General features: G+C 35.0%; 3 protein-coding genes across 5 annotated transcripts; 2 read left to right on the forward strand and 1 right to left on the reverse strand.

Annotated features, from left to right (window-relative positions):
• Positions 1-27089: 27089 nt before the first annotated feature.
• On the forward strand, positions 27090-31739 carry LOC120076349 (Ribophorin I). Its single transcript, XM_039030156.2, has 10 exons — positions 27090-27451; positions 27862-27906; positions 28260-28894; positions 28985-29132; positions 29206-29382; positions 29834-29902; positions 30024-30113; positions 30292-30450; positions 30581-30805; positions 31293-31739. Exons 1-10 carry the CDS (start codon positions 27359-27361, stop codon positions 31482-31484), a joined length of 1833 nt encoding a protein of 610 aa, XP_038886084.1. The 5' UTR covers positions 27090-27358; the 3' UTR covers positions 31485-31739.
• A 2465-nt stretch (positions 31740-34204) lies between these two features.
• Positions 34205-38052, forward strand: LOC120075525 (outer envelope pore 21B-like protein). The gene is made up of 5 exons (XM_039029003.2): positions 34205-34492; positions 34714-34788; positions 34878-35030; positions 35149-35247; positions 37795-38052. The coding sequence occupies exons 1-5, from the start codon at positions 34400-34402 to the stop codon at positions 37876-37878; spliced, it is 504 nt and encodes a 167-aa protein (XP_038884931.1). The 5' UTR covers positions 34205-34399; the 3' UTR covers positions 37879-38052.
• Positions 38053-38208: 156 nt separating this feature from the next.
• LOC120075524 (monosaccharide-sensing protein 2-like) lies at positions 38209-43694 on the reverse strand. Of its 3 annotated transcripts, none has more exons than XM_039029000.2 (6): positions 43309-43694; positions 42067-42210; positions 41394-41954; positions 39700-40616; positions 39298-39485; positions 38209-38894 (listed from the first exon to the last, which is right to left on the reverse strand). In XM_039029000.2, the coding sequence occupies exons 2-6, from the start codon at positions 42143-42145 to the stop codon at positions 38450-38452; spliced, it is 2190 nt and encodes a 729-aa protein (XP_038884928.2). In that variant the 5' UTR covers positions 42146-42210; positions 43309-43694; the 3' UTR covers positions 38209-38449. The 3 variants fall into 3 exon arrangements, with proteins under 3 accessions (XP_038884928.2, XP_038884930.2, XP_038884929.2); XM_039029002.2 differs by lacking the exon at positions 43309-43694 and adding an exon at positions 42465-42796; XM_039029001.2 differs by lacking the exon at positions 43309-43694 and adding an exon at positions 42374-42579.
• Between the last annotated feature and the right edge of the window lie 28395 nt (positions 43695-72089).

Genomic DNA, 72089 nt, shown 5'->3' on the forward strand with positions numbered 1-72089 from the left:
GGTTATGCTTTGTTAATTAATTTTATTCAAGGTTATGTTTTGTTGAATCAACTTTCTTTTTCAGATAATCTATTGTGCTTTGTTAATTAATTTTGTTTAAGGTTATACTTTCTTTTTCTTCTTGTGTTCTATTTTGTTAATTAATTATGAGGTGTTTGGTGGAGAAAGTCAGCTAGCATAACATATTTGATTCTAATTTTGATATGAAATATCATTTTAATCTACTGAAATAGAATCTTAATGATGTTTTAGAAGATTTGTTTGTGGTTGGATTTGAGATTTTTTCTAAAAAAATATATATTGGAATCAATTTTGTTTTTTTAATTGAATCAAATATTTACCATATTTATTTGCATTCTTAAGCTCCTAGAAAACTCTTAAAATTTGTTTGTAAATCCAGTTTATTGTCTTGAGTGTTAAGTATATTTTGCGGTTGAATTTGAGTAATATTTTTAGAAGATTTGTTTGTGATTCGTATCTTATAGTTAATGAAAAATGAAAATTTGATAGAATTTTGAGTTTTTTTTAAAGAAAAAATATTTGTTTCGGAAGTAGGATTTGTAAATTTGTAATTTGAGGGAAGAACGATGACCTACAAAAATAAGAAGAAGAAAACATCGGTGTGATATCTATCATATAACCTCATATGCTTAAGCCAGTAATCATCAAAGAGGTTAGAGCAAGCTAGAAGTAGGAAGAAGAAATTACCTTATGTTGGTCTATAGAGTTAGATTAGGGGTCTTCCTCATCCTTTTAAGATTGAGATCTTGTCTCCTTTATCCTTTTGGAAATAGGATGCTTGAGGGTTGGACCAAGCCACAATGGAGGTTCAAGATAAAGGGCTTACTGTAATAGGCACATGCATATTGGCCTCAAAGGCCAAGTCGGACTAGAATGGGCTGCATGTATGTTGGCCTCGCCTTTGGGGCCCAGGCTAGCCATAATGGGCCACATACCTGTTGGCCTCGACCTTAGTCTTTGAGGTTGAGCAGTCCAGTATGGCCACATACACGTTGGCCTCGACCTCTGCCTCCAAGGATGAGGTAGGCCAATTGGGCCGTACAATCCAATCTCTTTTTCCATCCTTCAAATTAACTCACATGGGTTGATTTCCTACCATTCTCAAGTCCGTTTTGGATAAGGTAACTCTCCTGATTTTACTTTATTTTAGGTTTATTTATTGGTCCAAAATTATCCACAACAATTATCATTTAGTTGATTTCATACAAATTAATTTTAAATGACTAAATTTAAGATTTATCAAAATACCATCACCAAAATGCGATATCTGAAACTACAATAACTAAAATTGAACAACCATCCCCAAGTAATCTCTATTTATATTATAGAGGCATTTTAAACCTCCTAAAACTTTGCTTACAGATCATTAAGGGGGTGTTTGGCTCACCAACATGAGTTGAGTTGAGTTGGTATAATATATCAATGATGTTGTGCAAGCGCACACGTCAAATTATTATATAGTAAAACGGTAAAGAGACCAAGTATCGTTCTCTGAAGAATTGGTTTGACTCTTTTAGCTATTCAGAGATCTTTCTAATTTTATTTAGGGGACTGGACTGTGATGAGAATCTAATTAATCTAATCCTAAAAAGCAAGAAAAGATAACACTGAGGTGAAACTAGACAATGACACGTTATAGGGTATGATTTCTTTACATGGATTAACCAAATTAATTATTTTGACCTTGGATTGATTTCATGAAAATTATAGACCTAGGAGTCTTTTATCCAAGTATCTTCTCTTGATCTCAACCTTTTCTAATAACTAACCATCGACCCAAATCTCTTCTATCACTTAATTAGTTGCATCGTTAAGTTCCTCCATCAACAATCTCTATTTATCCCCTATCACTCTCGTGCATACTTGATTAACAATTTAACACGCTAGATCTAACCCAACGTCCTCTCTCTCAAACAAGACATTAAGTAAAGAACATTCAAACAATGGCCAATTATACAAAAACATTAAGAACGAACATGCTAAAATAATTATGCATAAATTCAATCCAAAAAATAACCAAATCAGTTTTTGCAATCCATAAAACTAGATCAACACTCTAGAAATACAAATCAGTCACTCATGGTTATAACACAAAGATAAACCATCCATAAGGTTTCCAAACACAAAGAAATAGAAAATAAAAGAGGGAAGAAATTGCAAGTCGTGTTCTTGACTTTCATCCTTGAATCTGAAATCGCAACCTAACGATCTCTTCAAATCTTTGATCCTTTGAAGCTTCGAGATGCCGTCTCTGTCCAAAATTACACTCCCCAAGGAGGCCTCACCGAAATATCGATTTACGCTCTCAAAATAGCCCTAAAATTGCCTCTTCCAATCAGTTCGACCATAAACTACTTATATAGGCAACGGTCATAGCGTTGCAACACTGCGACCAGCGTTGTGACGTTGGCGTTAAATTTACTCCTTTTCTAATCGAAGCGTTGCAACACTGTAAGCAACATTGTGACGCTACCCTATTTTTCAACCTTCTTGGGTTTATAGTGACGCGGGGAGCGTTGCAATGCTCGTTCAACGCTGCCCTGCCTGCAATCTCTGCATTTTCTTTCCTTTTTCTCCATTGATCACTACCCTAGGTCAAAACTTTGACTATCTTGGGGATATTTTGGTCATTAATCTTCCAAAATTGTTTGTTTTCATCCAATTGCTCGATTTCCTACAATTAAACAATAAAAGCATCAAAGATCTCAAATTAAGCATAAAACTAACTAAATTCTAAGTTCAGAAAACGCACTTTTAGAATGCGTTTCATCACCCAAACTTAAAACTTTGCTAGTCCCGAGAAAAGAAAGAATAAGACTATAAGGAGATTCACACAAACATGCAAATGATTCAAAACCTCATCATTCAGAATAAGCATATTAGATCCATTAGTAGAAACTTTCAAACACATCCCAACATTAAAAGATTTCAAGGCCAAATCTCATCATCTCCTACGTGTGTGTGTGCAAGTCACATTTTATTCAAAACACAAGAACGAAAGTTAGATTCAAGAGAGCTTCTTTAGTTTTCCCCCTGCTTTGGTCCATGCACCAATCATTAAGCATCCACACATTTCAAGAGTATAATATGTCTACTAAGATGCCTTGTCTTTTTATTTTGTTTTATTATTATTTTTTTTTTTTCAACAACAAAGGGCCTTAAATTTGCATCATTTTACCTAGGGAGACTAGCTTTCACACATCTTCTGCAGGGAACTGTACCTAGTCAATTCTCATATATCCTAACTGATCACAGCAAAGGCAGCTCTTTTTACCCCCATCCATGCATACATATTAGAAGTTTAAAAAATAAAAAGATATTTCTTTTAAGCACATGAGTATATACTCTATTTTTTTCCCAAAGGCAATAATAATATTCTTTTCTTTTCTTCTCAGTCTACATTATAAACCATCATGCACATCAACCCTTTAACCGGTGGGACCTTTCGAGTTGACAACCAAATACACTCAACCCAATCCTACTTTTAGTTAAAGTTTATGATTAAAGTGACTATGTGCTCATGCTATGGGAGACGCAAAGAGGGACTTAAAGATAATTTAATTTAGGAGTATGCCATCCTATTTCCACAGCGGATCATCTAACATGCAAATTTAGAATAACTCATAGGCAATCATAATCACTACATCTTCAACAAATTTCACAATTAAAGCACAACATCATCTTTTCAATTAAAAAAAGTTTAAAAATTTTTCCTCAAAATTCAGCCATTCAAAATAATTGGTCAATAATCATGCATACGATAGTTTTTCTAAATAACATGTATAGCAGGATGAGAACCATCAGACAAGCAAAAGTATGCAGTATGTCCCCCACCCCAAACTTAGAAAAATGTATTATCCTCAATGCAATAAAATAAAGCACAGGGAGTGAGCAAAACTGGCCTAATTAGTGAATAATCTATGTGTGTTGGGCTTGCAAATCATGCTTTAATTAGATGGATCATGTAAAACCTAGACCAGAAAAAGATAAGAGTCTAAACCATGAGCGTTGAACTAAAAATAAAAATAATAAAATAAACTAAAACAGCAAAACGAAAATAAAAGCTTGGGTTGCCTACCAAGAAGCGCTGAGTTTAACGTCCAAGCTAGACAATAGGGGAGATTGTTCGTCAAGGTACATAAAAATTCTCCCATTTTTCAGGTCCCTTCTTGGTTGAATCAATATCACCTACAAAGTCTTGTAGGCTTCTCATCTTCTCCTAGGTACCTGAAAGTAGAAAATTATTTTTGGTATTTTTAATTTATGGAGAATAAAAAGACTGAAAGTTAAAAGTAGACTCAAACGGACAAGGCTCGTAAGAATATGGAAGAGGAAGATCAGTGGCAAGAGGACTCTCAGGTGATGGAATACAAGGCTTCTCAACCTCAACCTTAATCACTTGAACTTCCTTATCTAAATTAGGCACATCTTCTTTCTCAAACTCATGAACCAGCTTTTGGTATGACTCTAATGCTCCAACTCATCCTCATCATCAAAACCTACAATCACGGATGTCCCTACCTCAATGACATTGGAAATATTTTTCTCAAATAAGGCTCTAAATGCATAAACCATCAGACTGAGTTGATCTCCTAAACGTTTCAGGCTGCCTCATTCTCTACCAATTAAGCTTCTATCCTATCCAACCTCCTCCTCTCTTCCATACAAAACCTCCTAAATTGGGACTCTAAGGTAGACTCTTTTAACTGGTCCTCTAAATAAGGTTTCTCCTCTACTGGGGGTGGATAAACATAAAAACTTCTATACTCCTGGGATAGGTAACTGATGAGATATGGAAATGGGTTGAATAACATTGGTGGTGGTTTCGGACCTAGATTAAGTTGGTAAAACTCATAAGGCCACCCAAAATTATAATAAGACATGGTAGAGCAAACACCACAAAAGAAAATCACACAAGAGAAGACTCAAATAAAAAAAACCGAAACAAAATAAAATTAAAAAATAATCTACATTCTAAATTAAAATTAGTCAAATCTCTTAAATATTAGAAGAAATCAAAGCACAATTCCCCAACAACGACGCCAAAAACTTGATGTTGCACAAGAACACGCATCAAATTATAATATAGTAAAACGGTCAAGAGACTGAGTATCGTCCTCTGAGGAATTGGTTTGACTCTTTTAACTATTCAAAGATCTTTCTAATTTTATTTAGGGGACCGGATTGTGATGAGAATCTAATTAATCTAATCCTAAAAAGCAAGAAAAGATAACACTAAGGTGAAACTAGACACGTTCTCGGGTATGATTTCATTATATGGAATAACCAAAAGTATTCAACGCCCTCTCTCTCGAGCAAGACATTAAGTAAAGAACATTCACACAATGGCCAATTATTCAAAAGTATTAAGAACAAACATGTTAAAATAATTATGCATAAATTCAATCCAAAAAATAACCAAATCATTTTTTGCAATCCATAAAACTAGATCAATACCCTAGAAACACAAATCAGTCACTCATGGTTACAACACAAACATAGACCATTCATAAAGTTTCCAAACACAAAGGAATAGAAAATAAAAGAGGGAAGAAATTACAAGCCGTGTTCTTGACTCTCGTCCTCGAATCCAAAATCATAACCCAACGATCTCTTCAAATTTTTTATCCTTTGAAGCTCCGAGTGTTGGGGTTGATGCCCTAAATCTTGTAGGTCTTGTAGTTTGTAAACACCTGTATGAACAAACATTTGTGATATAATAATTGAAGAAACTCTTAACGAAGAGCATCCATGAGTGCGTTCGGATTTTTCGATTTCATTGTGACTGAAATACAATACATACATTTTAACAGATAGTTATACAAATTAATACTAATTAAGGCATGCTTTGATAAATAAAATACAAAGGGATGACTTCTCATACCAGTTGAAGACTCTCTTCAAAACTCTAACTCAACGCAGTAGAAGAACCTCTACGAACTCTATCGCCCAGCAAATCAGTCGGCTACAGCAACACGATCGTCTACACGAACGGCAGCAACACGGACAAGCACGAACAAGTAAGCAGCTGGGATGACACCACCAGTTGGAGCCCTTGGTATTCTCGGAGTGAGAATCTGAAGTGTGGTCTTTGGTGAATTTGGTAAAGGTAGGAGGAAAAGCTGACCGTGTAGACGATAAGCAAGTGGAAGAGACTGCTATCGTATAATAGGGATGCTTATCGTTTAGACAAAGCTACACGATCGTGTAGATTTTACTAAGCGATCGTTTAGTAAAATGTATACGCTCGTTTAAAAAATGCGGCATGCTAGGCGATCGTTTAGGAAAACTAAGCGATCGTTTAGAGAAAGGTGTGCAATCGTTTATACACGAGTGTGCGATCGTTTAGACGATAAGACTCTATGGTATAGGCTCTTAAGCTAGGCGACCGATACGTTTTCACACCGATTGCGAGTTTTTCGAACCTTTTGCCAAATGAAATAAATTTTCATTTTATTCTTTGGTAACCATAATTGAACACGACTACTCCCACTAACACACGATTGATGAGAATAATTTGGCCAATTATCTCATAATTAACCAATTTAATAATAAATGAATATAATCATATTATATTCTTACCTATAGTTTGATAACATATATCTATTATAGTAATTTCTCTTCCACTTGATATAAATCATATATATATCTAATTTCCTCTAAAATAATGTATCTCATATATTTAACCAATTATATCATATATAATTAACCAGTTCAATTATATCATATATAATCAAACTCCCTCTTGTCAATTTGAACATTTCAAACTGACCCAAACACTGATTTTCGACTTTATCCAAACTACCTAAGGGACCTAATGGACTTGTGGCTTGAAGCTCTAACAATACGTGAATAGCTGACTAAACTCTTTAGCCACGAGATCTACCATCTGTTAACTGCTGCCAGGCATTCCACTAAAGATCAACAGCTGAACTTTTCATACCACAGATATATTTCTGTGTCCATCGAATATAACCAACAATGACCCTTCACAAATGCTCATAAGTATAGCAAGGCCAATTTATCATTTTGCCCCTGTAGTTACATCTCACTCCTTAAGTACCACTGATTTCTCTAATGAACAATATAACATAGTCCAACTATGTATGAACACCTCTCGGGCCAAGAGAAGGCGTGTGGAATAACATCGTTCAAGCCCTGGAATCAGCCCTTAAGGGAAATATCTAACTACTTACCCCTGCTTCGGGGAATGAGTGAATTTCATCTTGTGTAACTGAGTTCCCAACTCCCAAATTAGACGAATCCCCAAAATGGTAGGTTTGAATCGGCGATCTGGCCACTTGCACCCATACAAATCAAAGAATCGCCCTCAATGGCGGGATTTCCCAACTCACGCAGGATTGAGGTCATGTTACCTATGATCATCCTAGTGAAGTGGTCTCTATCATGAACGATGTTGTATAAGAGACGTTAACACTTCATGGTTAGGTCTTGTACAAACTCTTTGTATAGGATGCCCCCGCTCACATGTCCCCTACACGAATGATCAGGATCAAACCATCTATCACAAGTCACAACACTTGTGATCGTTCCACAAAGCGGGCCACATCTTTAGTGTTACCAGGATAAGGTTTACCTCCTATATCCCTATACTACATACCATTTTGATTATCACTCAAGGCATGATCCACTTGTATGTCACCACATACATGCTTAAGTTACATACAGATAACCAGAGATTTTGTGTTTATTGGTTTGTGGTAAAGCAAATAAAACATACAACTAAGCAAAAACAAGATGTGAATTAAATATCATATATTATACAACACAAGCGTTCGTACAAACTGTTTATAAACTATAGGACACGAGACTTTAGGGCATCAACCCCAACAATGAGATATTTTCTTCACTATTCTATATGAAATATGGGATATTTTAATTGCATTTACCACAAACCAATAAACTAAGATCCCTGGTTATCGTTGTAACTTAAGGATGTATGTGAAGACATACAAGTGGATCATGCCTTAAGTGATAACCTAAATGGTCTGTAGTATATGGATAAAAAATGGAAACCTTATTCTGGTGACACTACGAATACGACATGCTTGGTAGATATTACAAGTGTTATAAAGTGCTACAAATGGTCTGATCCTAATCATTCATATGGAGACATGCGAGCGGGGGTATCCTATACAAAGCAGTTTGTATAAGATCGGACCACGAAATATTTAGTCCCGTTATATAACGTCGTTCATAACAGAGACTTTCATTTCACTAGGATGACCATAGGTAACATGACCTTAATCTTGAGTGAGTTGGGAACTTCTACCTATGAGGGTGGTCCTTTGATTTGCATGGGTGCGAGTGGCTAGATTGTCGACTCAAATCTACCACTTTGAGGATTTGTCTGATTGGGGAGCTAAAAACTCAGCTACACAAGATGGAATTCACTCCTTCCCCGAAGCAGGGGTAAGTAGATAGATTGCTCCCTTAAGGGCTTATTCTGGGGCTTGAACGATGTGGCAGCACACATTTTCTCATGGCCTGAGAAGTGTTCACTCATAGTAGAACCATGATGTATTGTTCATTAGAGGAATCAGTGGTACTTAAGAAGTTAGATGTAACTACAGGGGCAAAATGATAAATTGGCCCAGCTATACTTACGAGCGATCTATAAAGAGTTATCATATTGTTGATTAGTTATATCCAATGGGTACAAAAATATATCTATAGTGCAAAGAGTGCAGCTGTCGTTCTTTAGTGGAGTGTCCGACAGTTAACAGATGGTGGATTTCATGATTAAAGAGTTTAATAAGTTATTCACGTACCGTTGGAGCTTCAAGCTACAGGTCCATAAGGTCCCTATGGTAGTTCAATGGATTCAAGTAGAGAATCAATTTTTGGGTTAGTTTGAAGTGTTCAAATTAACAAGAGAGAATTTGATTATATATGATATAATTAAATTGGTTCAATTATACGTGATATAATTGATTTGATGTGTTAGATACATTAATTAGAGGAAATGATATAAATATGATCTATATTAAATAAAGAAGAAAAGAACTATGATTTAATTATTGCATATGATGTGATATTAAAACTATAGGTTATAAATATAATATGATAAATTAGTTATTATATTTATTTATAATAAAAACAATTATGAGATAATTGTTTTAATTGATTATTTATTTTCTCCATTAACCGTGCAAGTAGGGGGTTATTTTCAGTTTTTAATAATTGAAGAATAAAATGAAAAGAGTTTTCATTTTGAAAGAGAGCTTCATTATTGAATAACTAATCGATTACTCACGAGAGACTATATGATAGACCTCACGAGAGATTAAACGATCGAGCGAATTGAGCGAGAGACTAAATGATCGAGCGAGAGATTGCTACACGATCAAGTACCCACTGTCTATGCGATAGATTAAGCCTTTCTCCCCCACTGTCTATGCGATAGACTAAGCCTTTCTCCTACTTACTTGATCGTGTAGCTCGATCGTATACTTCCTCCTTCCCTCTACCAAATTCACACAGAGCCCACACCTCCTGGAATTTCACTCCGAGAATACTAAGTTTGTCGAGTGGTAGTGTCGAGGGGTTGCTGTTTGAGGATCAGACTTTTCGTGATTGTGACGAGAGCTAGAGATTGTTGTACAATTGTTCACGAGAGCGAGAGATTTCCAAAATAAGAGTTCTTCAAAGGTATGTCTCTCTCAATTCCTTTTGATTTAATAAGAAAGCATGTTGTAATTTTCTCTATAATGCATAACTATTCTTGTATGTTTGTGAATGTGTTTATTCTTTCACAAAGGGCTTGGAAAGATCTTGCTTCTGTTCACTGCTGCCTCTGTCCAGAATTACATTCCCCAAGAAGGCCTCACCGAAATATCGCTTTATGCTCTCAAAATAGCCCTAAAATTACCTCTTTCAATCAGTTCAGCCACAAACTGTTTATATAGGCAGCAGTCGTAGTGTTGCAATGCTGACGTTAAATTCACGCCTCTTGTAATCATAGCGTCATTGCGACGCTGCCCTATTTTTCAACCTTCTCAGGTTTGCAGCGTTGCAATGCTTGTTCAATGTTGCCTTACCTCCGATCTCTGCATTTTTTTTTCCTGTTTTTCTATTGATCATTACCCTAGGTCAAAACTTTGACCTTCTTGGGGGTATTTTGGTCATTAATCCTTCAAAATTTCTTGTTCTTATCCAATTGCTTGATTTCCTACAATTAAACAATAAAAGCATCAAAGATATCAAATTAAGCATAAAACTAACTAAATTCTAAACCCAGACAACGCACTTTTGGAATGCGTTTCAATCAACTCATTGTTTAGCCCACAAACTTTAAATGTTGGTGGAGTTGAGTTAGTATATTTTACCAACTCTCCCTTGTTCCCATGTTTTCAATGTTAAGATTGATGCCCTAAATCTCATTAGGTCCTATAATTTGTAAACATTATTGAACGAAATCATTATGTATTTAATAAAATATTTGATATTTTATTCATTATCTTTAAAATATATGATATTTTAGTTACATTAACCACAAACCAATAAATTAACATCCGAAGTTATCTTTGTAACTTAAACATGTATGTAGAGACATACGGATGTATCATGTTTAAGTGATAACCTAAATGGTCTGTAGTAGATGGATAAGGTTGGGTACCTTATCTTGGTGATACTACGAGTATGACTCGCTTTGTAGGTGTTACAATTGTTGTAAAGTGCTACAAATGATCTGATCCTGATCATTCATGTATAGACATGCTAGCGAGGATATTCTATACAAAGGAGTTTGTTTAGTCACATTATATAATACCGTTCATAATAGAGACTTACATTTCATTAGGATGACCACAGGTAACATGACTTGAATCCTGAGTGAGTTGTAAACTCCTGCCTATGAGGGTGGTCCTTTTGATTTGTATGGGTGAAAGTGGCCAGATCGACGACTCAACAAGCTTACCATTTTGGGAATTCGTCTGATTGGGAAGCTGGAAACACAGCTACACATGATGGAATTCACTCATTCCTCGAGGCAGGGGTAAGTAGATAAATTGCTCCCTTATGGGCTGATTCCGAGTCTTGAATAATGTGGCGCCACACCCTCTCCTGGCTCGAGAGGGGTTTAGTCATAGTTGGACTATGATCTATTGTTCATTAGAGGGATTAGTGGTACTTAAAAAGTTAGATGTAACTATAGGGGCAAAATGGTAATTTGGCCTAGTTATACTAACGAGCAATTTGTGAAAGGTCATCGTACTGTTGATTGATTATATCCAATGGACACAGAAATATATCTGTAGTGCGAAGACTATAGTGTCGGTCTTTAATGAAGTGCCCGATAGTTAACAGATGGTGAGTAATGTAATTAAAGAGTTTAATTAATTATTCATATACTGTTGGAGCTTCAAGCTACAGGTTCATGAGGTCCCCTTGGTAGCTCAATAGGATTTAGCTGAGAATCAATTTTTGAATTAATTTGAATTATTCAAATTAATAGAGGGATTTAATTATATATGATATAATTAAGTTGTTTCAATTATATGCGATATAATTGTCATAATGTATTTGATACATTATAGATTAATGGGAGGAAATAAATATTTGAATAACATTCAAATATAGTTTCTATGAATGGATTCATAGTTAAATTTAATATGAATAAGATTTATATTAAATGTCATATAAAAGAGAAAAGAAACTATAGTTTATATTGTATGTAATACAATATTAAAACTATAGGTTATATGTTATATTTGATATAACATATAATTTAATATATATATATATATATAATATGATAAGTTAGATATCATATTTATATTTATATTATTATCATTATTATTTTAATAATAAGGAAGGGAGTTACAACTCCTTTCCCCATTCTTTAATTTTGGCAAGAAAATTAAAAAGAAAAATGTTTTCTTATTCTTGTTGCAATTGTTTTTGGACGATTGAGAAAAGAAGTACAGAAGTATTTTGTGTACTTTGTTTTAAGTATTGAAAATTCTCAATCTTCTTCCTCTACATTAAGTTTTCCCTTTTAACCAAAATAGTCAAAACCCACCACTCCTAGGTTCTCCCCCTAAGAATACAAGGAAACATTTGTAGTAGTGGCTAGTTCTGTTCGAGATTTATCTTGAAGAAGGTCTTCAAGAAGTTCGTGATTCGTTCGAGGGAAAACGTGAAGAAAAATGTCTTCAAAGGTGAGGTTTCTTGAAACCCTTTTCTTTTAAAGCATATTATAATTTAGAATTAAATGTATATCTTGTTGTTGGTTTACTGTAAACTTTGTATTCAATAAAATGGAATTTGGTCAATCTACTTCCACTCAAGGTTTTCTCCCTGTAAGAGTTCCTTCATTCAATGGCTCCACCCATCAGTCACTGTCACACTCCGAGAACTAACAACGAGTTCCGACAATCACCTCCGATGGCAACTCCACGACCAACTCGGGACTCCGACAACCACCTCTGATGATAATTTCGGCGACAAAATTTGGACTATGACAACCACTTCGATGATAGCTCTAGCAACCAACTCCGAGCTCCGACAAACTTCGCGTGACCAACTCCGACAACCACCTTCGATGACCCAATTCTGACGATCACCTTTGTGCTACCAACTCCGGCGACCAATTGGCTCCGATGACAAACTCCGACAACCAACTTCGTAGGCTCTAACAACCATCTCCGACTACAAACTTCGATGAAAATCACCTTTGAGCGAGAAACTCGGACGACCAACTCAAGGCTTCGACAACCACCTTCGACGACAAACTCCGACAACCAACTCTAATACCACCTTCATGCGACTAACTTTAGGCTTCTACAGTCACCTTCAACTACAATCTCTAGTGAAAATCATATTTGATGATCAACTTCAATGACCACTTTAGCCTGACCAACTCTGGGATTCGAAAACCACCTCCGATGACAAACTTCGACAACCATCTCCAATACACCTTTATGTGACCAACTTCAGGCTCTGACAACCACCTCTGCCTACAAACTCCAACAAAAATCATCTTCGAAAATCAACTTCGACAACCACTTCCGACTACTATAAAACTAATGATTGTTAAAGTATGCTATAGGGTTGTTGATTATATAAAAAGTATTTTTTTTGTCTACATTAAGTGCAATATTTATACGTAATGAATTCACATATTAAATGAGTGTTAAGAATATTTAGATGAAAAGTATGTAACATATAACAAAAAAAAATCATAAAATGAAATTTTTTCTTAGAACATTTTCTAGCAAAAATTAGTGAAATAGGATTTGTTCTCTGATGACTCCAAATTTAGAGGAAATGAAAGTGAAACTGTTGAAGAAATGTGGTAACATTCCATTGGATGATGGGAGAAATTTAATTAAAAAAATATATATGATGTAGTAAAAGTATAGAGCAACAATAGGAAGAAGAAGAATAAGAATAAGAAAAAGATGATAATGAAATTCATGGAGAAAAATTGGCTAAAAAGTTTTGATTTCGCTTTAGTTTCTCATTTTACTTAATATTTCTACAAGAAACGTAATGAGTTAATTGTTGTTCTTTACCCAAAAAAGAAAGAAAGAAAGAAAAATTCTAAAAATTAAATGAAAAAATTACAATCCATATTTTATTCAAACAAAGATGGGTAGAATTATTGAATAAAAAAATTTCAAAACTAAAATAGTAATCATAAAAGCATATTATTTAAAGTTCAAAAAATTGTATCAGATACCCAGGCTTATGAACTCAACTCTGCACCCCAAAATAGATATATGAACTCAAACTAAATAACTCTGCACCCCAAACACAGACATATGAACTCCACAAATATATGAGCTTCACAGACATATTAACTCCAGACATTCTATCTCAACTCAGTGCCCCAAATAACCTTTAGTAGATTAAAGGGCAAGTTTTGGTGGAATTGTGTGGATGGTAATGGAAAAGTTCACTAGGTGAAGTGGAGTGATGTATCTCAAAGTTTAAAGGGGAATTGACTTTAGGGATATAAACTCCACAGATATATGAACCTCAGAGACATATTAACTCCAGACATCCTATCTCAACTCAGCGCCCCAAATAACCCTTAATAGATTAAAGGGCAAGTTTTGGTGGAATTGTGTGGATAGTAATGGAAAAGTTCACTAGGTGAAGTGGAGTGATGTATCTCAAAGTTTAAAGGGGACTTGACTTTAAGGATCTAGAATTGTTTAACCAAGGAAGATTCTTAATAACCTAGAATTCCTTCTCTCAAAATTTTTGGAGGGAAGTATTTTTCTAGATTTTAATTTTCTAAAGGCTGGGATGAATTACTATTACAGAAAGAACCGAAGACAAGAAAACAAGATTGCATATAGTTGAAGCATTGTCGTCTTCTTTCTGTTAAATTCTTGTAATCACCAGAGCTTCATCGTTAACTATTGCACCTGTGTATATAAAGAAAAATGAATGTGAAAATAACGTAAGAAGAAAAGAAGAAGAAAAGAGAGAGAGCAAGACATTCATTCTGTAATAACTTTGAAGAAGAAGTAATAAAAGAGACCCTTCTGATTTGCACAGTGGACAGGCTTTTGGTCAAACCACTTAAACACTTGTGTTCTTTCTTTCTAACTCTACGATCATTTAGCATTTACAAAAGTACGTTTACATGATCGTGTAGTTCCTATCGCATCATGTATACAATCGTTTAACTCCGCATCCAATCGTCTATACAATCGTCTAGCTCTTCAGCTGTCATCTATACGATCATTTAGCTCTAATCAACTTTCGTCTACACGATTGTTTAACGCTTCATTCTATTGTTTACATAATTGACCTATCATTTAATTCATGGAGTTTCGTCTACACGATTGAGCTGCCATCAGGTAAACGACAAAAGAGTTTTCAAGCCTCAACATACAGTATCCCCTGACTCTTGAATTGTACTTGACCATTAAATTTGAGTAACTTGTGATTGCAAACGAGAAGATCTTAGTCATCTGGGACAACAAGTGGTATCAGGACTCAGTGAACAAATCAAGATAGATCTAAAATTTGAATTCTTGCACTTCGAATCAGATAAGTCAATCTTGAAGATCAAGAATGGAAATTATGAGATTTGAAATTGAGAACTTTGATGGTAAAATAGACTTTGAATATGGAAAGCGAAGATTAAGGCAGTCTTGGGACAACAGAAGGCTCTACTGACCATTATAGACCATGGAAAGTACCCTAAAACACTCACTGAGGCAGAGAAAGAGACAATCGAGGTAAACATTTATGTAACCATTGTCTTGAATGTCACATATAGTGTTTTGAGGCAAATCGTAAACCTGCCTACTTCCTATGCCCTCTGGAACAAACTGAATGAGATTTATCTTAATAAAGACCTGCCTAACAAAGCTTTTGTAACACCCCGCACATTTTTTTAGTAATAATATAATTTCAGTAACTTTATTATTTGGAATTTCAGTAATTGTTATTAGTTGGACGACATTTTTGGAATTTTGGACTTCAAGTATAAGTGCGGAAATTTAATTGTTGGCGTGAAATTATTCAATTTGAAATTTAAATTGAAAATTAATGGTAGGAATTAATTTTCTTTTGAAACGAAAAGCAATTTAATAGTATAAAATGGAAAAGAATTAAATGTAATTATATTTACTTCCTTTTTTGTTTTATTATTATTATTATTGTTGTTGTTTTTTTTTTTAAAAAAAAGTCAAACCCCACTCCACTTTTCTTCCTCACGTTTGTGAGCCCATCCGACGTCGCCCAAAGCCGGCGCGTTAGTTTCTTCTTCATGACCTCCGTCCACCACTGCTCAAGCATCGTTCGCTTTTGCCGTCACTGGATCTATCGATTTGGGTAGACTTCTGTCGTTTGGGTTTGTTTTCGGTTGATTCTTGAATACTCATTTACTTTTGGCATCAATTGGTTGATACCCATTATGTTTCAACTTTGAATTCAAGTTTGTGAAGGTATTGAGGTGTTGTTCAATGAAGTTGGAGTTTGTTTTAGCGAGTTTTGGTAAGTTTTATGCTTTGATTACCCTGTTGTGGAATAATTTTGGTTGTTGAGAAATTTTGGTAAAGTCATTTGGAAGTGATTTTTTGACAAAGCTATATATGGATAATTTATTTGAGACTTTGGTAGTGAAGTATGTATTTGATTCAAGCTTTAATCATGTAAGCCTAATTTCAAATTATGATTAGGGAGTTGATTCAAGAATTTCATTCAAGATGAAGAAGAGTTTGGTTTGCTAAATATTTGGGCTTAAAATTGGAGGTTTGGAAAGTGAATTCGAATTGGACCACACCTTAGGTAAGGTTATCTGGAAATATTTTGTAATATTTGGGTGTTTGGAATTTGGCCTTAATTTTAAAGCTTGGTTTATGTTTAGGCTTGATTAAGGATTCAAAAATTTCACAAAGATTCAATTGCCTTTTGGTTCAACCTAATATCAAGGTAAGTAATCTTACTACTGGAACTGCCCACGGGCCAGGTATTAGATGTATGCTAGCATGTTAAATGAAGGTTATGGCAGAATGACAGCATGAAAGATTGATAGTATAACATGTTTAAAGTATGTTCTGCTACGAGATCCGAATTATTTATTTATGCACATAAACACTTGAATGCTAGTATGAAATGGTATGTGCTTCCATGGTTATATTTGATTTGATGATGTTGAAGTACACATGTATGTTGTAAAACCATGATCTTGAGGTAAATGTGTATGTTGTAGAGCCATGATGTTGAGGTTTATATGTATGTCATAGATATGTACAGTGATGATTATGATGTTGAGACTGTGCAAATGTCCTTACTGATTAGTTAGATGCCCATTAGATCTTGTGTTTCCTTCGGGATTCACCAGTTTGTGTTTCCTTCGGGATTCACTGATTTGTGTCTCCTTCGGGATTCACCAGTTTGTGTCTCCTTCAGGATTCACCAGTTTGTGTCTTCTTCAGGATTCACCAGAGGTAGTGGGCATACTTAACTACAGTAGAATAGGACTCAGTCTCCTTCTTGTTTCAAGTGCATATGTGTCCCATGAGGACTAGAGCAGTTTATATGTTTCACTAGAGGTGGGTATCTAGAGGACATAGATGCCTAACCTGACCCTAGTAGTGGGGTTACTTACTGAGTATTTTATATTCATTCTTTCTCATGTTGTTGTTTCAGGTAAGGGTAGAGATGCACCGGCGATGGTCAAGCAGAATTCGTGATCGAGCCACTGGGACTAGTTTTTACGCTTCCGCTCATGAGATTTAAAGTTCTTTTCATGTTTCACTTAATTTTTAGTTTTGATGTTTAAAACTTACTTTTAAGAATTGTTTTTCAGATTTATTTATTATTCTTTATGATTTATGGGTACCCTACTATTTATTTAGTATTTGAATTTAATGAAAGTCTTTTGAACTTACCTTATTTAATTAGCATTTATTTCGCCATAACCGAGTGTCGTTTTGAGTTTCATGCATGCATGTATTTTAGTAACGGTCTAACTTAAGTCCTAGAAGATCGGGTCGTTACAGCTTTCTTGAGGGAAAGATTTTTCACTTACAAGATGCTACAAAGTCTCTCATGGATAATTTGAATAAGTTCAAGAGAATGTCTTCTGAATTCAGATCAATAGGAGACAATATTGGAGAAGAGAATGAGGCTTTCATATTACTAAACTCTCTACCAAAATCATTCAAAGATGTCAAGACAGCCATGAAGTATGATAGAGAAAGAATAACAACATAAGCAATGATATCAGAAGTAAGAGTCAGAGAATTAGAATTACGAATGAGCAAAAAAGATTAACAAGGAGGTGAAGGCTTATTTTCAAAGGAGAAAAACAAGAATAATGGGAAGGGGAAATAGAATGGTGGTGATAAGTCCAAGATTAAGTGTCATTTTTGCCACAAAATGGGACACATAAAGAAGGACTTCTATGCCTTGAAAAGAAAACTAAACCAACAAAACAAGGGTGGAAACAGACGAGGCTACTATGGGGGAGAATTCCCTTGTGTATTCAGATGCATTGGCTGCATCTGAAGAAGGTGGAGAGCAGAATACTATGGAGACTCAGGACTGGGTAATAGATTCTAGTTGTTCAGTCCATATGACACCATCTAAAGGATGGTTTTGCACAAGAAGTGGGATGGAGGGTTGATCTACATGGGAAACAACAACACCTGCAGAGCTGTTGGAATAGGGTCTGTATCCTTGAAAATGCAAGATGGTTTAGTGAAATTGATTAGGAATGTGAGGCATGTTCCTACATTGAAGAGAAATCTCCAATCTTTAGTGATGTTTGATGCTATTGGCTGTGAGTATAGAGGTGTTGAAGGCACCTTTGAAATAATTAAAGACTCTAAAGTAGATGATTACTCAAGGAAGAGTTGGGTTTACTTTATAAAATCCAAAGATGGAGTGTTTAGTAGATTCAAAGAATGGAAGACCTTGATTGAAAATCAAACCTCTAAACATATTAAACATTGAGAACTGATAATGGTTTTGAGTTTTGTGGAGAGGAGTTTAACTTGTTTTGCAGAGAGTATGGTATAGTGAGGCACAAAATAGTGAGGTACACACCTCAAAAAAATGGAGTAGCTAAAAGATTGAATAGAACAATGTTAGAAATAGTTAGATGTTAGTTGTCTAATACATATTGCCTGAAAAGTATTGGGCTGAAGTTTGTTTCCTACACAATATACACTCTTAATAGGTGCCCACATCAGTCCATAGAGCTGAAAACTCCTAAAGATAGGTGGAGAGGACAGCCACCTAAGCTGGAATACTTGAAGGTGTTTGGATGTGTAGGCTATGTGCATCAAAGCCAAGGTAAGTTGAAACCTAAAGCTGTAAAATGCATGTTTTTAGGCTTTAAACCAGAAGTAAAGGGTTATAGGCTGTAGCTGTAAGATCCTAACCCTTAACCTAGACTGTATTGGGTCAGATAAGAGAAACAAGTCGAGGTCAAAGAGGAGGAAAAATTCTAAGTGTTTAAATGGATTGCTTAGTAGTTTGAAATAAGCCATAACTAGTGAAAATTTGGTTAAGAATAATGTTAAAAAGGAATTATGGCTTAAGTATTAGACAATGCATTGGCCTTGTGCTAAGTATTGGTGTTGTGTCATTCGTTAGTGTGTGCCATGCGTTGGCCATTAGACTTTGAGAGGTTATTTGGGAGGTTAGTAGTACATGCAGTAGCCAATGTATTGAAGAGGTTAGAAAATGCATGTGGCAGCCTTAGGTTGTGCGAACATGGGCGCAAGGCGCTGGAGACACGCGCACGCATTGATCGGGTATACGGCAGCCTTGGTACATGATGGATGCAGTGGCCTTGCTACGTGATGGATGCGGTGACCTTACTATGTGAGAGTATGCGGCCGAAGGAATGCGTTGGTAGTATGCAGCATGATGGCATGCAGTGCAAGGGCATGTGGTGATGCTACGTGAGGGCATGCAGCAATGGAGGCATGTGGCATAGAGGCATGCGGCGATGGGGGGCATGCGGCGATGGAGGCATGCAGTGATAGAGGCATGCGGCGATGGATGTGACAATGCTACGCAATGGTATATGCGGCAACACTATGTGTTGGTGATGTGCTATGCATTGGACATGTGCTATGGTTGGACATCCAAAGACATGTGGGCGCATAGGACAAGCTAGTAGTATGCATTGAAAGAGTGTTGGTCATAATCCTAGGCGAGTGCATAGGCCAAAGGTAAGCTATGTGGGAGAGGTCAAGGATGCGATGCTTTGAGTTTTGACTCAAGTGATGCGTTGATGGGAAAGCCTCGAGTTGAGGATGGCTAACCAAGAAAAGGACATGCACAGCAAAGCCATAAAGTTATGATGAACCTTGCGAGCATCTAGCATATACAATCAAGTTGCATAAGGAAAGGTTGCACAATCAAGGTTAGTAGGTCACATATAAGAAAAAGTGTTATGCGACAATAGTTTGGAGAGACACCTCAAAGGCGCAATGATTGGATGGATGCATGCGCCAAGGGGGGTGTCTGAACATGGTGATGTTGCGGTAATTGGATGGACGCAAGTTGACTTGCGATCATGAGAGTGTGGAATGTGCCCATAAGTGATGTTAAATCATCCGGACATATAATCTTAAACCTTAAGCAGATGAGGTGGCTCAAGGATATTACATGCAAAGTAATTCTTATCTATTTAAGTAGGAGGTGGAAGGCTAATATTACATGCAAAGTAAACATTTTCGTTGGCAAACCAAGATTAAAACAACTTAAGGCCTTGCTGGCAAGGGAATAGTGTTGGCAGTATGAGGGAAAGGCATTTGGATTTGAGGTGTCGCATAGAGAGGAGCCTGGGATACCTATAAATAGGAGGGCTTGGCGTGAGCAATTTACTCGTGCCATTTCCAAATTTCAAGTTCTAAAATCCTAAATAGTGAGTTGAGAATAAGTTCTCGGGCTGCCATCATATTTGGAGTATGGAGGAGACAGGAATTGCATTAGCAAGGTGAAAGGCCAGACTGCCGCTCAAGCCAACACACGGCCAACACATCGTACGGACGCCGCGACCATCAGCGCAACGCATTGCGTGCGCGCCTTCTGCGCGAGATCTGACACTGCAAACACCCTGCCCAGACCCTGTGTGTGCACAGTCTTGCCTTGTCACAAGCAACAACACCCGGTTTTGGTCGAAATAACCTCTAAACGGGCTGTTTGAGGATTTTGGCCGAAATTTTATCATTTTAAATAGGGTAAGCTGGTAATTTTGGTATAAGAGGATATTTTGAATATTTTAAAGTTATTTTGTGAAATAATGGTATTAATTGGGAATTTCAGGAAAACACTTCAAAAGTAACTTGCAGTGGAGAGCTTTGCAAATACTGTGAGTGGTTATTGTGTTATTGTATTAGATGTAATTTCTATATATATAGGTAAATATATATATAAGGAATAATGTTAAATTGGCATGATCAGGGATATATGTGTATCTTGTTACTATGTTTGTTAAGATATTGCTTGTATGTTTGTCTTGGAAACTGGAATTGTACCCGGGATATATAGTTATCATGCTTGAAAAGGTACATAGAGAGAAAATATAGTCGGCTTCGGCTGGCAGGAAAATATAGTCGGCAGGAAATTATAGTCGGTGGCGACCGACGGGGAATATAGTCAAGTTACCTAAGCATGCTTTCCAAATGTTTTCTTCCCCCCCCCCCCCCCCCAAGGTAGTGCAGCAGAGCATTCAGGGAAAAGTTACCAGGCCACCAACACCAGGAATTTGGTGATCTCTCTTAAAGCAAGACTCGGATTGGGTACCTGAAAATCAGTAGGATAGCTAAACCACTTGTATAAAAATTATATAAATATTGTAGACATTCTAAATGTTTAGTCCATAATAAAAGAAATATTGGTATATTAGCTGTCCTAATGGTAGATTGGCATATCTTCACGCTCTCTTCTGGGTCTTGGGCTAAGGTTCGGGAGGGGGTGTGATAGTGGCATCTTATTGAGAAGAGATGTGTGAATAGTAGAGATGTGGTATTCAGAGAGAATGAGATGTTTATGTTGTCTGAGCAACCAACTACATCTATGTCAAAGACAAGTAGCACAAGGTTTGAGGTGGAGCCTCAAAATGATCATGGAGCTTCTACTTCCTCTTAAAATCTAGAATTTGAAGGTGATGATACTGCTGAAACTAGTGAACATGTGTTAAGTGAATAAGTAGAGACACATGGAGACTTACAGAATTATTCATTAGCAAGAGTGATGACATACAGAAATGCATGTCATCTTAGGTCTTTTACTTAGAATTATAAGTGCTGTTAAGCAGAATATGCGACAATTATGTTAGGAATTCACAAGAAATTGAGCTTGCGGCATTCAACATTAAGAATCTCAGCTAACCTATTATTATGCATTATTATGCGTTCAATTGTCTATTTTGTAGCTAACGCAAGAAGTGGATGCAAATACGGAAATCGGACCACCGTATAGACGACTGCATGTGGAGAAACTCTCCATCGCAAAGGAGAACGTGTTCGATCAACGAGTGGATGTTGCGGTAATCAGCTATATGCGTCCATCGCATAAGAGTTGCGATCGTCAAGTGATTGCGGTCATCGTGTAGAGTTGCGGTATTAAGCAAATGTGGTCACTGCACAATTGCGGCTATACGATAACGCATACTAATGGGATCAATGCAAGGTGGGTGGAATAAACGCATCAACGCATCTACCTCGAGAAAATCAAAAGATGATGTTGACATTTCACCTACCACGCCGTTAGCAGCAGGGATATAGAAAAGACTATACGTGTCGAATGTCAGAATCAGAGTAGTCCATTAATGCTGTTAGCGATTTAAGCTCTATATAAAGAAGCCAATAAGCAAAATTCCAAATGGTTCGGGGATTATCCCTGTAACCCAGGGTTTCTCCCGATCCAGACAAATGCATGAAAAGAAGCTTGAGAGTTCTTCACCTCCTTCCTCCATTCCGAGTGACGACCAGATCCTTTGGTTGGAGCTAGATCTCGGGAGAGTCAGCTCCACCGCCCATCCATGGCACCAACGGTAGCCTTGATGCACATTCGCTGGAAGCAACTTTTTGCTTCCAGCCGGTCATTTCTTTTTCTCATTTTTTCTTATATTGTATTGTATTACATTTTGTGATTAAGGAATTAATACGTTATGTGTTCAATGCATTTCTGTGTTTCCTTCAACTCCATCTCCATCTTCTTTACTTAACATCCATAACTTCATTGCATCACTTAGTGAAATTGCTAGAGTATCGCATACTTAATCATATGGATTAGGGATATGAAACATGTAGCAAACCACTGGAAGGTGTGAGTTGCGTAAGTGTGTGAGAAAACCTTATTTGCTTAGTGTGAAGCTGTAGCACGCTTGTCCATGAGTAAAGTCAGCAACAACTAACTGCCCGGAGGGTAAGTGGTTGGTCGCATTAAGTAATGTAAGCAAGTATTCACTATGAATAGGAATAATCTTACGTTAGCCAAGTTCATGCGGTTACCTTGTCTTGTGTATGTGTCCATTGCACCTTTAGAGCTACTCGAGAGAGAGTCTAAAGAAAGAACTTGACTCGAGAGAGTTAGGTTAGAATCGATGCTCGGGAAGGCTAGATTAGATTTGCATAAGCAAAAATGGGGAACTTAGGAATAAGCTTCGTTTGCTATCACACAACGTATGCACCCTACGGATAGGATATTACATGTGTCCAGGAAGTAGGATATGGTGGTGATATGTGGCCATCACGCTTATGCGGCGAGAGCAGTGAATGGGTTATATGGGTTTAGGCTGGTATAGGCTTCTCGGCACTTTCGCATATCCGCTGCATACGTCCTAGAGTTAGGCTCAAGTGTGTGTTGCATGATCGCATGGCTTGCGTTGACTAGGGTTGCCCTTGCAGTCATTCTTAAGTATTACCATGAAGACATCTCCACATTTTATCTATTTTTCCCATCCATTTGTTTCATGTCAAGAGTTTTCGTGTCTCTACCTCTCATTCATATTCTCATTGCATTGTCTGTTAGTTAGAAGTAGGAGTAGTGTTAGCTTAGAAACCTTCCCATCCATTCTTTTATTCAACCGTCGCATGCACATTACCGCATTCATTTTGCTACAAGTCCCTGTGTTCGACCTCGGATCACCTGAGAAACTTGCATTCACGTTATACTTGGCATGAGTGCAAGAAAACTTGTGATAGGACGCATGTCATCGCATACATTTGTTAACGCATATTCATTCAAACGCATGACCATCGACGCATGACTATCAACGCATACCTTAAGAACATGCATCGCATATTGCGTCCAAGGGATTTTATTTGTCGAGTAATTGACATTTAATTTCCCGTCATTAAAGAGACAAAACTAGAAGAACTATTATGCTACCGACAAGGTATCAAGAATCTGATTTTGCTAGTGTTACTCTAAGTGCTGCCATTTCATTGAGTAACAATGAACCCACCAGCTTTGAGGAAGCAACAAACAACCTTGATGCTAAACAATGGATTGAGGCAATGAATGATGAAATGAAGTCCCTCAACCAAAATGACACCTGGAGACTAGTACTTTTGCCTAAAGGGTATAAACCTATTTCATGTAAGTGGATTTACAAATTTAAAGAAGAAATTCCAGGGGTTCAGAAGTCTAGGTTCAAGGTAAGGCTAGTTGCTAAAGGGTTCACACAAAAAGAAGGTATTGACTACACTGAGGTCTTTTCTCCAGTGGTGAAGATACATCCATGAGGTTATTCCTTTCTTTAGTTGTTCAAAAGGACTTAAAATTAGACTAATTGGATGTGAAAACAACCTTTTTACATGGATTGTTGAATGAGGTCATTACATGAAGCAACCTCAAGGGTATATGAAAAGGGGAGAAGAAGACTTGGTGTGTTTGCTAAATAAGCCTATCTATGGCCTCAAGTAGTCACCAAGGTATTGTATGAGAGGTTTGATGAAGTGATCTCCAAAATGGGGTTCAAGAGAAACTCTTATGATTGGTGTGTGTATACAAACTCTAGTAGCTTCAAGGAACTAATTTATCTACTTCTTTATGTAGATGACATGTTGCTGGCTGCGAGTTCCAAAGAAGAGTTTAGGCAAGTTAAAATACTTCTAAAGAAAGAGTTTGATATGAAAGACCTAGGGGAATCAAGAAGGATCCTAGGCATTGAGATTGAAAGAGACAGAAAACAGGGCAGATTGCAAGTGAGTCAATCAGAATATTGTGCAAAAATATTGCAAAGGTTCAAAATGGAAGGTGCTAAACCAGTTGGCACTCCTCTTGCATCTCATTTCAAGCTTTCAGCTGCAAACAGTCCAAAAAGTTCAGATGAAGAGCACTTAAACCATATGAAGGTTGTTCCCTATTCCCAAGTAGTGGGATCTCTTATGTACCTAATGACTTCTACCAGACCAGATCTATCCTATGCGACAAGTATGGTTAGTAGGTACATAGAAAATCCTAGTAAACGACATTGGGAAGTAGTCAAATGGATATTGATGTATCTCTGTTCATCAAAGGATGCAAGGGTCTTATATAGACAGAATGAGTCATCCAATGATGAAGTGTATTGGTTATGTTAATGCAGATTATGTAGGGGATTTGGACAGAAAGTGCTCTCTATCAGATTATGTTTTCCTATAGGGAAACAATTTGATAAGATGGAGGGCTAGCTTGCAGCCTGTTGTGGCCTTTCCACAATAGAGGCTGAGTTTATTGCACGTCTGAGGCTATGAAAGAAGGTTTGTGGTTGAAGGGTTTACTAAACAATTTCGGCATTACTCAAACAAAGGTTAGAATATATTGTGATAACCAGAGCACAATTTACCTATCTAAGAACCAACAATTTCATATTAGAACCAAGCACATTGACATTAAATACCATTTTGTCAAACAGGAGATTGAGAAAGGGGAAGTTGAGGTAGTGAAAATTCATACCTCAGACAATGCAACTGATATGCTAACCAAAATAGTTCCATTAAGCAAGCTTGGTCGATGCTTGAACCTTCTTGAGTTCGAGTTACCTGAAAAAGGTTAGCTCAAGTCAGCTCAACAAGCAAAGAGGAAAAAGTACTCTAGATACTTATAAAGGTGGAGATTGTTACAGAAAGAACCGAAGATAAGAAAACAAGATTGCAGGCAGTTGAAGCGTTGTTGTCTTCTTTTTGTTATATTGTTGTAACCACTAGAGCTTCATCGATGGTCATTGTGCCTGTGTATATAAAGAAAAATGAATGTGAGAATAATGTAAGAAGATAAGAAGAAGAAAAAAAAGAAGAAAAGAGAGAGAGCAAGGTATTTTTTCTATAATAACTTTGAAGAAGAAGTAATAAAAAAGACCCTCTCGATTTGCACAGTGGACGTAGGCCTTTGGCCGAACCACTTAAACACTTGTGTTCTTTTTTTCTAACTCTACAATCTTTTAGCATTTATTAAAGTATCGTTTACACGATCGTGTAGTTCCTATCACATCGTGTACACACTCGTTTAATTCTATATCTAATCGTCTATACGATCGTCTAGCGCTTCGTTCTATCGTTTACATAATTGAACTATCGCTTAGTTCTTGGACCTTCGTTTACACGATTGAGCTGCCATTATGTAAACGACAGAAGAGTTTTTAAGCCTCAGCATACAGTATCCCTTGACTTTTGAATTGTACTTTACCGTTAAATCTGAGTAATTTGTGATTGCAAACGAGAAGATCTTAGTCATTTGGGACAATAAATACAATGCTATTTTGTTTAGAAAAGCCTCCTTTGGGGGCACGATCTCATTAAAGAAGGTATTTGGTGGAGGATTGGTAATGAACAAAACGTTTGAATTGTTGATAAGTGGATTCCAAGACCATCAATTTCACCCCGTCCATCCTATTCAACAGAATGAAATAGGTGTGATTGTTGAGTTGTTGGAGGAAGGTAGCTAGTGAAATAGAGATATGGTGAACCATTGTTTTGATTTGAGGATGCAATTGAAATTTTTAGTATTCTTCTTTAGAACAGGTTTAACAGATGGACTCATTTGGCACTATGAAAAGAATGGTTGTTACTATGTGCAAAGTGGGTACAAATTATTTTGAGTATTTTTCTTTCGAAGAGGGGTTGATCGCCCGATGGTGGAAGTTTTTGTGGAATTGGAAGCTTCCAAACAAAACAAAGATTTTATATTAGCGAGCAATTAAAAATATACTTCATCCTAATTATAATTAATGGCTTCTACGAGTTGGGGATAATGAAGTGTGCGATTAATATCAAAGTGGTTGAAAATGTGCTTCACTCTCTTTGGAGTTGCAAGAGTCTGAGGAGCATTGGATTCAAGACCCGTTTTGGACTATGTTGTAGCCAACGTTGTTATGATTTGATTATTCCAAACATTTTTTAAAATTATAATAGCATTTTGGCATAATCCTTCCTCCTCACCCTCGACATTTATATAGATAGAACCCCCTTTTATTGGTCTTATCAAAATAAATAAAAGAGAGAATACACTCCTAATAAAAAATGATAGAAAATCGACTTTCTAACCTCGAAGTTATGGTATGTATTTAATATAAGTTAACCTAAGAGGTTATGGTATGTATTTAATATAAGTTAACCTAAGTTGATTTTGGCTTATTCTTCATGAAATGGGTTATTAGTGGTATTTTAGCGGAAAGAAAGGAAGGGGATTTGAGGAGGGGTAAATTTTGCCCGCTACTTTTATCGCCAAAATTACGACTGCTTGAACCATCTCGTTTTCCCGAGTCGTCGTCTCTCTCGTCGTTCCTCACTCGTCCTAGACTCAGAGTATTCCCTCCGCGCTGCCTTTGCCCTATGGTGCGATCTCTTCCTGATCCAGAGTGAGTTCATCTTTTGAAGCACCGAGGAGGAAACTAAAAATGGCATTCAAGTTGGATCTACTCCTTATCACACTTGCTCTGATCCTTTCGCCTGTACTTTCCGATCTGATCTTCTCTAAGGTTGATCGTCGGGTAAGTTTCGTTAGAAGGTTTCGTACTCATCTTTTATTGATTTCAATTCCTCATTCATAATCTGTAACATCACATGCTCTCACTGTCAGCGTGTTCATGTTTGTACAGCTAACTAATGTATGCTCTCTATATGCAATTCATTGCAACCTTTTTTACAATTTCGATTTGCACTCTGCACCTTCCCTCTTGCGTTTCATACATTTTCGTAATGCTTAGGGATTTGTGTTTTGTGATAGGGTTTGGTTCTCAATTGTTTTGTGAATCCATTGATTATCATCGCTAGCTTTTAATTTTTCTTCTCTCGAATAGTGCATCGTGGCTACACTTGCGAATTCTGGAACTCCATTTCTTGATGTAATTAATTTACCTCGCAATGGTGTCGTTGACTCTATTTCTCTTCCCGCTTGCAGATTGACTTGACCTCACAAATTGTTCGCATATCTTCAACTATAAGGGTACGGTGTCTCTTGCTGCCATTTCTTTTTTCATTTTTCCTGAAATTAACATGAACTTGGAAAGGCCTAGTTTTTGATACATTCTTCGTAATGGGACACATTGTGGAAAAGTTTGCAGGATTTGTTAAATAAAATGAGTCAGTGTACGAAAGTAATGACACATTGTGGAATAGTATTGGTTATTTTAGTGGAAATTGTATTTTATATCTCCCAGTTGTCATTTACTTTTAGTTGCATACTGTTAGCTTTCTGTTAAAGTTTTCAGTTTAATTCATCATGTATTTATGTTGTAAGTGTGAGAATTATCATTTTCTTCCAAAACTGTGTTATATAACTTCTTCGTGTTGTTTCAGGTGGAAAATGAGGGGACTGATGTGGTGTCTGAAGTACTGTTAACCTTTCCGGAGGAACAAGCAAAATACTTGGCTCATGTCCAAGCAACATTGAATGAAGGAAAAGGAAAAACCAAAGGATCTGCTATAAATTTCCCCGTCGATGTTGTTTATCCCAAGGAAATGCCTCCAGCATTGAAATTTTACTCGGTGTCTCTACCAAAGGGATTAAACAAGGGCGACAGCTTAACTTTTGATGTGTTCGCTGTTTTCACTCATGTTCTGCGTCCATTCCCAGAGACAATCACTCAAGCTGATGTTCAGTTTGTAGTGTTTCTTGACAGTGCATACTTCTTGTCTCCTTATACTGTCAAGGTCCAGTCACTAAGTGTTAAATTGCCCGAAGCAAGAATTGAGTCTTATACAAAATTGGAAAATACGAAGATTCATGGTTCTGAGATCAAATATGGTCCTTATGAGAATCTTCCCCCATATTCATTTACACCCATACGCTTTCATTTTGAAAATAATAAGCCATTTCCTGTTGCTCAAGAGCTTGTCCGTGAGATAGAAATTTCTCACTGGGGCAGCATTCAAATAACAGAGCATTATAATCTTGTCCATGGTGGTGCTCAAAGTAGGGGAGAATTTTCCAGGTTTTTATCGTTTTCTTTCTTCCTTACACTAATTCTTGCAAGTCTTCGTTCTAGCAGGACATTTAACTTTGTTGCTTATTTCTGCTGCAGACTTGATTATCAGGCCAGACCTTATGCAAAAGGTGCTTCAGCATTTAGGAATCTTGTAGCAAAACTACCACCTAGAACTCATTCAGTATACTATAGAGATGAAATTGGAAACATCTCTACGTCTCATCTATGGGGTGATTCTAAGAAGGTAAAAATTTTGTTTTAGCAACGTGACGACCTCAATTATTTACCTGATTATTTTCTCAATTCTAAAATTTCAGACAGAGCTGGAGATCGAACCTAGATATCCAATGTTTGGTGGTTGGAGAACTTCTTTTACCATTGGATACAGTTTGCCACTTCAAGATTTTCTATTTCAGGGTCAGGGAAAACGTTTTCTTAACATCTCCTTTGGTTCTCCTATAAACGAAGTTGTGATTGATAGGCTTATTGTCAGGGTAATTTTCTTTCTTCCTCTATGATTATATCTTATATCCTGAAATGTGATTGATAGGATCATTTTTCTGCCCTCACAAACAGAGCCTCCTAAAATTTAGGATTTATTAGATGAAAGAAAATAAATGTTGGCATCGTTTTCCGCTGTGGCATCCTTTTCTGGTGACATTATATTGAATTTATATTGAACGTTCAGAAAATACTACGTGCAACTGCAAATTTATGGGTTAGCTACTCATCTTTTGTGCTGTATGAAGTTTTGTACCAAGACAGTGTTGCAATTTTTTATTTATCCATTTTTTAACTTGCATTTCCTTATTTTTATTCATATGGTTACTATAACTTATGAGCTTTTGTTGTCTGTTATGTTTAAGAGATGCATCCATAACTGTAAATTCCATTCAGTTTTTTCTTTTGTCCATATAATTAACTATTTTCTTTTGTATGCTTCAGGTTGTTTTACCCGAGGGCTCCAGTGATATATCTGTGTATGTTCCATTTTCTCATAAACAGTGGCATGAGGTAGGATAGATTATTGACAGAATTCTTTTATAATCTCCTTGTTTCTTTGTTGACTTTTTTTTTCCTTTCAGAAAAGATGTGTCAATTTGGTTTCTCTGAAGCTTCTTTTTGATTGTTACAGACAAAATTTTCACACTTGGACATTGAAGGTAGACCAGTGGTTGTACTGGAGAAGGAAAATGTTGTGCCAGAGCATAATCAGCATTTCCAGGTATCTGCTGTCTTTTAAATTGGATTTTATCTGATATGGATGTTCTATATCTCTGTCAATTTGGCAAAGTCATGGACGCAGTAACAATCATGCTATGAGTTGTTTCCTGTACGGTTGAATTAAAGGTTTCTCACATCTGAATTATGAAGTTTGCTCATCTCTCTTACGTTATTTGCAGGTCTACTACAAGTTCAACAGCATTTCAATGCTTAGGGAGCCTGTGATGTTGATTTTTGGATTCTTTATCCTTTTTGTCTCATGCATCATCTATATGCATTCTGACATGTCAATTTCGAAGTCTTCTGCTTCTTATTTAGCAAAACTTCAGTGGGATGAGGTAAGGAAGATAGCATTCTATGGTATTCTTTTAAGTATGTAGATGGCTTAGGCAGGGATGTAGTAGAACATGCCTTGCATTTCTGTCACTGGAATCTCACTGCCTTATTGCGTTGTCCATCTCATCTTAGGTGCAAACTGTGATTCAACAAGTTCAGACTGTTATCAACAGATGCTTAACCATACATGATAAACTAGAAGCATCATTGCGTGATCTTTCTCGAACTGGTGACGTCCAAGCATGTAAAGCAGCTCGCAAAACAGTTGATGCTTCATTGAAAGAGCTTTCAAAAGAGTTGAAGCCTTTGATATCATTCTTGCAGTCGTCCCAACAGGCCACCCAAATATTGCCCAAGGTTCAATTGCTTCTAGTTTGTCCGTATAGATTTATCCGTGAATATTATGCACCGACAAACGAAATATAGTGAACCCAAAAAAAAAAAAAAAAAAAAAAGAAAGAAAAGAAAGAAAAGAAAAAAGAACATACAAATTATAGTGTGATATTAGTTATAACCATCATGGGTCTATAGTCTAGTGGTAACTAAAGGGCATGAGTTCGATATAGGACTCAGAGGGAATGGGTTTAATCTACGATGACCACCTACCAAAGATTTAATTTCTGTTTTCTTGACACCCAAATGTCAAATGTTGTAGAGTCAGGCGTAGTTGAGGTGCACGTAAGTTGGTTCGGACGTTTGTGGATATCAAAAGATTATATATGTATATAAGATGTCTCATGTTGGCTCAAACTAAATTCCAATGTACACAAACTGATTTGCAAAGTAGGGATGCTGGTTATCATGAACAATCTATGTTAAGTATGAGGTGGTGCTGCTTGTGCAGGTGGAAGAGCTGGTGGCCAAGGAGAGGGATCTACAAGAGAGGTTGATCGTGAAACACATGACGGTGGTGGACTGCTATGAGAAGAAGCTTGGGGGGCGTGAAATTGAGAACAGGGTTGCTTCACAGCAGCAAAGAATTACATCATTAAGGCAGGAAGTTGACGATCTTCTCGAGTTCATTGATGAAATATAATGAATTGGGGAATATTGGCAGTGCTTGAATATCTTCATGACCACATAACGGCTAAGGTTGGCCACCGTCTGTTTGGGGTTCAGAATTTTGATGTGCTTTATTTAGAGAATCTGGTTACCGTTTTCTTTCTTTCTGAGATAGTCCGGTTACCTTCTAAATTATATAAACCTGTAAACTGATGAATTGCAAGGTTTTGAATTTTGATCCAATTAGAAAGAATAGACCTGGAATAGAGAGGAAGCTTTGTTTATCGAATTACTTTTTGTTTTAATTTTCGTGGGTTCATTGGTTGCTGGTTATCCGTTTTTCATTTTATTAAAGTTTTATATGAAGGGATACCTAATGGCCTGATTGCAAGGGGGTGTGGTAGGATGAACAAACTTACCTAGGATCTAATATTCTATGGGTTTCGTCGACATCCAAATATTATAGAATCATGCAGGTTATTTCGTGAGATTAGTTGAGGTATGCATTAGTTGGTCTCGAAAGAAAGAAAAAAAATGTATAAACCTTACATACCAAAAAGACTTAGATATTAAAAAAAATACTCCATTATATATTGAAAAAACACCATGACAATATTATAACACTCCCTTCTGCTGGAGATAATTTATCTCTGCTCTGCTTAAGGTTTTGATCATGGTGTCTTCACATTATCACATGAACATTAATTATCATGGAACCTTAGATTAGACGCAAGCAGTTTAATTTTCATGTCACAATTTTGTTGGGATTTTAATACTGCTATATGTTAAAAGTTGATGAATCCTTAGTTAAAAGTCGATATATACACACTATTTTACAGTGATATGGCTCTATATTTGGACAATGTATACACTCTATTTTACACAATGATATGATTATATTCTAATGGACAATGAAGTTTTTACCTAATTCAATGCTCCATTTTTTTTAAATAGTGAAAAATAAAATTATAAAAAATTCAGTTTAAAAAAGTTGTACCATAGAACAATCCAAAGCTTGATCATCTTTCTTTAGATGTAGCCCAAATAACATTTGAAAACACAATCAATTTTAGTATAACCATGAACTTTATATAAGATTCTACATCCAGACTCAACTTTTAGGTAGCACGAGGTTTTTTCTAATGCAATTTAGTGATCCACTGTAGGTAAAGATATATACCAACTTTATTAGAAGATGAGAAAGGCTTGGTCGTGTCATTGTTAAATAATTCTTTTTTTTAATGAGTTGTATATTTGGTATACATTTCTTTTATTTTAGAGTTTAAAACATTGAGATTTATGTTTTTCATTGAAGCAACCCAATCGTCCATCTTCCTCATCTCGCATGACAGTCATTGCTCGCCTTCTTAGTTGTTGCATTTCTCTTGTCCATCTCTCTTCAGCCCATGGTGTCTTCCGTACTCTCGTTCTCTTCGATTTTCTGTAATAACCAGTCTTTCTTTGTTCCTAATCTCTCATTTTCCAACTATTCCTTTTGTTAGCCATCAAAACAACCTATAAGACCCAACTCAACCTAACCTAATAAAATATAAAAGCTGAATTTGGGTTAGGTTGCTACATCTAACAAAGTTGATGGTGTTGAAAACCCACCAATAACTATAATGTACAACTATATGAGTGTGTATAAGGGATATATTTCCCTTTTTAGATGGGTTAAAAATCAATTTTGGTCGGTAAACTTTCACTAAAGTAAGAATTTATACCTTCAAATTTAGTTTGTAACGATTCAATCTCATAATTCTAAATTTATAATAATTTATTCTATATATTTTAATAATTATCAATTTAGTCTTTACACTTTACAATTTGTAGCGATTTAGTCCTTATCATGAAAACTACTATTAAGATTTAATAAAATTCTTACACATGTAAATTGATAACTAATCTAGGGACAAACGTCTTTATATATAAAAACTAAACCATTACATAATAAAATTGACAAATAAATTTGATGAGGTTTTTTATTATATGGACTAAAATGTTATAAATCTGAATCTACAAAGATTAAATTATTATAAATTTGAATGTATACAACTAAACTTGTTGCATTTAATAATTCAATGGCTAAATTATTTCAATTTTGAAAGTCTAAGAAATAAATCGTTACTCATTTGAAAGTTGACTCAGAGTGGCTTTTAACCTTTAAAAAATGTAAAAAGTAAAATAAAAAAATAAAAAGAGGGGAAAAAAACGCAACTTTGTCTTGGTCCTATTTATAAGTTAATTTCAATAAAAAAAACTATAATTTTAGAGTGCGTTTGGAATACATTTTCAAGTATTTTATTTAAAAAATAAGTCATCTTAGAAGAAATTGGAGTGTTTGGCTCTTACCCAAAATAGTTTCTACATTTTAATAAGTTTTTATCAAAAGTGTTTAAATAAAAATGAGTTTTTTTTTTTAAAAAAATATTTATTTCTCAAGTCAATACATTTAAATGTATTTGAAATATATTTTCAAGTGTTTAATTTAAAAATAAGTCGTTCTTGATGAAACTCGACAATTACTCAAAATAGCTTTTTAAGTATTAGGGCTCATTTGGATTGAGTTGAAAAAAATATTTTTAAAAAACTCATTTTTATTTAAATATTTTTAACAAAATTGTTGAAAATATAAAAACTATTTTGACTAGTTAACAAACATTCTAATCTTTTCTAAAATGACTTCTTTTTTAAATTAAATATTTGAAAATGCATTCTAAATAAATTTTTATCCTAATTATTAAAAAAAATGAACTTTTGGGTTTTTTAGTCGATCCAAACGGAGTTAGCCTCCAAAACAGATTGGGTAAAAGATAAAATTCTGTGGGAAGTGCTCAACAGGCAGAGCCATGGGAGCTTGGGGTTTATGAGTTGTAGGGATACCATTCCACATTGAAATTCAGTGCACTTCCATCTTCTCTTTCGTTTTCACTTCTCTTTTCTTCACCGATGGATACTTCTTTCAGATACGGCGGAGACTCCAGAGCCTTAAGAATCCACGCCAAGGAGAAGATTTCTCTCGACTCCAACATTTTCTTGGAGGTAAACCATTTGCTTCTCTAACATTCGCACTTAAAGCCCTTTTTTTCCTTTTCATTTCCCATGTGCGATTCTCGCTGTACTGTTACTGCCCAAAATATAATCACTGTCATCCCTCTTATCTGCTTGTATTTTGCCAATTTCCCAAGCGTGTGCTGATTTAGAAGAATAATGGATTTAACAGACCTTACTTCTAATCGAGTTACATTGTTCTTTTCCTCTAGGTTCATGGCGAGCTTGATACAAGAATTGGAGAACCGAGTCTACTTGCTGCTTCCGTGAGACAATTTTACCCGGATGTAAGGTTTTCTTGGTAATCAATTCACTTTGTGCAACTCTCTGTTTTTCTGTTTGTTGTTGTTGTTATGGTTTTCTAAATTAAATGCAGTTGTCTGCAAGCGCGGCTTTAGGAGTTCAGTATGACAAATATAAGAAACTTCATTATCTTGCTCGTGGGAAAATGTCTTTTCCTGTGACAACTAATGATTCGTTGAAATTTACTATTAAAGGGCGATCTTATCTTGACAAGGATTTTAAGCAGGTTAGTGATGCCTGATTGTATCTCAGAAGGACACAGAAAAACAAAAAAACATGTGTGAACTTGATATTTTGTTTTGTTTTCCTTCGGAACCAACTTTGTTCCATTGTTTTCTTCGCAGACTAAGTACAAAGGAGCTGCTGAATTTTGTTTGGATGTATTAAATTTTCAAAAGGAGCAAGATGTAAGAGTCAAAGTAGGATATGAAGTGTTCGAGAAGGTAGAGTTAATTTACCCTTTTCTGTCTTTTAATGTGGTCAGTTCAATTCATATGTCTTATCTTACATAAAATAACTACATTTTCTTTCCATAATAGATTTTATTTGATTGTCTCTTTGTTATGTCATGATTTATTATCTTGTAGATCTTCTCTAAGAAAGAAAAAGTAAGAACAATTTAACACTTAAAAATGCAGCTTAGAAGCTCCCTTCACATATTCTCCACCTTGTCCTTGGTAGTTGGTACTGAACCTAGGAATGAAATGTTGGATTATGGGGCCTTGAGGCAAGGGACACTCTGTCTCTTTTTCCACTTTGGCTGTTGATTGGGCTTAGATGGCTGTTGAACAGGGGCCAATCTGATTAAAGAAAGAATTGAGTATTCGGGGAGGCATCATGTTCATATAAAAACTTCTAAAAATGGCATAATCTTGTTTTATCATGAGCAATAAAAAAAAAATGGTTGAGGACTGTTCCAAACTTAATACCTATTATGTTACCATGAAGCTCTTTCATAGTAGAGGAAGTTGCCCACTTTAACCTTAGACATCCCGATGCACATATGTAAACAAAGCTGAAATTTGGAGTTAGAGAAGATATTTAACCAATCCACCCTCTGAACTTCAAAGATTGTAGATTGACCCTTGCTTGAGTTGTCCTCCCCTCCCCAATGAATCCTTCAAAAAGAAACACAAAATTATTATTCAAAATGTCTTGCTAACTGACTACTATTATTGAGCATGACATCCAAGACTTTCTTGTGGATCGTTGAATAAAGCAAATGTTTGTCATCTGGTCAGTAAGAAGACAGTCTCTTATTAGATGCAAAGCCCTGTCTTTACATTATAAAAGGTAATGGGGTAAAAGTGGTTTTTAGACAGGCCAGGGGAGAAAGGATTCTAGGGTGTGGAGGCCCAATCCTTTGAACTTTGAAGGGATCCTTGTGTAACTCCTTTTTTTACGTAGGCTTTTTGATCCTTCTCCATTAGGCGAGTCGATTTTTCTGCTCGTTGGAGGATTGAGATCACTAGGAAAGTTCAGTTCTTTATCTGGAAAGTTTTACATGGAAAAGTTAACACCATGGATTGCCTTGCAAGGAAGATACGCTTGTTAGTTAGTCTATTTTGCTATATTCTCTGTTGGAAGGTCAAGGAAGACTTGAATCACATTTTTTTGGAGATGTGAGTTTCCGTGAGTTGTGTGGAGTGACTTCTTTCAGAACTTTTGGTTTCTCGCTAGTGTGGCATGGGAGAGTTGTGATATGATCGGGGGTTCCTCCTCCATCCTCCCTTTCATGAGAAGGGTCGTTTTTTTATATTGAATGTGGCATATTTGGACTTCTTTCTTTTCCACTCTGCAACCTTAATCATGCATTCATTTCTTACAACCTTTACTAAACGGCTAAAAGCATCTGCCACCATAGTGAAACGTATGATATGGGAACTCTTTTCCAAATCCCTCTAATAGCCTTTATTTTCCCCCTTGGGTCTCCCAATAATCATACTGGAGAAATTTGAGATGGATAAGCAACCCTTAATCCAAGAAGGCCATCTACTCGAAAGGCACTTCAGCTCTAGAATCTAACCAAGAAAAACTCAATCCACCTTATCATTCGTCTTCTCGAAGTCAAATCTTTATAATGTACCCTGTACGATTAAATAGTCAGCACTCAACATTTTGATTTAACAGCACTTCAGTTGGGAGGTTCTTGTGACGAAAAATCAAAATTTTGTTGATGGTTGGGTTGTGAAATCCTATAGGAAGCCAAACTGATTTGCGTGTGAGGGTTTTTTGCCTTTTAATAGGTCAATATTGAATGAATATGGAATATGTTCAGCCCAAGTCATATCTTTTACCGGAGGAGGTTTCTATTTTGGTGGAAGAAATTGGTAGAGACTAGAGATGTTTCATTTTGACCTCCCTCTTTATAGTTTGCTAAAAGTTATGGATTTTCTTGGGAAGGGTTTTTGGTTTCCGCTTCAAGGGACAAGGATACAACCACATAGTTTAGAATGGTTTTGGTGGGTTCCATCTAGCAGTTTGGATTTGGTGGAATACAAGAATTCTTCATGAGGTTGATTACCTCGCTGGAGTTCGGCTGGAGTTCGACTTAGTTTTATTAACTCACCAGAAAGCTCATTCCATTTCCGGCGAGTGAGGATGGTGTGATGAAGGACGGCTGCAAATGATGTTAGAAAAGAAAAGGGGAAATGAAAAATAAAGTTTTGAAAATGCCACATAAACCAAAATTTCATATAAAATTAATAAAATTCGTTCAAATGTGTTACCTCAACCATGTCGCATCATATTTCTATTAGTCAACCAATGGTCACACAAGAACATTAACCAATGTAGATTGATATGATCTTTAATCTCATTTGACTTCAATTAGCATATGTTTTTTCCCCACCTTTCTAGTTTAAGCCTGTGGTTATTATATATATCATTCCTGACATGACAGCATTACATTTGGATTATCGAGCAATTACTGGTCTGTTTTGCATTGTTCTATATTGAAAATTTCACTTTATTTCACCACTTCCATACAGATACCATACGTTCAGATCAGGGAAAATAACTGGACACTGAATGCAGACATCAACGGTAGATGGAATGTGAGATTCGATTGGTGAACTTTCTCCTTCATAAATAGTAGTTTTGGCTGCGGGATTCCTTTCTGAGATATGTATTTACCTTCATATCCATTGTTTCTATTCCGATTAGCATTGTCTCAACAATTTTCTGATGAATTGATACATCTTGCAAATCCTTTATAATAATTGTTTCTATCACTTAATTTTATGTAAGTTTCATGCAACTCTTATAATATAGTCGGGGAGTTAGAAAATTATGATGCCAAAATGCCATTTTATTAGTCACAACTTTTGTTCACTGGTGAGGCATCTATAATACAAAATATATGTACTCCAACTTATGTTAAATTAAAATCAAACCAATGAAAATTAAGAGGAAAGAAAACAGCTTATAAGAATCAAAACCAATCACAATCTCCAATACATTGGTGCATACAAAGTACATAAACTTAAACCAAAATTCAAAATAGGAAAAGAATTTGTGCTTGCTGCGTTCCTCTTGTTCATCCTTTCTTCATGCCAGCAGCAAGGAGCAGATATGCTTCCAATCTGGGAAGCAACAGGAAGTTTCTGTAGGGAGTCAAGACTGCCAATTTGCATCATCCTCAACTCAATTATTAGTACCTTTTGCAGCTTGTCTCGCACCGACAGAGAAGAACTCTGCAATGACCTCGAGGGGCATGCCTTTGGTTTCTGGGACTTTCAAGTAGACAAAAATCCATGAAATTATACACACGACGGCGTAAATGCCAAAGACACCTGCTAGACCTATTGCACTGAGCATCACAGGCAGAGAATAGGTTACAATTATATCACCAATCCAGAAAACCATTGCACATATTGCAATGCAGAGGCCACGGACTCTTGTTGGGAAAATTTCCGAGCAGAGGATGTTTGGGATTGGTCCATATGCCATGACAAAGATGCAAAAGTAAACAACCACACATATGGTCGAAATTGCTGCATTGACGATAGTGCTCACTGTAACAAGCTCGAACACGACGAGAATGAGGAGTGATACTATTAGCACAGGGATGGTAGCGAGTAAGAGCCGCCTACATAAGAGCTATGTTAGCTTGAATTTGATAAATAAACTTGAAATACATATGTACTTGTAACAAAATGTTGGCATGTTGCAAGCTAGTATGCTTTTGTTTACATTGACGAGGCTCTAAAATGGTGAATATTCAACAATTTCGAGTTAATAATAGACAAAATTCAACAATTTCATAAAATATTGTTTCTCTCTCTCTCTCTCCTTTTTTTTTTAAAAAAAAAATAATAATAAACGAGAGATAGTGTAGTTATGTCATTGTTTGATCTACCTTTCAAAATTTGATTATAAATAAGAATATTTAAAATTAGGTGAAAAACATGGTTATCAAATGGGATATTGAAGATATTATGGAAAGAAAAGAATATTTTAAGACATTATAGGGAAGAAAATATTAAAACTACCTTCTGCCTGAAATATCCATGAGTCTCATTGCCACACCTATACAGGGAAGCATCAGGAAGGTTGTGAATGCACTAATCAGGAATGATGCAGATTCAGAACCAATCCCCATATTTGAAAGCAAAACTTCAACACCTGCTTCTTCAAGAATTTGAGGAGTGTAGTAAAGAACACCATTGATCCCAGAAAACTGCAAGTTAGTTTGAAAAACAGACATGTAAGAGATTCAATTGATTGCTTCGAGGTTAAACATAATAAAATCAAACTGCAAGAGAAAGAACAGGGGAAGATGATTTAACATGGTTTTAGCAAGTTGAAACCAAGTTTTGCCTCTATATTCACTTGAAACCAGCAAGAAAATGATGTGCGCTAACATGTAAAATGAATAGCAAGTATTTTAGTACCTGCTGAAGAATCTGAATTCCAATTCCTACAATTAAAGCATGCTTAACGCCTGGTTCGAGTAGAGCAGACCATATTGGAGTCTTTGTAACAGTTTCAGATGGATGAACCATTGCAGGGCCGACCGGGTGTTGATCTTTAAGCTCTTTCGAGAAAAGAGCAGGCTGGCTGACCAATGCTGCAGCCTGGATGACTTCACCTTCAGCATGGACATCTTCACCAGGAAGTGAAAGAATAGATCCACGTCGGGACCCGGGAATATCCTCTTGGTGCAAGTAAATACGTTTGAATCCTCCCTCCTTTCCGTCCTCTCCTTTTTCAGACCATTTCCATGCCAACTGCCAGCCCCCACCAATCCCAGTATTACTGACTGCCTCGACATTTCCTTGCATGAGACTGCTGTGGCGTCTCACGCTGAAGATACTACCATGGGAAGGAGGAGGGACAATGTCTTTATCCATGCTGGTTGTTTGACGCGAAATCAATGGACTATGCAGATTGTCATCTGAGTCCACTCCACCAGCCTCTGATGTATAGTCATCTCCTCTCTGGCTCTCCTCGTCCCACTGCTCGTGTTTCACATGAGGTTCGGCTGTGCTGAACATGCTGCCGAAATTCGGAAAGATCATGCTTCCAGACTCGGGGAGCTTCTCATGAACACTACCGAAAAGGGTGACGAGCGGGTCCATAAGCATACTTCTATTGATCAAACTTCCTTGCCGGGATGCAAGTGCGAGAGAACTCTGTCCTGTGACAGGCTTAGCAACCCAAGATAGGCCTTCTCCAGGTCCATATAACTTGATTTTATCTTTCTGATCAGCTATGTCCCCATCAAATTCTTCGGCAGGACCTATTATATACTCTTCTATGGATGTCTCACCCCCGATCCCAAGACCTTCAACCAGCAAAGCCATCTCACCTGTTGAGGAAGACTTGTAAGAAAATAATGGCTATGGAATTTTGAATGTATATGAAACTACATCATTCAATATACAAACTCAAAGTATTCATTTCTAAAACAAATCATCATAGTTCCTAGTAACACTGCAGTGCAAGCTGTCTGTACAAGATTTTCAGAAGGCCAATACAAAGATGTTCACATGTCTTTACTTTTCAGGTTCTTGATGCCATCAAGAAAAGCAATAAATAATCAAATCAGAAATATTATAAACATGCCAAGGCAGTTAAGAAAGGAGTTGTTCTCTAAAGCTAAAGCAATATCCTAGTAAACTTGATCCACGTCATGCACTCTTCAATATATAATCTGTAACGCTATCATGGAGCCTAAACTAGACCGATTCTGGACTTACTGACTTCATCTAGCTTTCATATGAAAAAATTTGACAGGTCTCAACATTTACTACTTTCTTCTCATACACAACTTCCTGAATATCTCACATTATCGAACTTACGGTTGCATATTCAAAATTTTGTCAGTTAACTACCTGGCTAATGGCATGGTGTAAGCATTTGAATTATAGTGTGGTAAGAAAATAAAGGACTCACAACACAAAAGACTAACATAAGCAAAGCAACCATTAAAAGCAGAAACAAAAACAATGCTAGGGGAATATGAAAATAAATTAATAAAAAAATCTCAGTTCTCATGTGTGTATGACTATAACAATCTATTAAAGGGCACACAGCTAATAGACCACAGAAAATCAGAAATCAAATAAAGAATAAAAATATGAACCTGAAACATCCTCTATGCCACGGAGTCTCTGAAGAACCTTTTTTGCCTCGAGCATCTTCCCTTTACTAACCAGCCACCGAGGAGATTCAGGCAAGAAAAACACGGTTAGTATAAAATAGAGGACCGACGGGATCGAGAGAACTCCAAGCATTAACCTCCAGCTCGGTGAGACTGACAACGACATGTAAAATACCATACAGTAGGATATGAACATGCCACCTGATCCAGTAAACTGTGGGAGAGTATTCAACAATCCTCTTATTTCTGATGGGGCAGTTTCAGAAATATAAACAGGAACAAGAGTGACAGCAAGACCAATCCCAAATCCATCCAACAACCTAGCTATGCAGAGTACCAACACATTAGGCGACCACAACATGATCGAACCACTTAAAATATAAAGCAGTGATGACAGAATCAGCATCGGACGTCGACCGACCCAATCTGATACCGGTCCTGAGCACGTCGTGATGATTGTGGCTCCAATGAGAGATATGGCCACTATAAGACCTTCCACTGAAGAACTGAGGACTATGTCTTTCTTGATGTAAACCATAGCCCCTGATAGAGAGAAAACCATGAATAAAGTTTCCAATGAAAGGATGAAGCAACAAGAGCATGACACTGAGAGAAATACAAATAATGAAAGAAGTTATGGTGAAGGAGGGAGTACCAGCGATGGTGGCATTATCCCATCCTTGTAGAAAGTTTCCAATGGAAGCAGCAAGAGCTACTAGCACAGCTCCCTTCATTTATTCGATTCAAGCTCCAATGGAGTCAGGAAGTCTCCAAGTTAATAGCTAGCTCTATCTAACACCTGCAACTCCCAAGCAGAGAGAAGAAAGGAGAGAAAGATGTGAAGTTCAAAGAAGAGAAGGCAACTATTGGACAACAGATCTCAGTGAATCAATCATCAAGCCCTTTATCCCCCTTTAGCCTATGAATCTCCAAAAATCAACAAAACTACACACTCTGCTCACCAATTGAACTTCAAATGAAAACTTCAAGAATCAATTGAAAAGCAAAACAAACTGGGCTGAAAACAGTAAACTCCAAGGCAATGGTCATTACCGCCCAATTGTAAAGGAAATTAAGATTGTTTACTCAAAAAGGTGAGCTCAGAAGAGAGAAAAAGGAGACAGGAGAGGGAATGGGATAGAGACAGGAAAGATAACATATTACAGGTGGAAAAACACATAAGGACAAAGGGGTTGAAATGGGGAATAGTCTGGAAAGACAGAGAGTAGACGGTGAAAAGGCTCAGTAATCTTTCTTTCTGTGAATGAAAGCACTATGAACTGGCTAGTTGGACTGATTATTGGGAATATAGACAAAACTCTCTCTTTCTTCTGTTTTCGTTATTAATTTTCTCTCTGTCTCTCGTCAACAAGCTTCAGATGCCATTTTTTAATCATTATTATACTAATAATTAGCACTTGAAAGACAGTGTGGTATGTGGGATCGATCCGATCGACCAACTTTATGAAAATAACAATAAAAAAAAGTAAAGGGGGGAAAGAAAGAAAGAAAGAAAGAAATAATGAATCAATCAATCACTCAAGAACAGCACTTCCCATTTCTCATTCACCTCTTTTATCTCATTCTACAGCTCTATCTCTTATGGTCCACACACACATGCGTAGTGATTTGACCAAGTTCGAATCAAATTCGAGCAGAAATTGGAAGTGGGTTTGTTTGAAATGTGTCAAATCTCTCACCCTTTCCTTCGTTTCGTACATACATACAGAGATGACAAAAGATTCTGATTCCCATGTGAAGAACTAATTCTGAAATCGAATTAAAACGAAACCCTCCTACTATATTCAATCATTTCCCTTAAAAACTGAAGATAGTACTAAAAAAATAGTGGGTTACAGAGAATAAATTCAAACAATAAGAAGAAAAAAAAGTGAACCTTGAAGATTTGATGGAGATGAAGATCCAGAGTCCAAGTTGGAAAGTAAGTTTACTAGTAAAAACAACACCTGGGTTTTGCTACTGATAAAGGGGTATCGACAAACAAGAGCTTTTTTTTCATATAGTTTATTAGCTTCTTCCTTTTTGCTAAAATGGGTCTCTCTTTTTTCTCCTGAAATTTTGGATTCAGAAAGAACCCACAAAAAAAAAAGAAGAGAACAAAAAGAATATTAAAAAGAAAGAAGAAAACAGAGTGGAAGTGATTAAAAGAGAGAAAAATGGTTGAGGATCCAGATTTGGTTGAGGATTCTTGAAACAAAATCAATGGACAAAATGAATATATAAATTAGGTAATGTGGGGGTGGAGATTGATTAATCATCATTAAATTAAATGCAGAATATGAAATTATGAATCATTTCAGAGTGTGTGTACAGTCACATCTTACATGGAGGATCCACGTGACCACTCCCTTGAAGTTGTCGTTTCAACTCTCTTCAAAATAAATTGTTTTTTTTCCAGTTCTTTGTTAAATCGTTAGCTTGATTCCTAATCATTCAAAATTGTGCTTGTTTAGTAATCAAAATGGTAAGTTAGTCTCTAAACTTTCCTTTCTTAAGTGCAATAACTATACTTTCATCTTTGTATTAAGTTGGATAATCATTTAATTTCTTTTATTTTTTTTAAAATTAAGTTTATACACCTTCATTCAACCGGTAAGTTGTTTACTTTATTTTACTTTCTACCGATATTTTCAAAAACTAAATTAGGTTTTAAAAAAATTAAAAAAAAGGCAGCTTTTTAGTTTATTTTAGTTTTTGAAATTTTGTCAAGAATTTAACTATCTATCTTACTAAAGAAGGATGAAAACCATTATAAGAATTTAAAAATAAATAAGCTTAATTTTCAAAAACTAAAACAAAGACCTCATTTGATAAGTTCATTTTTTTTTTTTTTAATTTTTGGTTTTAGATTTTTGTTCTTTGAAAATCAAGCTTATTTTCTCTCATTTCCTTATAATAGTTTGCATATTTCTTAAGCACAAAACATGAATTCTTAGCCAAATTCCAATTCCAAAAATAACTTTTTAAAAGTAATTATTTTTTTGGTTTTCAAATTTTAACTTGATTTTTTAAAACATTAATAAAAATAGATAACAAAGCAAGAAATATAAAGGTGTAAATGATGTTTAAAGACTTGGTTTTCAAAAATTAAAATTAAAAAACCAAATAGTTACCAAAATATGGGCTTAAATGTAAGTTAATTCCTAAATATTCATCTAAAAAATTGTGTTCATTTTGGTTAAAATTTTAATATTGATACTTTATTCATTAAGTTATGTATATGTTGTGCAATTAGCTAATAACCACATTTTAACCAAAACAAGAAATTTTGAGATAACAAACCAAGATCTCAAAATAGTGTTTATAAGTTAGTAAAAATAGATAATAAAGCAATAAATTAAGAGATAGAAATCGAAATGACGTTTATAGGTTTAATTTTTAAAATATAAAATCCAAAACTCAAACGAGATCTAAATTATATAAGATAGTTTGTAAACTTTCATCTAAAATTATGCTCGTTTTGGTTAAATTTTTGGTATCGACCTTGAGTTACGCTTATGTCATGCAATTAGCGAATAACAACATTTTATAATCGAAAATTATCTTTATTATTTTTTTTCCTTAAAGTATTTATTTTAAATGTAATGAAAACGGCATATATATATATATATATATATTCTTTTTAAATGGTGGCATGCACGTAGAGAGAGAAAAAGGGCTAGAGTTTGAGATGGCAATGAAGGGTGTTATATCAAAATGCCACTCTGGAGAAAAGGAGGGAAAAAAAAAAAAAACACAGAGAGAGAAAACCACCCTTGAAGATGAGAGAATTGAGGCTCACATGTTCTTAACATCATACCAACTTTATTTTGTTTAATCCTAAAATACTATTATGTGAACTTTTAGAAGATTACATGTAGCTTTTCCTATCTGTTTACTTCAACAATATGCAGAGTAGAGAAATTCAAAATTACCTGAACAGACCTTTTGTTCAAGAATATTATTATAAAAAAAAATGTTTCTTCTAATGACATTTCTCTTGATAGAAAAAATATTGACGGGAGCAATAGCTCATGCATTATCGAGTATATGCTCCTCCTATTATACACGAACAAAGAATGGAGATAGAAGTCTTACCGACAAAACTTGCAGAATCAAAAAGAGAAATGAGAGTAGAGTTAGATGGTTTAAAAGAAATGCTCTTATAATTCATGAAATCACAAGGAGATACATTGAAGTATATGTGAACTCTCTCCTCTTGTGATAATGTTGGTATCCTTTAATTATGGTTAGTGGCAGATCCAAAAACTTTGTTGATGGGGACTTCATATAATTTAGTAAAAATATATATAATGCATGGGGTTGAACCTAAGTTTAAAGGAGTTGGAAGGCAAATTTACCATTGGACTAGCTAGTGGTTTTGATATTATGCCAGTTTTTTGTATATATATTATATAAAGAGCATAAAATTGAGGAGGGGCTCGAACCCCTAGATCCATACTAAATCCACCCGTGATTATGTTGATAGCATAATTAATGTATTTGAAATAGAGATTAGTTATTTGATGTGTGTTAATTGTAGAGGTAGTTTCTAAGTGTTAAAGTTTAGTTAAGTGGTTAAATTCATAAGTTTGAGATTAGTGTATGGTTGAGTGAAGGGATAGTTGAGTTTTGACATTAAGTTCAGTAATTTTTATATTGAGTTTGAGATTAAAGTGAGAGTGAGGATTAGTTAAGTTTGATATTGAGTTTGAGATAGATTAGTTCATTTAGTTTTCACATTGAGTTAGAGCTTAAAGTTGGCATGGGGTGGTTGTTTTAAGTTTCAACTTTAATCACTAATATTTTAGTTTAGTTGTTATATTCATAAACTTTATATAAATATAGGAGGTGGGTAAGAGAATTGTTTCAGGTAATTTTTAGTTCTCATGTTCCTATCTTTAAGTTTAAGTTTAGTGAAATTATAGGTTAGTTCGTTATGTTTATAATTTTTTGAGATTAGTAGAGGGGTGCGTGAGAAAATTATCTTGTTCATATTTTATTTTTAATGTTCCTAAAGTTTAAGTTTTAATTTAATCATTAAGTGCATTAATTATATATGCGTTAATTATATAAGACATGTGATTATTTCAATTGTAGCAAGGATGATTGATATTGTTTATAAATTTTTATATTGAGCTCATTCTGTTATGTTTTGTTATTGGAAGGTATACTTTGAGATTCAATGTACCAACTAAGTTATAGAGATGGAATTAAGATGCATGTGTACAAATAGTACTCTTTGTTATTCCAAGTCCTTGCTTTATAATTTTACTTTTGTCTTAAACTTTACATAGACGAAAATTCTATCAACAAGTGTCATTGTTATTCCTAATTGCTTTGTACTTTTGTCATTTATTTGATGTACATGATATTGAAATCAAATTCATAATATTGCTTTCATTCACAATTTTTAAGTATTAACCTGTTCAACTTGCAACATTATGGGGATGAAAAAACACAAAGATTTGAATTTTTTTAAAAAAATTTCATCTATTGATGCCAAAATGACTACCTCAATCATGACTATCATGTTTATATTTTGGAGAGAACTTCTCTCATTTAGCGTCGATAAAGTATTTTAGTAATTACCTCTGACAAGTTAAACTATGGTTAAGTTTCTTTTTTAATTTATTTTTTTCTTTTAAAGAGTTGAAAACAACATTTGAAAGTGGGAGATTTGAACACCTCTGACATCTTCGTTGAAAATTTATGTTTAGAGTTATAACTTACATTAAAAAAATGTAATATTAGTCTTTAAGTTATTGTTTATTAAAAACAAATCTTTCTGTCAACTTGAACGTAACTTTACATACATAAATTTATATATCAACTTGGATTCGGAGATTTCATCCTTCCTTTTCATGTATTAGAAAAAAGAAAAAGAAAAAAAAAATCCCCTTCGATAACTTCGTAATGTGTGATGAATCAGATCTACCTAATATTAGGTGTGAAAAAAAATAAAAGTCTACCTTTCTTCTTCTTATTATTGTTATTATTTTTTAAAAAAGAAAAAGATCTACCTTTATTAGTGGAGAAGAAAAAGGCATATAATTTAATATCAATTACAATGAGCATGAAATTGATTTTAAATTTATTTATTTTGATTATTTTTTAAAGATCTTATGACTATTCTAACTTCATTGTGGCTCAAATTTAGGGACGGAATTAAGTTTGGATTGTCAACGAGAGGGTAACTTATGCCAAGTTTGACCTATCGACATCGAGGTCTGAGGTTCGATTCCCCCATCCCACATCTTAATTACAATACCTTTAAAAAAAAAAAGAATTTGGATTGGAGATACACTATTTGAACGTGTTGAAATTTTTTAGTCTCCATGTGGTTAATACACATTCTCATTTGGGCTCTTTTCAAATATAAAATGGTTCCAATCCTATTTTGATCTTTGAATTTTAAAAAATGCCTATTTTAGTCTCTGAATTTTTAAAAAATGTTTATTTTAATCCATACTATTAGGATTCCATTAACTTTTTAACTTAAGATTGAGGTGGCTTATATTTTTTGATTGCTTATATTTATTTTCCAATTATAAATCTCTTATGTCAATAAAAAACGTATATTTTTCATGTATATTTTTTCAATTACAGGTGATCTAAGTCCTACTGTTTTTTATGTCAACAAAAAAAAAAAAAAAGCTATAATCCTATTGGTTTTTTCCAATTGAAATCTCCAAGCAAATCAGAAGAAAATAGAGTAGAATCAAATACAACAAAACTGATATATTAATGCAAAAGATGATTTGTAGAGATCTGGCCATTTTTCATGTAAAATGTTTTTTTTCTCAATCATCAATATTTTTATTTTTTTATGTATTCTTTTGCACTCTATTCTGTTATGAGAACTTTTAAACCCAAGAATAAAATATCCCATGGCAAGGTAAAATAAGTTAAGAAATACAAATAAATGCAACCCATAAAGAAAATAAACTCTAAGAAATTGTATAGATATTACCACAATGAATCACATAACTAAAAAAAGAGGAGGAAGAAGAGACTGAGAGGAACATAGAAAAGTACTTCAATGAATGATAAAAATTTGGAAGGCAAAAGTGAACGACTAAAATCTGGAAGGCAAAGTGAATGACTAAAATTTGGAAGGTAAAGTGACTTATCCTCTATTATGAATTCAAAACCCTAGATTTTTTAGGGTAATTAACTTATTTGACACCCTAGTCATAAAAAATATAAGCCGCCTCAACCTTCTATTAAAAATTTATCGGAATCCTAATGACAGGGATAAAAATAAGCACTTTTTAAAAGTTGAGGGATTAAAAGAGACATTTTTGAGAGTTTAGGGAACAAAATAGAATAAGATTCAAAGTTCAGGAACCTTTTTATATCTATAAGTGTCCGGGCCAACGACACACATCGACTAACCTAACAGAACAACCTACTTGACCCTACAACATTTAGGTTTGTAGGATATTAAATCCTAGGTAAATAGTTACCATGGATTGAACTCATGACCTCTTAGCCCTTTATTAAAGGGATGTTCCTTTATTTATCACTAGGTCAACTAGAGATGTCCAATTTTCCCACAGGGACGAGACCCAGCGGGGCCTCGTCCTGAACGGGGCGGGGATTCCCTGATTAGGCGGGAATGGCGAGGGAGTAGGGGAAAAAAATTTCCGTGAGCTAAACGGGGATGGGGATGGGGAATGCATTCCCCGTCCCTGCCCCAACCCGGCCCCGCCCCGTTTCCCCTCCCCACCCCGATTAACTTTTACATATTTATTTAGTATAGTTATCTAATGATATATTATTATTATTATTATTATTATATAAATATTACATTTAAATTTCAAATTTGATTATTTATTGAGAAAGATAATGAATATGTTTAAATTGAATGTTTAAATTTAGATTATATATGTGAATAATTTGATTTATATTTTTTCTTTTTGCTAAAAAAAAATTAATTAGCTTTTTTAGGCCAAAATTTGAGTAATTTATCTGTAAAGTCAAATTGTTATTCAAAACTAACCATAATAAACAATTTAGTAATAAAATTAATTATTTAATTAAAAGTTGCTCACATTAGTGATTTAAATTAATTGAATTTTTACGAAAAAAAAGAAAAAAGAAAAAAAGAAAAAAAGAAAGTAATAGGGAAAAATTCCCCACAGGGAACCCGATCCCCACGAATTCCCCACGGGGAATCCTCACCCCGATCCCTTGGGAAATTTTACGGGGAGGAATGAAATGGGAAACAGGGATGGGGATAGGGAATGGCATCCCCGGCCCCACCCCGCCCGCCCCGTAGACATCTCTAAGGTCAACCCATTATGGTTGTCAACTTATTTACAAATATGTAAAATGTTACTCAATTAGTGATAGATATTAATAATATCAATTATTATCTATCACGGATAGATAATTATATTTTTTATACTTAAAAATATTTCTAATAATTTTGTCATTTATCTTTTTGATTTTTTTTTATTTTTTTTAATAAATTTTAATTAAAAAATAATAATTAAATGTGAAGAAATAACTTTGTTAAAAAAAAATGACACACACACTTTTAAAAATATGTCCAATTGTATTTATTAAACACAAGGTTAAATTTAATGTATAATATAACATTTAATTTTTATTCTTTTCGAAAATGTAAATACAAAATTAATATTTTAGAGGTCTATTAGATATATAAATCGAGAATTAAGGAATCTAACTATGTATAGACACAAATCTAGAAGTTTATGGACTACCATTCTAAACTTATATAAATTTGTGTGCTTCCTAACATAAAATTTTGTATAACATAACATAAAATACATAACATCTTCGACTAAAGGGTCAAATGTTAAAATCTCTATGGTTTGTACAATAAAAATAAATATGGTATTATTTGCTAGTTCAAATAATTGATTTTAGAGGATGCCCCATTTTTGTCCGTCTCACTTTGGATGGAAATTTTCCACATGTCTAGATATTTTTTTAATATCACAATTTTCAGATGAGGAACCAAACCTTCAATCTAAAACGAGTACCTCAATTACCACTCAACGTTACCTGGTCTATCTTATCCCCTTTAAATTTGAAGTCATAATCTGTCTAAACAATGTAATGCATCCTCATATGGAATATGAGCTAATAGGCCAAATGCATTTTTATATGGAATATGAGCTAATTACCAAAATTTACTCCATTTCAACAATAATTAGTAATTAATTTGAAAATTAGCAATGAAGCACGAGGCAAGTGAACAATGCTTGATAAGCTTGTAATTTTTAATTTATTTTATATTTAATTATACAAAATACTAAGCTTCACTTATTAATATATTTCTATAAGACAAAGCGATAGTTGTTAGACGTATTTAAATAATAATATGTATAATTAAAGTATGAGTTATATATGTTGATTAATATTTTATCACATTGAATTATTTTATTAGATTGAGCTCTATGTGATCTAATTAATTAAGGCCTTAAGTGCCTAATTGTATATGGATTTAATGGGTAGAAGCCTATTCCTAATTAATTAGGGTTTAATGGAAACCCTAATTAAACTAGTATATAAAGAGACCTTAGTGAAAGGATGGAATTCCCAAAGCGGAAGCAATCAAATGCCTTGTGTCTCTAATTTTTTTTTACATAATTTTAAATATGCAGAGTAACGGAAACAACAGAATAAACTGTTACAGAAAGAACCAAAGACAAGAAATAAAGATTATAGGTAGTTGAAGTTGTTGTCTTCTTTCTGTTATGATGTTGTAACCACTAGAGCTTCTTCGTTGACCATGAGCGCTTGTGTATAAAAGGAAAAACAATGTGAGAATAACAAATGAGAGAGAGCAATACATTCATTCTGTAATAACTTTGAAGAAGAAGTAATAAAAGAGAGCCTCCCGATTTGCACAGTGGACATTGGCCTTTGGCCGAACTACTTAAACACTTGTGTTATTTCTTTCTTACTCTACGATCGTTTAGCATTTACTTAAGTATCGTTGATCGCTTAGTTCCTATCGCATCGTATACACGATCGTTTAGCTTTGCATCCAATCGTCTATACGACCGTCTAGGTCTTCAGCTATCGTCTACACAATTGTTTAGCTCCGCATCCCATCGTCTACACGATCGTCTAGCTCTTCGTTCTATCATTTACATAATTGAACTATTGTCTAGTTCTTGGGAGCTTCATCTACACGATTGAATTGCCATCAGGTAAACGACAGAAGAGTTTTCAAGCCTTAAGAAAACAACCTCCCTTGAGTCTTGAAGTGTACTTGACCGTTAATTCTGAGTAATTTATGAGAAGATCATAGTTATCTGGGACAACAAGTGGTATCAGAGCTCAGTGAACAGTTCAAGATAGATCCAAGATTTGAATTTATGTAATCAGATAAGTCAATCTTGAAGTTCAAGAATGGCTACAACCAGATATGAAATCGAGAAGTTTGATGGAAAGACAGACTTTGAACTATGGAAAGCGAAGATTAAGGCAGTCTTGGGACAACAGAAGGCACTACTGGCCATTAAGACCCTGCAAAATACCCTGAAACACTCACTGATGTATAGAAAGAGACAATCGAGGTAAACGCTTATCGAACCATTGTCATGAAGGTCACAAATAGTGCTTTAAGGCAGATTGTTGACCAGCCTACTGCCTATGCCCTCAGAACAAATCGAACGAGATTCATCTCAACAAAGACTTGCCTAACAAAGCTTTCTTGAGGGAAATATTTTTCACATACAAGATGGATGCTGTAAAGTCCCTCACTGATAATTTGAATGAGTTCAAAAGGCTGTCTTCAGAATTCAGATTAATAGAAGACAATATTGGAGAAGAAAACGAGGCTTTCATATTGCTTAACTCTCTACCAGAATCATTCAAAGATGTCAAAACAGCAATAAAGTATGGTAGATAAAGAATAACAACAGAAGCAATCATATCAGCAGTAAGAGTCAGAGAATTAAAGTTACAGATGAGCAAGAAAGATCAGCAAGGAGGAGAAAGCTTGTTTTCAAAGGGGAAAACAAATAACAATGGGAAGGGGATGCAGAATGGTGGTGACAAGTCCAAGATTAAGTGCCATTTTTGCCACAAAATGGGACACATGAAGAAGGACTGCAATTCCTTGAAGAGGAAGTTGAACCAACAGAACAAGGGAGGAAAACAGACCGAGACTGGGTGATAGATTCTGGTTATTTAGTCCATATGACACCATCTAAAGGATAGTTTTGTACCTACAAGAAGTGGGATGGAGGGCTGATCTACATGGGAAATAATAATACCTGCAGGGTTGTTGGAATAGGGTCTGTATCCTTAAAGATGCAAGATGGTTTAGTAAAGTTGATTAGGAATGTGAGGCATGTTCCTATATTGAAGAGAAATCTCCTATAATTGGGGATGTTTAATACTATTGGCTATGAGTATAGAGGTGTTGGAGGCACCTTTGAAATAATAAAAGACTCTAAAGTAGTATTGGTGGCAACCAAAGTGAATGGCTTGTATGTCATTAAAGATGTGTAAATGGCACATTCGGCCTTGATGGCAACTGATGAAGAACCCATAGAAGATGAGTTATGGCACAAAAGGCTTTCTTATATAAGTGTGAGAGGGCTGCAAATACTCTCAAAATAGGGGATTCTACCTAAAGGAGTTGGATACAACTTGAGATTTTGTGAACATTGCATACTAGGCAAAGTAACAAGGCAAGGTTTCCTTAAAGGACAACACAGTTCCAAAGAGATACTTGAATATGTGCATTCAGACTTATGGGGGCCAGCTCACTTTCCATCTCTAAGTAGAGCAAGGTACTTTCTTTCTTTTGTAGATGCTTACTCAAGGAAGAATTGGGTTTGCTTTCTAAAAACCAAAGATGAAGTGTTTAGTAGATTCAAAGAATAGAAGACCTTGATTGAAAAAACATCTAAACATATTAAACACTTGAGAACTGACAATGGTTTAGAGTTTTATGGAGAGGAGTTCAACTTATTTTGTAGGGAGAATGGCATTGTGAGGTGCACACCTCAACAAAATGGAGTAGTTGAAAGATTGAATAGAACTGTGCTTGAGAGAGTTAGATGTCAGCTGTTCAATGCACTTTTGCTGATTGCACTGAAGCTGTTTCCTATACAATCTACACTCTAAATAGGTGCCCACATCAGTTCATAGAGCTGAAAACTCCTGAAGAAAAGTGAACAAGACAGCCACCCAAGCAAGAACACTTGAAGGTGTTTGGATGTATAGGCTATGTGCATCAAAGCCAAGGTAAGTTGAAACCTAGGGCTGTAAAATGCATGATTCTAGGCTTTACATCGGGAGTGAAGGGTTATAGGCTGTGGCATCATGTTGAGAAGAGATGTGTAAACAGTAGAGATGTGTTATTCAGAGAGAATGAGATATTTATGATGTCTGAGAAACCAACTACATCTATGTCAAAGACAAGTAGCACAAGTTTTGAGGTGGAGCCTCAATATGATCAAGGAGCTTCTACTTCCTCTCAAAATCTAGAAATTGAAGTGATGACACTGCTGAAACTAGTGAACATGTGTTAAATGAATAAGTAGAGACACATGGAGACTTACAAAATTATTCCTTAGCAAGAGATAGAACTAGAAGAACTATTGTGCCACCGGTAAGATATCAAGAATTTGACTTTACTAGTGTTGCTTTAAGTGCTACCATTTCATTAAGCAATAATGAACCCACTAGCTTTGAGGAAACAACAAACAACCCTGATGCTAGATAGTGGATTGAGGCAATGAATGATGAAATGAAGTCCCTCAACCAAAATGATACCTAGAGACTAGTACCTTTGCCTAAAGAGTAAAAACCTATTTCATGTAAGTGGATTTACAAGTTCGAAGAAGAAATTTCAAGGGTTCAAAATGTTGGGTTTTATGTCCTAAAAACTCGCAGTTTGTAAAATGATAAACATTTTCTATTATCAATATACTTGTTATTGATCTCATAAATTGTATAAAAGTCTAAATCCAATAAACTAAGACCCATGACTATTGTATGAGTACTTGAACTTTATGTGGAGACATAAGAGTGGATCAGGTTCGAGTAAATAGTCAAAATGATCTATGGTACTGAATGAGATTAGGTACCTTATTCTGGTAACACCATTGGATGCGGCTTACTCTGTAGTTGTTATGAAGAGTTGTAAAGTGCTACATACGATGTGATTCTAATTCGTACATGTTACGATATGAGGAGCTGGGGCGTCCTATGCAATGAGTTTGCATAAGATCAGGACCAAGAAATAAGTCACTCTTACTTTATAACGTTGTTTACTATTTAAGACTGACTATTTCACCTAGATGACTTAAGTAACTCGATCTTAATCCTGAGCTAACTATGAACTCCTGTTTATTCGGGATTGCCCTTAGATTTGCATAGTTGAGGGTTGGCTCAACAACGCCAACTCAATAAGACTTCCATTTCAGGGGTAAGAGCGGATAGATAGCTGGGGACATAGGGTGCAAGACGAAGTTCACGCCTACTCGATTTAGGGATAGGAGAAAGGTTGTTCTCTCAAATACTGAATTCAGGTCTTGAACAATTGGGCTGAGAGAGTTTGGTTTGGTGATTGGATCACAAACCATTTGTTCATTAGAGGATCAGTAGTGACTTGAGGAATAAGACGTAATCTCGGGGGTAAAACAGATATTTGACCTAGCCGTTATTACGAACAACCTGTGAAGGGTCGACTTGCTAATTATGGTTAAATCATGTGGACATAATATATCTACAGTGAGGGGAGTGCAACTATAGGTTTTAGTGGAATGACCCATTAGTTAACGAATGGAGATTAATTTGGTCTAATGAGTTTAGCCAATTAATCTCGGATCGTTGAAGCCTATGATCTGTAGGTCCGCGAGGTCCCCCTACTAGCTTGTAACGGACTAGCTCTAGAATAGCGTGATAAGTTAATTTGAAACGTTCAAATTAGAATTAAAGGAATTAGTAATTATATGAGATATAATTATGTTTAATTTTAGAATTAAACGGAATAGGAGAAATTATATATTTAAATATGATTTAAATATTTAACGATGGATATGTGTTAAAATTAATTTAACATTTGATATTAAATTAAATAAGTTTTATTTAATAATTAATTTATGAAATTAATTAATTTTTCATTTTTAAAATCAAATAGAATTTTTAAATCAAATTTGATTTTTAGATAAATTTGGAAAATTGGAAAACAAAAACATAAAATGGAAAAATGGATTTTTCCATTATCCATCACTTAAGTAGCTCACACATGAAGCAACTTCTTGCATTTGTCTTCTCCAAGCATGAGCTGCAACTCATGCAACTCTTCTCTTTGCATGTTGATCTGCAATATAATGAAGAGATTGGAGTGAAAATCGGGCATGCAATCTATAGAGTTTTGAGAGAAAATTTGGTTTGAAGAATGGTTCTTCAACAAGGTTGCAGCAGTGAGATTTTCTCCTTCATCCCTTGATTCAAGCTTGTTTTCAGTCCCACAACTCAATCTAGAGCACCAAGAGAATAGTGGGGAAGATCTTGAGGTGGTTTACAATAAGATATGGAGAAGATAACAGCTGGAGATGGAGCTTTGAAGAAGTTCTACAAGAGATATGTCATGAATCCCATTTTTTCTGCAGAAGCATGCTTTATATTATGCCAAAATTAGTGAATTTGTATGCTTAGATGATCCTCGTGCTTCTGCTGCTGTTGATACAATCCTACACAAAAGTCTAGATTCAAGGCAAGACTAGTTGCTAAGGGGTTCACACAAAAGGAAGGTATAGATTACACTGAGGTCTTTTCTCTAGTGGTGAAGCACACATCCATTAGGCTACTTCTCTCCTTAGTTGTTCAAAAGGACTTGGAGTTAGACCAATTTGATGTGAAGGAAACCTTTCTACATGGATTATTGAATGAGACTATCTATATGAAGCAACCTCAAGGGTATGTGAAAAGAGGAGAAGAAGACTTGGTGTGTCTACTAAATAAGTCTATCTATGGCCTCAAGAAGTCACCAAGGTGTTGGTATGAGAGGTTTGATGAAGTGATCTCCCAAATGGGGTTCAAAAGAGCTCATATGATTGGGTATGTATACAAACTCTAGTAGCTTCAAGGAATCAGTTTATCTACTCCTTTATATAGATGATGTGCTGCTGGCCGGAAGTTCCAAAGAAGAGTTGAGGTAGGTTAAAATGCTTCTAAAGAAAGAGTTTGATATGAAAGACCTAGGGGAATCAAGAAGAATTCAAGGCATTGAGATTGAAAGAGACAGAAAACATGACAGTTTACATGTTAGTCAATCAAAATATTGTGCAAAAATATTGTAGATGTTCAAAATGGAGGGTGGTAAACCACTTGGCACTCCTCTTGCACCTCATTTCAAGCTTTCAGCTGTAAACTGTCCAAAAAGTTTAGATGAAGATCACATAAACCATATGAAGGTTGCTGCCTATTCCCAAGCAATGGGATCTTTGATGTACCTAATGACTTCAATCAGATTAGATCTGTCCTATGCTACAAGTATGGTCAGTAGGTATATGGTAAACCCTGGTAAACGACATGGAAGGTAGTCAAATGGATACTGAGGTATCTGTGTTCATTAAAGGAAACAAGGGTCTTATATAGACAGAATGAGCCTTCCAATGATGAGATGTATGACAATGTTGATGCAGATTATGCAGGGAATTTGGATAGAAGGCGCTCACTATCAGGCTAAGTTTTCCTATGGGAAACAATTTAATAAGTTGGAAGGCTAGTTTGCAGTCTGTTGTAGCCTTTTCCACAACAGAGGCTTACTTTATAGCACTTTCTAAGGCTGTGAAAGAAGGTTTATGGCTGAAAGGTTTACTAAACGATTTTGACATTACACAAACAAAGGTCAAAATATATTGTGACAACCAGAGCACAATCTACTTGTCTAAAAACCAATAGTTTCACAGCAGAACCAAGCATATTGGCATTATATCATTTTATCAGATAGAAGATTGAGAAGAAGGATGTTGAGGTTGTAAAGATATATATCTCAGACAATGCTGCTGATATGCTGACCAAAACAGTTCCATTAAGCAAGCTTGGTCGATGCTTGGACCTTCTTGGGTTCAAGTTACCTGAAAAAGGTTAGCTCAAGTCAGCTCAACAAGCAAAGAGGGAAAGGTACTCTGGATGCTTACAATGCTGGAGATTGTTATAGAAAGAATTGAAGATAAGAAATAAAGATTGCAGGCAGTTGAAGTTGTCGTCTTCTTTCTGTTATGATGTTGTAACCACCAGAGCTTCTTCGTTGACCATGAGCACCTGTGTATAAAAGGAAAAACAATGTGAGAATAACAAACGAGAAAGAGCAAGACATTCATTTTGTAATAACTTTGAAGAAGAAGTAAGAGACCTTTTCGATTTGCGCAATGGATGTAGGCCTTTGGCCGAACCACTTAAACACTTATGTTCTTTCGTTCTTACTCTACAATTGTTTAGCATTTACTTAAGTATCGTTTACACGATCGCTTAGTTCCTATCGCATCGTGTACACGATCATTTAACCCTGCATCCCATCGTCTATACGGTCGTCTAGCTCTTCAACTTTTGTCTACACGATTGTTTAGCTCCATGTCCCATCGTCCACACGATCGTCTAGTGCTTCGTTCTATTGTATATATAATTGAACTATCGTCTAGTTCTTGGGAGCTTCGTCTACATGATTGAGCTGCCATCAGGTAAACGACAGAAGAGTTTTCAAGCCTTAAGCAAACAGCCTCCCCTGAGTCTTGAAGTGTACTTGATTGTTAATTCTGAGTAATTTGTAAGAAGAACATAGTTATCTGGGACAACATAAACAATAGACTTCTAAGCATGCTTCTACTGAAAAATACTAAGGGAAGGGAAGGCATTGTTAACTTGCCTCGTGCTTCATTGAAAAATTGTCTTCTCGCTTCCTCTCCACAGAAACATCACGAATCGATCTCCTCTTCTTCTCCCATTTACAGCAACACAAACACAACGAACAATGTAACAAGGACACCATCATAATGTCTTCCTCGTTATTCTCAAGGTGATAATCAATAGAGAGTTGTGGGCTTCTGATTGTTAATTTTTGTATAAGGGAGAGAGTTTTGGCTAAGAAAAATTTCAGATGAAGGAGGAAGATGAAGACAAGAGGAAGATCTATAAAACTTAATTTCCTGTTCGAGTCCTTAACCCCAAATAACTCCTCTTCTTTTAATGGGTATGAGAGAAGTTAAATAATTCCACTGGGAGTTATTTAATGTGAAACCCGGATCCCAATTTTCGTACTTAAGTAAGTAACTAGAGTAAATAAACCAAGTATAAGTTAAATCTTATGTTGAAGGGAAGAAAAATTTTAAGTATTGGAGTAAACGTTTGAGTAGCTTTGTGTTGGAGCTTAACAGGTGGAAATTTGGCTAAGTGTTGAAGCTTAGGACACCATGCGTTGAAGCTTGCGAGGAATGGGCGTATAGTGAAAGTTGGCTATGCGTTGGTTTTGACATTGGAGGGTATCATGTTGGCTAAAGTGGTAGACGTATGAGGGCACCATGCGTTGGTATAGGGTGTGCGGCCAAGACACTTAGCGATGGGTCAAACCATGATGGACATATATTGGCTGAGCGTTGGCATGAGGTGCTGCCCAAGCGTTGGGATGACAAAAGGTTGCGTAAGCAAGCAACAAGGAATGGCCATGCGTAAGAAAAGATACGTTTGGTTGTGCATGAAGCATGGGCACTGGACGTTGGATCGTGCGTGAGGGCGATCGCATAGCTGCTTTTAAGGCTACATGATAGTGCTAGACGATGAGCGCAAACCTAGGCGATTGAGGCTGTGTGTGTGTGCGGGCCAATGAGCATGAGCTATGCAATGAGCACAAAGCTGTGTGATTTGCGCTGGAGCTACACAATGAGCATGACAAGGTCATGCGATGAAGGTGTTATGCGTTGATGTTGTAGTAGGGGTGTTCAAAAAAGCCGATAACCCGATCAAACTAGACTACCCAACCCAAACAGTAAGGGTTGGGTTGGTTGGGTTAAAAATTATAAAAAATGTAAATTTCGGGTCGGGTCTCGGGTCAATAATTATTAGGGTTGGTTTGACCTGACCCGACCCGAGTATATATATATATATATACACACACACACACACATATCTATAACAAAAAAAAAAACAAAGAAAAATGAAGAAACCCTCGGGCGCTCAACTAGTCGGCGGTCCGTGTATATATATATATTAAAAAAAACAAAGAAAGAAGAAGAACCTTCCCTCAGCACCACACGAAGTTGAACTCCTTGATCTGATCGTCTATCCTCTCCGAACTCCGAAGACTCCACTGCTGTCCCTTATCGTCTTGTCGTCCACCGTCCCTCGCCGTCTTGTCGTCCCTCATCTATCCTCTCTGAACTCCAAAGACTCTGTCGTCGTCCCTCGTCATATTTTCGTCCTCGTCTATCCTTTCCGAACTCCGAAGACTCCGCCGCCATCCCTCGTCATCCTATCATCCGTTGTCCCTTCGTCCTGTCATCCTGTCATTTGAGACTCCACCGCCATCCCTCGTCGTTCGAAGCTGAACTCTCCCTTCACGCTTAAATTTCCGACCTCCCTTTGGTATGGCCTCCCCTTATTCTATTTTGGAGTCCATATAGGGTTTGAATGCATTTAAAATTGTCCATAATGAATACTACTCTCAACACAGTAGAATTTAAAACTCATTGAAATTTATTGAAATAAAAAATTCACTGGGGATAAAATTGTTGAGAGTAGTATTAAGTGCATTCATATTATGTATTCAATTTCATTGTTCCTATTATGCATTCAACTTCATTGTTGACTCGATATGGTACTTTTGGGTACTTATGATATTCAAATTCATAATATGAATGCACCTAATACAAATTTTGGAGTACAGATTATTGTGTTGTGACAAGATTTGGAATTTTTTTGGCAATGTTAAACTTATTATTGTACTGTCCACAAAAGGTTGAGAGTTTTAAATTCCATTCAAAATAAATTATTAGAGGTTTTATTGTGCTGTCCACAATAGATTGATTAATAAATTAATTTTTGTTCAACCTTGTAGTGTCTCGAAAACAGTTAGATTCTTCAAAGTCGTCACAACGGACACAGAATTAAACACGCGAATCACCATTTTCAAACTTCACGTGAGTAAAATAATTTAATTTTTATTGTGTACATATACTGTTTATGTGTGATTGATGATTGATCTTTATACATGAGTTGTTCTGAGTTAATTGAGATGCTAGTGTTTGTTTTTTTTTTTTTTTTTTTTTGTAATTTTATAGGTAGGTGTAATTAGTTGTTTACTAGTTTCATTTATTTTATAGATAGACAATAGTAGTGGTAATGCAAGTAGAACCGGTAATAATGAAATGTCTCCTCCTCCTCCCCCTCCTCATGTTAGCCAAACTCCTAAAAATATACCACCCCTACCTCCCAAGTCCAATCGAAAGAGACCTAATAAACCAACTTCGTCTGTGTGGAATCATTTCACAAAAATGGAAGCGAGTGCTAATGATGAAGCTAGGTGCAAGTGTAACTATTGTGGTAAAGATTACGCATGTGATAGTAATACTTGTGGAACTAGTACTTTATGGAAGCTCTTAAGAAATCAATGTAAAAAGTACTCATATAAAGAAGAAGAAAAAGAACAAACCACCATAACTCTCATACCTTCAAATGATGGAAAAGGAGTCAATGCTACTAATTTTGTGACGACATTGTTTAACCAACAAGCGTGTAGACTAGCATATGCTAAGATGATAATTATGAATGAGTTGTCGTTCAAATTTGTTGAGACGGAGGGTTTTAGACACTTTTGTAGTGTTTCTTGTCCTAAGTTTGATGTTCCATCAAGAGTCACAATCGCTAGAGATGTATATCAACTTTATCTTGAGGAGAAAAAAAAGTTGAAATCATTTCTAGTTAAAAGCTCTCAAAGAGTTTGTCTTACTACCGACACATGAACTTTGCTACAAAATGTGAACTACATGGTTATTACTGCACATTTTATTGATTCTGAATGGGTTTTGTATGAGAAAATTTTTAGTTTTTGTCAAGTTACTAATCATAAGGGGGAGACTATTGTGAAGATGATTGAGAGTTGTTTGTTGAAATGTGGGATTGAAATTTTTTTTCCATCACCATTGATAATGCAAGTTCTAATCATGTGGCTATTTCTTATGTTAAGAGAAGACTTAAAAGTTGGAAATCGGTTGTTTTAGATAGAGAACTATTATACATGAGGTGTTGTGCCCACATTATTAATCTTATTGTGAATGATGGACTGAAAGATATGCATGATTCTATTGCCAGTGTTTGTGATGCTATGAGATATGTTCGATCATCATCTAGGAGAATGGAAAAATTTAAAGCTTATGTGAAACAAGAAAAAATTCAGTGTAAGGCTCTTGTTTGTTTAGATGTGGCAATTAGGTGGAATTCTACTTATGTATGTTTGAACATGCAATTAAATTTGAGAAAACTTTTAGAACTTTAGAGAAGGAGAAAGAGGACTCAGATTTTGTTAATTACTTCAAGGAAAATGACCGTGAAAATAAAAGATTGGGCCCCCAAGTACATTTGATTGGTTGACTGTAGGTATTTTTATTAAGTTATTAAAAAGGTTTTATGAAACTACCATAATGATAAGTGGATCTTCATATGTGACTTCTAATGTTGGTTATAAGGAAATTAATAAAATTCAGTTTGCTTTAAACAAATGGAGCAATAATACCAACTTTGTTCTAAGTATGATGGCTATGACTATGAAGACAAAGTTTGATAAGTATTGGGGTTCACTTGAAAAAATGAATAAATTGATGTTTGTGGTTATGGTGATTGATCCTCAGTACAAGTTAAAGTACTTGAATTATTGTTTTTCCAATATTTATGACAGTGATGTGGTTAAGGATATGGTTGAGAGTGTGAAATTATACTTGTATCGTCTATATGACTTTTACAAATCACATAACACTTTGCTTCGAGGTAATCATAGTACCAATGATTCTCAAAAATAAAAAACTGTCACTATAAATGAAGATGATCATGGGGTAGACGAAGACATAGATGATCCGTGGATAACTTTTAAGAGGTTGAAAGAAAAGAAAGTTCATTGGAAGTGGAGAATGATTTGACTTCTTATTGTTATAGAAGATAAAGATGATTTTGAGATATTATACTAGTGGAAAAAGAATGGCTACAAATATCCCATTTTATCAAAAATTGTTTGAGATGTTTTGATCCACAACTTGAAGAGTTAGAGACTTGTGAAAATATTGAGTCAGGTAATTAAATGAATTTTTTTTATTGTACATATCTAACTTGTTTAATGCTCAAATAATTAATATATTTAATTTTGCATGATTTGTTTTGTAGAGAGCCCATCATCCTTTGTTGTTTTGAAATAAGGAATTGGATTTGGAGCATAATGATGATTTTAATGGCAAGTTTTACCACCATAAGATCAAATTTTATTATTACTTATAAATTATCCTCTTGGTTTAATGTATTTGTAATTTTTTTTTCAGGCATTGAGAAGTGAAGAGACCAAAGATGAAGAAGAAAACTCACTAAGTCATTCGTCATGCCTCATGCTGCTTTTGAATGACTATTATTGAACTTGGAATTTTATGTAATAGGCCAATAGTTATTATTAAACTTGGACTTTTTGTTTCTATTTTGAATGATTTTGAATGTAGACTTTGGATATTTTGAGTAGAGACTTTGAACAGTGAATTATTTGAGGAAGTTTCTTTTGAAGTTTATATTGAATTTATGGTGGTTGTATTTTCATGTAAATGCTGAAATTTCACATAGATTACATGTTTTTTTATTATTAAATTTTTATTAATTGATATAATATATTTAGAATTAGTTTACTTTTATAAATATGAAGGTTTATTGACCCACAAAAATCAAATTGTTCAATAGAAAAGGATTAAGGAAGTAACGATAAAAACAGTCAAAATTATATAAAAAAAAAAAAAAAATCGGTGACCCAACCCGAAAATTTTGACCCAAATTTTTTGGTTGGTCAACAAAATTCTTACAACCCGACACAACCCCGACCATGTACACCCCTATGTTGTAGTGTAAAGGCATGCGACAAAGCTTGTCCATGTGCCTAGGAAGTTGAGGTTAGTTGATCGCATTAGAAAGACAAACTGAAAAGTGGATCTACAAGAGAAAACGAGACCAAACTGGTAAGGTACAAACCTATAAAGCTAGACTCGTGGCAAAAAGTTTTACCCAAAGAGAGAGGGTAGACTATGAAGAAACATTCTCCCTGTTGCCATGATTAAATCGATTAGAATACTTTTATCCATTGTTGCTTTCTATGATTATGAAATCTGGCAAATAGATGTCAAGACAACCTTTTTTAATGGTCATCTTGATGAAAGTATTTACATGTCTTAACCAGAAGGATTTATTGAACAGGATCAAGAGCAAAAGGTTTGCAAGTTTAATAGACCCATTTATGGATTGAAACAAGCATCTCGATCTTAGAATATAAAGTTTGACACTACGATAAAATCTTATGGCTTTGAACAAAATGTTGATGAACCTTGTGTTGGGAATGTCCTAAACTCGCAGTTTGTAAATGTTGTTAACATATTCTATTTATCAATAAAAATGTTGTTGAGGTTTTTATTCAATAAATTATTATTGATATTGCATCCTTTTATGAAAATCCAATAAACGAATCCATGGCTATAACATGAATATTTTAACTTTATGTAGCGACATAAAAATGGATCAATTTTTAGTATGTAGCCAAAATGGTCTATAGGTATACGGATGAGGTTAGGTACCTCATCCTGGTGATACTATTGGATGTAGCCCATTTTGTATACTGATACAAATGATATGATCCAAAAATCATTCATGTAGAGACATGTGAGTGGGTTCATCTTGTGCAATGAGTTTGCATAAGACCGAACCTCGAAATAGTCACTTTTCTTTATAACAACTGTTTACTATTAGAACCGACTATCTCAAACTCAATGACCTAGGATAACTCGATCTTAATCCTAAGCTAACTATGAACTCCTGTTTATTCGGGATTATCCTTTAATCTGCATAGGTGAGAGTAGTCCAACAACACTGCTTAATATGGAACTCACTCCTACCGATTTAGAATTAGCAGATAGGTTGTTCTCTTAAAGCGCTGATGCCTTGTCTTGAATAATGGGGTCTCGCCCTCTCATGGAAGAGAGGGTTATGATTTATAAGTTGGACTATAAATCAATTTTTCAATGGAGGATCAATGGGAGCTTAAGGAGCAAGATGTATTTACAGGGGTAAAACGATAATCTTTGACCCAGCTATAAATACAAACAACCTGTGAAGGATTGACTTACCGATTATGGTTAAAATGGATAGAAATATATCTACAGTGGGGAGAGTGCAACTATCGAGCTATAGTGAAATGTCTTGGTTGTTAACAAATAGTGATTAATTCGGTTTGAAGCGTTTAACCAATTAATTACAAATCGTTGGAGCTCATGATCTGTAAGTCCATAAGGTCCCTCTACTAGCTCGTAATTTGGATTAGTAAATTGAGTAATCTTGACGAGATTTGAAATTAGGGTTTAGAATTTGAAATGTTCTAATTCAATTAGGGTTTCTATTAATTGTATTCGATACAATTGAAATGTTTAATTTTATCGAAATTAAACGAAATTGGAGAATCAATTAATGTTTAAATTATGATTTAAATATTAATTATATGAAATTAAATTCATTAAAGTGAAATTGTTATTTTATTAATTTAAATTAGATATTAAATTAACAAAATTAATCAAAAGGTTTAATTAATTAGTTTTATTTAAGATTAATTAATTGAATTAATTTTTATAAAACTAATAAAATAAATAAATTTGTTTGTTTAGAAATTGGTTTTAGAAATCAATTTTTTAAAAACAAAATTGGAAAACTCAAAGTGGAGATTTCCAAAAGTTAGAAATCTCCACTATGGTGCAAAGCACCTTATTCATCAATTCCACTTTGTCGATGAAGAAGGAGCTGACCTTCATGCAAGCTTTGAATTTGCATGATGAAAGCTTTATAAATTAAAGTGTTGGACTGAATGATTGTTTTAAGCTTTAAAGAACTTCAAGAACTCTGTAGAATTCGAAACCCTCCAAACCCTATTAATATCTTCATCAAATCTAGCTCAATTTAGTATTTCTACCACACAATCCTTGTAAAAGAATAGTAGAAAAGATCTTCATGGTGGTCTACTTGTAGATTGAAGCACATTTACATGGAACTCAACTGGTGTTGAAGAGGTTTCATCAAAGGTATTGTGTTAAGCAAATCCTCTTTTGTAATAGTTACTTTGAAGCATATTTTAAACTCAAATTAAGTATAATTTGAGTGCTTATTGAATTTGATTTTCTCTGCTGCATGTTAATATACTCTATCACCTTGTGTTTACATAAAGATAGTCAACAAGACCGTAGCTTTCTTGATCCTTTATATTGATGATATCTTGTTCATTGGGAATGAGATAGGATTCCTTGCTGACATAAAGAGATGACTAGCATCGCAATTTCAAATGAAAGATATGGGAGATGCACAATACATTCTTGGAATCCAAATTGTTCGGAATCGCAAGAACAGAACGCTAACACTATCTCAAGCATCTTATATTGACAAGATGTTGTCAAGATATAGCATGCAAAATTCCAAAAAGGGTATGCTACCTTTTAAACAAGGAATTCATTTGTCTAAAGAACAATGTTTTAAGAAACCTCAAGAAGTTAAGGAAATGAATAGAATTCCTTATGCATCAGCAGAGTTGGGAGCTTGATGTATGCTATGTTATATACACATCCTGACATATGTTTTGTAGTTGGAATCATCAGCAGGTTTCAATCCAACCCTAGACATAACCATTGGACTGCTGTTAAGAACATCCTTAAATATCTTCGGAGAATGAGGACTATATACTCGTGTATGGTCCTAAGGATTTGATCCTTACGGGATATATTGATTCTGATTTTTAGATTGATGTAGATTCTGAAGGAGTAATATAACATGCAGCGGAATAAATCAGAATCAATAAGCACTCTAACTACTCTTAATTTGAGTTTTAAACATGCTATTCAAGTGATATTCATAGAGGGTTTGAAGCAAACATTACCTTTGAAGACTTAATCCACAAATTCAGCAGAATTACTCCAAGATTGAGCTTGATACTTCAACAAGACCACCACCAAGGTCTTCTCCACTATGCTCAAGAAGGAATGTGTGGTGGAAACACTTTGATCAAGCTGAATTGGAGAGGAATTTGGATGGATTTTTAGAGTTTCAAAATTTCCAGTACTTCAGCCAGTTTTCTAGAAATTCTCTCCCAAATCCATGCATGAAGATTTATTATATAACCTGTTTTCATGCAGGGAGAGTAGCTTGCATGGAGGGCAGCTCCTACTTGGAGCTGATTTCAAATTGGAGGTGAATTTGGGTGACAAACCACCCAAGAGATAGTTAGTGGGTTTTTCCAAAAATTGGAAAATTCCACTAACCCTAAAATCAATTTTTTAAAACTAAAATTGATTTTATAATTAAATAAAAATATTTTATTTAATAATTAGTTTTATATAATTAATTCAAAATTAATAATTAATAAAACTAATTCCAATTTTTAATTAAACCTTTTAATTAAAATTTATTAGTTTAATATCTTAATTTTAAATTCATAAAATACCAATTCCACTAATACGATTCAATTTCATATTTAAATCATAATTTAAATATTAATTAATTCTCTAATTTTGTTTAATTTCAACTAAATTAAACGTTTTTTAATTGTATCAAATACAATCAATTGAAAACCCTAAAAATGAATTTGAACATTTCAAATTTATAACCCTAATTCCAAAAATTCATCCAACTAATACTCAATTTGTTATTCCAATTTACGAGCTAGTAGATAGACTTAATGGACCTACAGATCATGAGCTCCAACGATTTGTAATTAATTGGTTAAACTCTTTAATCCGAATTAATTACTATTCGTTAACTATCAAGACACACTACTCTCGATAGTTGCACTTTCCTCACTGTAGACATATTTCTGTCCATTTTGACCATAATCAGTAAGTCGATCCTTCACACGTCGTTCATATTTATAGCTGGGTCAAAATTACCATTTTACCCCTATAAATATATCTTGCATCTTAAGCTCCCACTAACCCTCTATTGAACAATTGATTTATAATATCTTTTATAAATCATATCCCTCTCTACCAAGAGAGGGTGGGGCCCCGTTTGTTCAAGACTAGGCATCAACACTTAAGAGAACAACCTATCTGCTAACCCTAAGTCGGGTAGGAGTAAATTCCATCTTACATAACTATGTCCCCAACTATCTATTCGGTCTTATCCCAAAATGGGAGGTCTATTGAGTAGTTATTAGACTACTCTCACCTATGCAGATCAAAGAATAATCCCGTCATAAACAGGAGTTCATAGTTAGCTCAGGATTAAGATCGAGTTACTCTAGGTCATTTAGGTTGAAATAGTCAGTTTTAATAATAAACGGTTGTTATAAAAAAGTGACTATTTCAAGATCCAGTCTTATGCAAACTCATTGCATAGGATGCTCTCACTCACATGTCTCTACATGAATGATTAATGAATCACATCATTTGTATCAGTTATACAAAATGGGCCGCATCCAATAGTGTTACCAGGATGAGATACCCAACTTCATCCATATACTTATAGAACGTTTAAGCTATATACTATAACTTGATCCTGCTTATGTCACCACATAAAGTTAAAGTATTCATACAATAGCCAAGGATATCTTTATTGGATTTTCTGAATAGAATGCAATATCAATAACTTTATTGAATAATTTACTCAATAATAATTTATTGATAAATAGAATGTTTAACACGAATTACGAACTGCAAGTTTTAGGATATCCCTAACAGATTCTAGGAAATCTACTTTAGGATCAATATTTACTCTTAACGGAGAAGCAACAATGTGAAGAAGCATCAAACAAAGTTGTATTGCTGATTCCACGATGGAGGTTGAATATGTAGTTGCATATGAAGCAACTAAAGAAGCAGTATGGCTCAGAAAGTTCCTTGTAGATTTGGAAGTGGTTCTAAATATGCATATGGCGATCACCCTGTATTGTGACAACAGTGGAGTAGTTACTATGCAATGGAACTGAGGAGCCACAAACACGGGAAACACATCGAGAGAAAATACCATCTCATCCAGGAGATAGTACATAGAGGAGATATAATAGTCATACAAATAGCCTCTGAAGATAATCTTGCTGATCTATTTACGAAAGTCTTCACGACTAAAGGGTTCAAGGGTCACCTGGTCGGACTAGGACTACGAGCTTCATTAATCTAGGGTAAGTGAGAGAATGTCAAGGAAATATAGATGCCCTAGTTTATTATATTTTCTCTTTTCTCAACATTATATATTTGTATATATTAATAACTCACTGGAGTTTTAGTCCAAGTGGAAGATTGTTGGGAATGTCCTAAAACTCGCAATTCGTGAATCATGGAAACATTTTCTATTTATCAATAAAAGTATTGTTAAAGTTTTTATTCAATAAAAGTGTTATTGAAATTGCATTATCTAATAAAAATCCAATAAACAAATCCGTGGCTATTGTATGAATACTGTAACTTTATGTAGAGATATAAAAGAGGATCAAGTTATAGTATATATCCAAAATGGTCTATAAGTATATGGATGAGATTGAGTACCTCGTCTTGAGGACACTATGGATGCGGCCTACTTTGTATATTGATACAAATGACGTGATCTCAAAATCGTTCATGTGGAGACATGTAAGTAGGGGCATCTTATGCAAAAGAGTTTTGCACAAGACCGGACCACGAAATAGTCAATTTTTCTTTATAACGGCCGTTTACTATTAAAACTGACTATTTCAATTTGATGGCCTAGGATATCTCGATCTTAATCCTCAATTAACCATGAACTCCTATTTATTCGGGATTATCGTTTGATCTACATAGGTGAGAGTAGTTCAACAGCACTACTTAACAAGCCTCCCATTTTGGAGAAAAGATCAGATAGATAGCTGGAGACATAGTCCTACAAGAGAGAATCCATTCCTAACCGTTTTAGTGTTACCAGATAAGTTGTTCTCTTAAGTATTGATTCCTGTTCTTGAACAAAGGGGCCCTGTCATCTCATGGCCGAGAGGGAAATGGTTTATTAGTTGGACTATAAACCAATTGTTCAATAGAGAATCAGTGGGAACTTAAAGAGCAAGATGTATTTACAAAGGTAAAATGGTAATTTTGATTTGGCTGTAAATACGAACGACCTGTGAATGATCGACTTACTGATTATGATTAAATCAAGTGGACAAAAATATATCTACATTGAGGAGAGTGCAACCATCAAGCTATAGTGGTATGTCTTGGTGGTTAACGAATATTGATTAACTCAGGTTAAAGGGTTTAACCGATTAATCTCAAATCGTTGGAACTCCTGATCTGTAGGTTTATAAGGTCCCTCTACTAGCTCGTAAGACATTACCCTTGGATTAGAAAATTGAGCAAATTTGAAGTGTTCAAAATTCGAAATTAGGGTTTTGAATTTGAAATGTTCAAATTCAATTTTAGAGTTTGGATAATTATATTCGATATAATTAAACGTTTGATTTTATCGAAATTAAATGTATTTAGAGAGTTTAAGGTATTTAAATATTGATTTAAATATTAATTACATGAATAGGATTCATGTTTAAATTAGGTGTTTTATTAATTTAATTTTTTATATTAAATTATTGTTATTTATTTATTTAATTAAAATTAATTATTTAAATAAAATTAATTTCAAATTTAATTATTTCAGTTTTAGAAATTTAGTTTATTATTTAAATTAATTTCAATTAATTTCAATTAATTTTGATTTTTTAATTCTTGAGTGGAAAAATCCCAGATTGAGGGTTTTAGTGGAGTTTTCCACTTTTTGACACCTAGACCACTCATTTAGTATAATTTGAAGTGTCACATTATTGAATGAGTGAGTGTTTGCATGATTGAGCTTGATAAAAACTTCATTTTCTGAGATTATTCATTCAAATTTCTGCAGAAAAACTCTTGAACTCTAAAACTCTCTCCAATCCCTTGTTCAATCTATCTTAATTGAGAGTTTTCACCACTCAATCTAAGGCTGAGAATAGTAGAGAAGACTCTCTTCGTAGTCTACTAGAGTTTTGGAGATCAATTTCGTGGAGTTCAGTAAGGATTTGAAGTGTTTCTTCAAAGGTATACACTCATGAAACTCTCTTTCTATAAAACTGTTTTAAACATGCTTTTGTAACTCAAATTATGTGTAACTAGAATGCTTAATGATTTTGTTAGCTTCCGCTTTATGCTTGTTTATCCCATCAACGCAGATCTAATAAGATTTTATTCAATTGATAAAAATGGTCTTGAAGAGACGCACCTTCCTACATACGTAGATGATACAAACGTTTCTTCAGAAATAATTTCTTGGTTAAAGATTTCGTCATGTAAAGACTTTTCAATTTCAACCAAAGACCAACGAAAATTTCTTAATTTGCGACCTCAATGATGACATCATTAGCCAAACCTAGCATGATCATCGAATGAGCCTTCTCCTCAAGAGTCTGTCATTCTTCGTCATCCACGGTAGCCTTCTTCGACTTACTAGTCAACGACGCCCACTGCCTTTGCTGCTTTAGTAGGGATCATATCTTGATCTACCATAAACCGAAACTGTTTCTTCTGGTGAATTTGTCGATTTTTACATTCACGTCAATCATCTTTATTTGTCAAACAAATGTGGAATTTTGAAAAATCCTAATGAGGCTCTAATACCAGTTTGTTACGAAATCAACAATTAAAGAAACAAAAGAACGTAAAACAATAGAGAACCGACATGCAAATTTATATGGTTCACTAACAATGTGTTAGCTACGTCCACGGGGCAGAGGAAGAATAATATTATTAAAGAGAATATTTTTGGAATACAAAATGGTGCTACTAACGAGATCCTTATACTTGGTTATTTGAAGCACCAACTAACAAATTTAAAGCATTCTAATAAATAATTAACCACATTTGTTAAATATTTAGTGGCTTTACTTAGAACCAACTCATCAACACTATTAAATTTTATTAAAGGTTTGCAATATTTTATTTGACATTTCTTATAAAATTAATATTTGTCATACAAATACCTTAATTTGTCTAAGATTGTACAAAAGATCATTTTGTTTCTCTTCTAGGACAACTTACACTTAGGTATATCTTTGAACATATCTTCCTTTTAGGTTTGTTTCAACATGTGCGGTTAACATTCTCAAATCTTGAAATGTCATAAAATAGCTTTACTGCGATGCTATAATCCAAAATTTTTCTTGCAATCCCTATTGTATGTTCTAACAAGAGTCTGACAATGGTGTATAACTTATTAATGATGTGACCATGCCTAATAAAGTACTCATCATTTAAGTAATCATGTCTAATAAGGTCATCTTTCGCCTTTTTGGTGCACAGTTATTTCTCCCAAATTGTATCCGATGTTTAAGATGAGATATAATCTCACTTTCTATCAATTAAATTTAGTACGTAAGGTTCTTGAACTTTCTATTACGATCAAATCATAATGTATATTAATAGACTTACCTAATTGATT

The sequence above is a fragment of the Benincasa hispida genome, chromosome 4, assembly GCF_027475165.1.
Source record: "Benincasa hispida cultivar pf3 chromosome 4, pf3_genome.v1.1, whole genome shotgun sequence".
Classification (NCBI taxonomy): domain Eukaryota; kingdom Viridiplantae; phylum Streptophyta; class Magnoliopsida; order Cucurbitales; family Cucurbitaceae; genus Benincasa; species Benincasa hispida.

Coding starts and splice junctions, on each gene's coding strand:
- LOC120076349 (XM_039030156.2), top strand. CDS start 27,359: ATGGCATTCAAGTTGGATCTACTCCTTATCACACTTGCTCTGATCCTT. Junction 29,133..29,205: donor TATGGGGTGATTCTAAGAAG/GTAAAAATTTTG, acceptor CTAAAATTTCAG/ACAGAGCTGGAGATCGAACC. Junction 29,383..29,833: donor TTGATAGGCTTATTGTCAGG/GTAATTTTCTTT, acceptor TGTATGCTTCAG/GTTGTTTTACCCGAGGGCTC.
- LOC120075524 (XM_039029000.2), bottom strand. CDS start 42,145: ATGAAGGGAGCTGTGCTAGTAGCTCTTGCTGCTTCCATTGGAAACTTT. Junction 40,617..41,393: donor TGGCATAGAGGATGTTTCAG/GTTCATATTTTT, acceptor CTTCCTCAACAG/GTGAGATGGCTTTGCTGGTT. Junction 38,895..39,297: donor ATGGATATTTCAGGCAGAAG/GTAGTTTTAATA, acceptor GCTCTTATGTAG/GCGGCTCTTACTCGCTACCA.
- LOC120075525 (XM_039029003.2), top strand. CDS start 34,400: ATGGATACTTCTTTCAGATACGGCGGAGACTCCAGAGCCTTAAGAATC. Junction 34,789..34,877: donor TGAGACAATTTTACCCGGAT/GTAAGGTTTTCT, acceptor AATTAAATGCAG/TTGTCTGCAAGCGCGGCTTT. Junction 35,031..35,148: donor TTGACAAGGATTTTAAGCAG/GTTAGTGATGCC, acceptor TTTTCTTCGCAG/ACTAAGTACAAAGGAGCTGC.